The 72,089-nt window shown below is 32.3% G+C and overlaps 1 protein-coding gene across 1 annotated transcript; it reads left to right on the top strand.

Annotated features, from left to right (window-relative positions):
• Positions 1 to 18,377: 18,377 nt before the first annotated feature.
• On the top strand, positions 18,378 to 71,679 carry LOC143239042 (monocarboxylate transporter 10-like). The gene is made up of 5 exons (XM_076479817.1): positions 18,378 to 19,685; positions 54,884 to 55,217; positions 62,580 to 62,856; positions 64,560 to 64,941; positions 69,321 to 71,679. Exons 1-5 carry the CDS (start codon positions 19,244 to 19,246, stop codon positions 69,884 to 69,886), a joined length of 2,001 nt encoding a protein of 666 aa, XP_076335932.1. The 5' UTR covers positions 18,378 to 19,243; the 3' UTR covers positions 69,887 to 71,679.
• Positions 71,680 to 72,089: the final 410 nt, after the last annotated feature.

Genomic DNA, 72,089 nt, shown 5'->3' with positions numbered 1-72,089 from the left:
AACTTATATATGAAATAGTCAATGTTCTTGTTCCTTTGTTAATGAAGACAAAGCTACACAAAGAGCTATCTCTATGCTCTGCCCAACATGGGTATCGAAATCCGGTTTCTAGCTGTATAAGTCCGCATTGTCCCACTGGGGAAATCATGCAGTCATAAGAGTTTAAGTGTACATAATGCTTTATTTTAAATCCACATATATATTTCAAATAAATTTTTAATTGGTCCATTTCTTCAAACTCAATTCATTATACGTGTACATGTTATTAAATATTTATTTGTTTTTATTTAAAGAGCTATTATAAAGTTTTCGTACGTACTACTAATTACGTTTTCTAAATGTTTTCCTTTGTGTTTTAGGAAATTGGAAAGTCCTAAGTCTTTCAGTTCTTGTTTCACATATTGACATTCTGCTAGCTTTATAAATATATATGTATGTCTTAAATGAATTTATTTAATGTTGTATAAGTGTATAACACGTTGTGATGACGTATTTAAATTTTCAAGACGTAATATCACATCATCATACTTTAGTGATGATAAAATACTCTTTAACATATTTTATTATAACTGTTAAAGAACCTCTCCAACAGATTATACCTTACTCTGACATAATCCAAACAGATTTAGTAAAAAAAATAATTTTATTAAGAGGAAAATTCTTTTAAAATAATAAAATGTTACTGCAGTATTTGTTTAGTTTCCTTTATTGCTTTAATTTGTTCTATTTATTTAAAACAATAATCTGTTATTAATCCAAGATGATTAAAGCCAACTGATTTTTGTAAAATAAAATTAATTATTGCAATTTTTTCACTCTCTAAAAACTTAAATCTACACTTGTTATAATGTATTGAATTAATTATTATTACTCAAGTTGTTTTTTAAATCCCATATAAAATATAAAAACTTTCTTTAAATTACTTCTTTAAGCATCTTAAATAATTTTTATAACTTCACTAGAATAATCTGTTATTCATTAGTATTAAGTTATTTGAAAACATAATTATTTTCTGTTAGATCTAATTTCACAGCAATCATTTATATAATCTGGAAATAATAATGGAGCCAAAACGTATCCCTGGGTTACGCTTGAAGTAACTTTCCTTCCATTGCGTATGATTGTTAACTGATTTCTAACTGATATGTGCTCTAAACCACGTTAAAGTATCACCTCTTTTCCATTATTAGAAAGATTTTAATATTCTTGTAAAATTGTAAGTTTTCATTGTTAAAAAGTATTAAGTCTTGTAAGTCTTACTAATATAACCCCAACTAGTACAGCTGTAAGTCTGCGGATTTACAACGCTAAAATCAGGGGTTCAATTCCCCCTCAGGGGTCTCACCAGATAGCGTGATATAGCTTTGTTATAAGAAAACACACACTTATCAATACATCTTAAAATTGCTTTTACTATCGAGATACCAACTAGATTAGTTATTAAAGTACTATCTACTATCTAGTTATTAAAGTACTATCTAGTTATGAATGTACTGTCTACGTCAGTTTCTTAACAACAGTGTTTTATGTTTTAATCTTTACAATCGTTTCATTCTTCTCAAATACTGATAACAAATTATACCATGTTCAAAATAAATGTTATTTCAGACTTTCTTCTAAGAAATAAGCAGCTCGTTTAGCATTTAAATGTCACCAGCAGGACTAACACCAGAACTTTTGTCTTAACGTAAAGAAACAATATGCAAAGTGTCCGCAAAGCAGAATATACCCCACTTTTTAGAATTATAAACCCTGAAGTTTGATCCTCAGGTATCGGGGAACACCATCTAATTATCTTTGCTTTTGAAGAAATGTTGTTTGTTTTCATTCTGAACATCTACAACGAACATTACTATGGGAGAAGAACAGCATAAATCTGACATCTAATTCTTAGTCGGTCCGCCTCCTCCAATTAAATCCAAATGTGCCGTATACGGTGTACGACTTGCAAAATTTCCGCGCGCGTTTAGAGCAGCCATAATCAATGAGCAACATTAGAGTTGATAAGTGGTTTGTTTTGTACTTCGCGCAAAGCTACACGATGGCCATATACGTTAGCCTTCCCTAATTTAGCAGTGTAAGACTAGAGGGGAGGCAACTACTCATCACCACCCACCGCCAACTCTTGGGCTACTCTTTTACCAACGAATAGTGGTATTGGCCGTCACATTATAACGCTCCCACGGTTGAAAGGGCGAACATGTTTGGTGCGACGGGGATGCGAACCCGCGACCCTCAGAGTATGACTCGAACGCCTTAACCACCTAGCCATGCCGGGCTTAGTTGATAATTTTGTCTCAAGGAAATGATTCATGTTAAAATATATTTTAATCTACTTTGCTTAAAACCAGTTAAATTTATATTGTTTATTTTCAATGAGACGTCAGTGGTTTATCAGTTCAAGAATATATTTTAGTTATATTAAATTACTTTCGGTAAAATGTTATTCATTTCTGTCTTATTTCAATTAACTATTATATTGGATATCTGAGAAGAAAGTACTAAAATGTTTCTTTATTCCTTTGATTCAGTTTTAAACAAACGATCCCAGATTTTGAAAACAATATGTAAGAGAAAGATATTATCTGATCGTTGCATTGGATCCCAACATAAAACAACAATTCTAGAAAGGGTAAAATCAAATAAAGTTACAAATATCTTTATTAAATCATGTCTTGAATATCATTAAGTAAATACGTCTTGAGTGATGAACAGAATGTATAAACTATATAAAACGTAAACGTTATTATGAAGTCATGTAGTGAAATATCATAACTGATATGAGCTTTTCTATAAGTTTAAACTCACGAAGATCATTAAAACACCGTGTCGTTAATTCTTGTGTGTGAGTTTTTCTTATAGCAAAGCCACAACGAGCTATCTGCTGAGCCCACCGAGGGGAACTGAGCCCCTGATTTTAGCTTTGTAATTCCGTAGACTTACCGCTGTACTGGTGGGGAGGTTCGAAGAGGTGATGATACCTGTAGTTTGTAAGAAGCTCATATAGTAGTTCATAATTTATTGAAGTTTCATACTTTCGTATGCAATTTTTATTTTATTATTTTTTGTTTCTCAAGGACCTGGAAAAGGTCTTTTGTCAAACATTAATTTCTTGCGTAGTTTAAACTTCTAAATTTTACTTGAAGATTTAATTATGAACTTCCTTTAGAAAGTCTGTACAGTTTGTTTGTTTGAAATTAAGCACAGTTTTAGCTAAATCTACATGAAAATAAGTTAATACCAACGTTAATTTCATGAAAAACTTTACAAAATGATTATCAATGAATGTGTTAGTTATCTATACTCCTAGAACTTGAATAAGCTGCTTTTAAATGCATTCAATGATAAGAAGTGTTTACTCAGCTATATTATGTTTATATTTAAGTCAAAAATTGTGTAGAAAAATAAGCCGCAAAATAAATTCATACCTCAAAACGACTACTTTGTCCTGTTAAAGGTGTCTATAACTATATGTCTAATATGACATATGTTCAAGGGATAACATGAATTCACTTTGGAATAATGTCCTCGTCTCTTCTTGAGTTTCATTGATCTCCTAGTCTCAACCACATTTGTTACGAATTCAAGACTTACAACATTAAAAAGAAGTTTTAGCTTCAGTTTGAGCTAACCACGCTTCTTCTAGAGCTTAAATCTAGCTGAATTGTATTGTTATAACTGTAAATCTAACTCATCTGTATTGTCATAGCTGCACAAAATGAATATCTAATGAAATCAATATTTAAAAACTTCTTCGCACCATAAATGTTTCAATTAAACATTCTAATTCTCTTTCTCGCCCAAGTGCTACAAACTGACAGCAATTAATATTTTATCATAACCTACCCCTGTCATACCACCAGTCATTCTAATACCCCGCTTCTAGATGTGTTTTAACCTGCCTGCAACTTTCCTGAAATAATCAGACCAAAATTCAATACTCGAATCTAACCAATATTGAATCAAATTTTAATTCTAAACCCAGTATTTTTTGTCAACACACTCGAAAGTTCTGCTAGTCTTTTTATGCGCTTAACACATTTTCTTGAAACCCATAAGTCCCATTCAGTTTACAGTTTACCTTATAAATTTATTAATCATTCTAGATACCTAGTACTAAAACTTCCTGAGGTATGTTTCTAATATTTCCATTAATATACAATAGTGTTAATCAAATTTTAATCATATTATCATGTACTTACTAACTTAGATAAGTCTCTTGACTACATAGACCTTTATCCATTCTTAACACTGAAAAAGTGAAAGACGTATAAAAAGCAATACCAAAATCTCTCATTGTTAATATTACAACCAATATATCGGCCTGCTTTTAGTTTCTTACCTATTTTACAGTAATGTACTAAATTTCGACGAATATTTACAGTCTGAATTTATTTAACCTTCTTGTTACCATTATGACAAACAGAACTGATTTTTTTGTTTTAAGAAATCTCTCTTCTATCTTTCATCTGATTTGGATACAAAATTACTGCTTCCATCCACCCACACCCAATTTATTAATCAACACCTTTCCTGCCAATAAGTGTTGTACGCCAGTTGCTAATATGTGTAGTGGAAAAGCAATGTTGACTGAATAAATAACCAAGAACATTGTTTTCATATATTTTCAATATAAACCGCAAGTGACAGTTTTTGAATTAGTCATGTTAAGCAGGGTAATTAAAAAACTGTCATTTGTGGTTTGCATTAAAAATATATGAAAACAATGTTCTTGGTTATTTATTCAGTCAACATTGCTTTTCCACTACACATATGAGCAGCTGGCGTACAACACTTATTGGCAGGAAAGATGTTGATTAATAAATTGGGTGTGGGTGGATGGAAGCAGTAATTTTGTATCAAAATCAGTTGAAAGATAGAAGAGAGTTTTCTTAAAACATAAACAAATCAGTTCTGTTTGTCATAGCGGATAAATATATCTGTCTCTGTGTAGAATCCTGTGATCAAAAAGTGTCTGTGGACACTGATACTGCTATTATCTACGTGTCACTTGACGAATTCAATAGAACTTGAATTTACTTCGTCATCTTTAGGTAAGTGCCTATAGAAAACGCCAAAGGTCTGAGCCATCCTCACTTGGTAACGTAACTGTTTTCTACTAAGATCATGATAGTTTAAAGCCTACCTAATTTTTTGATATACATGTCTTTGATAGTTTGAAATGACCTTCAATTTAAAACATAGACCTCTGATTTTGGATTATTGGTAATTAGAACAAATACTTCTTTAGTTATTCAAACTGGAAAAACAATGAGTGTATCACTTCTTATAGTGACCATGATATTACTGTTCAACAACTCTTGGTAAAAGCCTTTTTATTATTTAACCTAGTATGTTTGTTTGTAGCTTATTTACAGCAAATAGTGCTTTTTAAAAATACATATAATATTAAAAAAAAACCTCGACTACTCTGCCAAGAGTTGGCGATTTTCAAGAAGCTGCTGCAGTTTTAAAATATGACATTCATGTATATCATTCTTCGGGTAGCATGTGTCCTCAGTTCACTCCTTTGAGATAAACCTATGGTTTCTACGATAAGGTGGGGTTTCGTGTTACTGCTCCCTATTAAAAAAATAGGTCAGCTTTGAATGTCGTTCAGTTTTCCTGAAACCAATATGCGTGATTGTTGTAGCTCGCTTTACCAATTTAATATTTTACTTTTCATAACAAGCTGTGAAACAATGTATTCAAAAGTTATTAAAACTATGCTTGAAAAAACCTATATCGCTCGGTACACGTTATATAAGCTGTTGTTATATTTTATAGGTTAAAATACAAGAACGGCCGCAGTTCTTGTTTCACATACTTGTGATATATTCATCACCTAATTTCGCAAGTACGAGAAATATAAAAACTTGCTAATCTTGTTTTTGGTATTTTCGTGCCAGTCAAATACCTTGTAGATTGGGTGGTGTTGAAGTTTCATGTCTTGTGTTCGGTGAAAGAAGTTATTACGTGGATTTTGTCTTGTATAACGGTATTTTAATAATGTTCAATAATAAGTGTGTCGACAAGAAATACTCAATTGCAGCACGAGCTACACGGGTTGTGATCCCATGAAAAAAATCACATACTGTCGATAATGAAGGAAACAGATTTTCTCTACCTTCTTTAAGAAAAAACATCAACTCCCATTGCCATAGGCAGTTAAACAAAGTACCTTTATTATAAGTTTTATTTATGTAATATTTCACGTACTGTCTGTCTGTCTTGCTTATAGTCACTCCCTCATTTCCACTATCTGTTTGTACTTCCAACTTGCATGTTTACAATTAGATCATGTACCCGATCACTCACTGTTATTCCTTACATGACCACTGTCTGTTCATAATTCCATCTCTCATGTTTACAATTATATCACGTACCCAATCACCCACTGTTATTCCTTACGTGACCACTGTCTATTTGTACTTCCATCTTACATGTTTACAATTACATCACGTACCCAATCACCCACTGTTATTCCTTACATGACCACTGTCTGTTTATAATTCCATCTTTCATGTTTACAATTAAATCACGCACCCGACTGCCCACTGTCTCTCCTTGTCTGTTTGTCAATTTTTCATACTTGTAGTTCTTGAAGGATCTCAGTCAAACTTGCCATCTAGGTGCACAATAAAAAGTAATTTTTCCTCTTCGTTATATTTGTCAACTCTCGTTCTGTGACCCCATATTTTAGACAAGTAGTAACACATGGTTTTTACACTTTTATTCAAGCTCATCAACACATAAAAACGAGTAGTTAATAAAACCTATAATTCATTCCTTCATTGTTAGGAAGAATTTTTACTCTTTTCTGATATGGCTTTAAAATTATTTTTCACCTTTAACATTTCTTTTTGTTTGTTTGAAGTTAAGCACAAAGCTACACGATCGGCTATCTGTGCTTTGCTTACCACAGGTATCGAAACCCGGATTTAGCGTTATAAATCTGCAGACACACCACTGTGCCACGTGGGGCTTAACATTTTTGACAATTACATATCTAATAAAATATGTGATTAACTGAAAATATATCACAATGATTTTTAAATCTCAAGCGTTACTATGGTTAATTTCACTTTGTAGAAAGTGTAAGAAATGAGCTACAGACGTATTGACAGCCACAGCACAAAAAGTTCTCATGCAGCGGGAAAATAATTTCAAATAACTTCCATAATTTTCCTCCACATTACCTTAACCTCAATTATTTGAAATATAATTTCAAATTAAAATTGGCGATATTCATGTGAACTGGCCTGGCATGGCCAAGCGCGTAAGGCGTGCGACTTGTAATCCGAGGGTCGCGGGTTCGGGCCCGCGTCGCGCTAAACATACTCGCCCTCCCAGCCGTGGGGGCGTATAATGTGACGGCCAATCACGCTATTCATTGGTAAAAGAGTAGCCCAAGAGTTGGCGGTGGGTGGTGATGACTAGCTGCCTTCCCTCTAGTCTTACACTGCTAAATTAGGGAAGGCTAGCACAGATAACCCTCGAGTAGATTTGCGCGAAATTCCAAAAACAACAACAAAATTCACGTGAAATCTTAAACCTGGAGTGTAAACAACGTACAAAAGTATAGATACACGAACAAAACAACTCAATTCATATTTGTTTGTCATGCTTAAATATTTACTTGCCATCGAGAACAAACGTTGGAAGACACAATTAACCAACTTAAGTTACAGTAATGTTGGAGAAAATGTATCCATCTCCATATGGGTCGTGTAATTCAAGTAATGACGTTAAGTATTGTGACGGATGATTTTATCGTGACAAAAATGGTAATTATTGATACTGAGAGATTTTAAACGATTTTTACATTTTTGCAGACTTTTATGCTCTTTCAAATGATATGAAATAATCAAGTGATGTCAGAATACAAAACTCTGAACACGTAGAGATAACCGAGGTTCTTAATAGACATGATATAAATATGCACGTTAAAAATCAACAGTGACAGGGTTTTGATTTAAAAGATGATGGTCATTCACTTTTATTTGTTCCTTTACTCAACAAGCCCAAAAACAAGGCAGGTAACCGTCGCTAAGATACCAAACCAGAAAGTGACCAACCTACTACACTGCTCATCTTTGTCTGATACGTTTTAGTCGAGATAACTGTACAACTACTTTATCACTAACATCAATTGAAGCTTAGATTTACTACATGTGTCTCTGGGCAAAGCACGATGTCACCACTTAGTCGTAATAGCTGGTAATAATTTTTCAAAAATCGAAATAATGTTATAAACGACGTCTTGGAGATAGTGTGTTTTTTTTACAGAAATATGGTATTTCTTTTGAAAAATTACGTATAGCGTGAAACAGGAATTACAAGCCAATAATACATTAACATTAGATGAATGTAACATGTGGAATACTCAATGTTTTGTACACCCTACAATCAGAGCTTTTAGGGAGCCAACCTTGTATATGAAGTGGAGGCATAAAAACATAATGAATACGCATAAAGTTAAATATTATTATACACATTAATAATGTACACTAACTTTCAATCAAGGTAATAAAAAGTAAGAAAACAAGTAATAAAATATATTTTTAAGTTTAAAATGATAGAGGGAGGGCAGTGCCAAAAAGAATACAAACATGAATATAGGGATGACAAGCATACATAGGTCATCCCTGCATTACTACAATTTAAAAATTAAAAATTACAGTACACACTGTACGATATTACTGTAATTTGAAGTTACACAATGCTCACTGTTGTAATGCAGTTTGTTTATAATAATAACATAGTCACGTGAGAGTAGGCATCAATGTAATGTAACTAAGAGCCTGGGACTTACGTGCAAGAAAAATCAAGTTGAATTAAAACATGCTTTGATTATTAAAGACCCTTTCTACGAGATATGACAAATAGCCAGCCCGATGTGTAGTTTAATTATAAAAACGTATGTGAACACGCTCCTCTTTTACTTATCTGAAGGCCTTCATAGTTTTATGAATGAAAATTAAATGATCAAGCAAAAATTATAATTAATTAACATTAGACTACACATATGACGACGCCAGTACACTGTACACTTAAACTACAGAATAAATGGAAAACCTTTACTCAACTATTGGTCCAAACAGCCAGATCTAAATGAATTAAAATCAAATTACACTAAACTAAATCAACTTGAAATGAAAAATAATACAAGAGAAGTTAATGCTAGAATAGATTAAACATAAAGTAAATAAAATTGAAGACAGTTCAAATTGTAACAAAACCAAAATAAAATCCAATCATTGAGTTATATTATGTAAAATCAAGTCTAGCTTAATATGGAAACTTATTACAAATTCTAAATAAACGACACCCTTTCTTCCAGTGGTATGATACATCAACAAGACTGTGAAGGCTTACAATACTAACAAAATGGTTTTGATGCTCGTGGTAGACATTAACGGATTGTGTTGCTTTGCGTTTAACAACAAATAAACTTAAGCAAAAGAATAATGAATCGTAATTTCAAAAAAATCACAGAAGTAAATATAACCAAAAATTCCCAAATAAAGTAAAACTGGAATTATATTTGAACATAATAAACCAAAACAGGATTGTTCATGAAATTAATACAAATGTATAGTTAAAATAAGATCAGCAAAAAAGTTGAATTTGTCGCAGTATTAATGAAACGTTAGAAGGAATAAATGAATAAATCATACCTTTAAAATAGTTTGATGATATATAATTAATTAATTGTATATATCATGACTGCGAACCACTTTTAAAGACAATAAAAAAATGTTGTGTTCTCCATTAAGACAGCACCAATGTTACGGATTTAGAACGCTAAATTTATGGAAAGTGTGGCTTTCTTCTAACACAAACAAAAATGCATCTTAAAAAGACCATCCAGTCAGAAAATGTGAAAGAGCAGCACTGACTAAAGTAAAGAAAATTTAAGCATAAATTTGCAAAATAAACCATGATTATTACATATATATATATATATACAGTACTAATACAGAAAAAGAACGTAAATGAGTAGAAACAAAAGGAATTTAATGTAGTCAAAACTGTGCAAACTTTCAATAAACAATGTAAAACAAAGAACTAAACTTTGAACAAACAATAAAGCAAACTCGCAAGATAATCAGAAAACTAATTCCTGGACCATTATTAAATAAAATAATTTTCTATAAAAACTGAACAGCAATTAATAGTAAAGATTATACACATAATACGTTGATAAATAACATAAATAAAAACACTAAGAATACAGATTCAATCCAAAATCATAATTCGACATGATTATACAGCTAAGTGTTCTCGAGATTGAACCAAGAACCCTTCTCTAGAATGTGAACATACTTAGTATCCTCTGCAGTAGTGACTAGGAATTTGTCCCCTGAATGTCTTGTTCAGCTAAAGTATGGTTTCAGTAAATGTTAAGCTTCTTGTGATAGATAGTCTACGTTGCTGTGAAATGTTGTGCTTGACCTGCTAAAACAGTAATGATAATGGTGGAAGTGGCAGTCTTGTAGCTTAAGGAAAACTTACATAGGCTTACATATCTGGTGATCTTACCACATGTATTTAATCATGAATATTGTCAACATTACAACACATAAATAGTCTCGAATTATTTTGCTTTGTTTCTCAGTACTGTGATGTAAGAATTGTAAAACCAATTGCATCAGATAAAACTTCAAATATGTATATTAGACAGAAATGTTACAGAATCACAATACGTTTATCATGATTAATTTAACAATCCATGTTATTAGCTCATGTTGTATCAGAGAACAACTTCCTTATTGCAAATTAAAAAGACTGTTTCAGACACATGAAGATCCAAAACAGTGTAATGTAAGATTAGGAGCAAGTTTATATGTTTATTAAAAGAGTCTATACAAGGAAACATCTACCAATTGTTGACACGAAATGTGATCTGAATGCCCAGAATTAACAACTGTAAAGTCGTTTACTAAAAGATGGCCTAGGAAGTTTGAGACGTTGTTCTCTGCTTCATTTGTAAAAGTATTAACAACCATACCAGCCGTTTTGAGATACGTTTTTATTTCAAGTGCGTTTCTCGTCACCAAAGATATTGATTTGTCAGACATCCCAGTTAGAAACTTATTATCTTCCATCATTCGTTCTGATTACTTATCAAACAGATATGGGGTATTCGTATTCGAATGCGTTCAAGTACAGCTTTGAAAATATCGGTACTCGTATTCGAATACTTTGGTAGGGAAAATTAAAGTATTCGTATTCGAATTCAATGACACTTATTTGTACATGCTGAAAGATTTAAGCAATATTTAATGTTGTAAGAGTTAAGGTCAACTTTTGTCCTCATTAAATTTCTAGGCAGCAAGCTTCTTTCCCACGGGAAAGTTTTTACATTAATACTTTCTCTATAGAAAACAGTAATATAATATATCGTTTGACAAATGAAAGTTTTAGCTTTATATTGGTTATAAATAAAGTAGTATTGAATGCAAGAGAGAGCTACTGACAAAACCCGAAAGACAGGAAGTGACAAGTGGGTGTGGCAAGAGAGATCTGATTTTTTAATTGATGGCTAGGTAACCAAACAAAATTGAAAGCTATGAAAATTACACTTTGCATGAGCAACGAAAATTTCATAATGAGTAATTTATATTAAATTTCTAACTTCTTGGAAGAGTAGTAAATAAAATAGAGAAGGAATGCCTACAGAAAAATGTCACATTTTTCACACTAAGTAAAATTCAGGACTTTTAAAAATATTGCTTTATAAAATTAAGAACATAAAATGTATATATTATTAAAGCATAAATAATTAGCTACAATTTTATGCTAAGCTAATTGGTATAACATGAAAAATCGTTTTAATTAGATTTTGAATGTAACTCACTAAAACTTCTCGTGACAGGTAACTACTCTTCACTCACCTTAACAATTATGGCATTACATGGTTATTAATCTCAAGTGACTTGAGAGAATTTGAGATGGGTAAAAACTGCCTTAAGAGGTACAAGAAAATTTCATACTGTCTTGATGTGATCAGATCCAGCAGAAGGAAGAATGAAATGTTCATGTACCACATCATATACTTTGACAAGATCACGATAATTACACTACTATTAGTGTTTGTATCCGTACTCAACAGACATTTTTTATGGAGATAAACCGACAAAAAATTTTGAACAAAGTACACTCCAAGGACGAATGTGTGTGTTGACATCCACATTTCACAGAAAGTGTGTATCAACCTTATTCAATGTAGATTGTTATGTGGCTATATTGTAGCAACTGACCAAAGACTATTAATTTAGAATCATGTTAGGACTAGTTACTACAGTAATCTTTTCAAGCTAAATGGGTATTATTTCTGCCAATCTTTCGACCTAGAAAGTCTACTTCCATCCATATGAACACACACTTGCTTGGTTTTAGTTTCAAGAATCAGTCTTCTCAAAATTCTAGTTGCAGCCAGAAACTTCAGACTTAAATAGTTATACCAACCAAATAAATTAGATATCGTTTTCTCAACAGTAACTTAACCTTAAGCTCAATCAAGATCTAAGAGGAGACAATTACATTAACAAAAAAAGGCATGATATGTATTTCAAAGTTATGAAAGTAGGCTTAGGTCTTCATTTATTATTTGTTTCTATTTGTCAGTAGTTGTAAGCAAGAATATCTAGTGTGTTTGAAAAATGGAGACCCTCCAATGCATCCAAACTATCATCTGTGTATATTAGCAGAAAGATAATGAAGCATGCTACCTGTTCACCAAATAATAAGTCCATGCAGGAACTTTGTTTACCTTGCTTCATTCTGACAATGACCACTGGAGACAAATAATACTCATCATGGGTTTTATTATCCCCTTATTTAAATTTGCTCAGTCTGAAAAATAATACCATCCTCCAAAAAATCCTGCATATCAGTTATTTTATCAAAAAATCGATACGTATATTTATTTTATGATATTTGATTGCTCCAAGAGACATCTTATCTCACAAATACATCGTTAAAATCGCTGAGTAATCCACTGAACTTTAGACACTTTCTGTTGAGTTGAAATTTTATACAATATCAGAGAGAGACCGTATATGAAGAGGTATGTTACAAGACTACAACATTAACTACACGACTGGTATAACTTCTGTCCACATCACTTGCTAATTAGGATCCTAGTTGGAAAATGAATAGCTGAATATCCATAACTGCAGCTTAATTTTTGTATAATACCAGAACTCAGATTTATAATCGCTTGAACAGATACAGTCTGCTTTCTGGTAAAAAAACAACAAACTGTTTTGTAGATTAGTTCAATTACAAAAGCAGATAATGACATTGTTCTAGACTGTCTCTGTAATAAACAACTGAAAACTAATCCCACAGTTGGTAGTATTATTACCTACGTAAGAGAACATATACAGTTCATTGCTTTTTGATCCTGTCTTGTTAGAACTGGAAAATGTTTATACAAAAGTGCAATTGCTTTGTTGTAAAAACATAACTCATGCAATAAATTCATTCGTAAGTAACTTCTGTTATAATTTTAGAGCATTTGTGTAAACAATTAATTGTCTTCCATCTATGGCATGTTCTGGTGCACTTCATCTATTCAAATACTGTAAATTTGCATGTTCCTTTGTGTTACTCTTCATCTTATACATGCCAAGATTAGTTGAGGTTCTGAGAGCAAAGGTGTTTACTTGTTGTATTATTCTTTCTTCAACTATAGCAGGAATTGTAAACTATAACAAGTATCTTTGAGTTCTGATACTTCATGACGTTTTGATCGAGCATTATTATTTCACGTTTGAAATCCTCTGGAAATGTTGTGGTTGGCAGAATCATTATAGTTGCGACCCATACTAAGTTTATGAGGGTGAACATGCTTATTGTTCCCATATTTATTTAACAAACTGATAAATTTGTTTAATGGAATTTCCTCATGATCTACTGCAACTGTGTCGGGTTATGTCTTCTCGAGAAGCATATACAGGTCACATAAATAAGTGAATACATTGTTACTTAGCCCATACCATTAAGCTTTAAATTCAGTACAATATATGACTTAATTCTCCATGATATCAACTCACCAAAGTAATCATCCTACAATAGAAATGTATTTCAAAACGACTAGTATGTGTATCAACACTTTACTAATAAAGCAGAGAACAACATTTCGACGTTCCTAGGTAATATTCAGGTTAACAAAGAATTACTTAATCCTGTAATAGAATTGGAATCAAAGAGCTGACAGTCATCCGAAGGCTCAATAGCATTAAACGATTTGTCATCAAAAGTTAAGAATGTGTGATGTGTCATTTGTTCATACAATCGTGTATTCCAAACAATAATTTGTTAAAATACTTCAGAAAATGAATTATCTTGTTGTAATAGCTTAAAACAAGACTTAGAAACAAATTTAAAAATATTTTTATATCATGATTTCAGTTCCCCGCTAGTACAAAGGTAAGTCTACGCATTTAAAACGCTAAAATTAGGGATTCGATTCCCCTCGGTGGACTCAACAGAGAGCTTGATGTGGCTTTACTACAAGGAAAACACAAACACATCATGATTTTATATCGAAAAATATAAGAAATAGTCGATACTCTTACTAAGAGACGGAATGGTTGAACTTGTAAATGAGTGCTCCAGTAAAGTACACTAGTTTCAACATACAGGTTATTTCTTAGATCTTAGAATGTTACTCGTGTTGTGAAGGTCTGTCGTACCCATCATCCTAATGAAAAGTTTAGTACAGGAAAGAGATCCATCTGGAGAATCCAAAAGATTTGATGAAACTAATTATGTTTGAGGATTATTGGGTGGTATGCCACCCAAATGAGAAAGAGAGAGATAAGTATCATCGGGGAACATACCTACTAATATTAGTTGTTTTGCTAGTAGACAAGTATCATCGGGGAACATACCTACTAATATTAGTTGTTTTGCTAGTAGACAAGTATCATCGGGGAACATACCTACTAATATTAGTTGTTTTGCTAGTAGACAAGTATCATCGGGGAACATACCTACTAATATTAGTTGTTTTGCTAGTAGACAAGTATCATCGGGGAACATACCTACTAATATTAGTTGTTTTGCTAGTAGACAAGTATCATCGGGGAACATACCTACTAATATTAGTTGTTTTGCTAGTAGACAGGATAATATGTATTTTTTCAGGACACCAATGGAGAAATGGGAAACATCACGTAGAGAGATGGCTTATAACCAAGATGGAAATCATTAATATAGTGTTATTGATCAGGGAAGACTACAAGTGTGATAAGAACCGCCATGAGATGAGATGATGAGCTCTCACAAACAATCAAAATTTGTGGGGAAATAGAAACTCTTCCCAAAACAAGAGGGAAATTGATGGTATTGTCATGAATCGTGGACAAACCTTCAACTTTGCAGAACGGATAGGTGAGACGCATCCAGGTTTCCCTCCCTCAGCAGCTCCAGAAGTTGAAGTTGATGCTTGGTAGGTAGAGTGTAGAACTACTGCAACCTGCTTAACTACTGGGTAGGTAGAGTGTAGAACTACTGCAACCTACTTAACTACTGGGTAGGTAGAGTGTAGAACTACTGCAACCTGCTTAACTACTGGGTAGGTAGAGTGTAGAACTGCAACCTGCTTAAACTACTGCAACCTGCTTAACTACTGGGTAGGTAGAGTGTAGAACTACTGCAACCTGCTTAACTACTGGGTAGGTAGAGTGTAGAACTACTGCATCCTGCTTAACTACTGGGTAGGTAGAGTGTAGAACTACTGCAACCTGCTTAACTACTGGGTAGGTAGAGTGTAGAACTACTGCAACCTGCTTAACTACTGGGTGCCCATGTTATAGGATTTTGAAGCCAAGAATGGATTACGCGTTTACTACAGAAAGGGGTTCATCTGGAGCATCCAAAAGACTTGATGAAACTAATTATTTAACAGCTGAGACGAAGTAGTACATGGTGAGATTGAGACAGACCTCTTCTCAAATATGAGCAAGAGAGAAAAGCTAGTGAATGACTGGAACATGTTTTGGAATATCCCAGGTAGGTCATTCTCTTGAATGAATAGAATTTTGAGAACAGACAATGCTATGTTTGATATTAAATCTGCAAGTACCCTTACATTATTAAGTGGTTGGTAAAAAGATTGTCTTCAAAGGTGCAATAGTTGATCAAGATGCCGACAGCAGCTTATTATTTGTTTGACTGAGGTAATAAGCCTGTATATGATGTTTCTTTCCCTAATTCTCTCAAGTTAGCAAGTGGTAGGTCAGCAAAATGTGTGGATAGTATTTTGTAATGACCACCCAATCAACACAGTTATATCAGCAATGTAGTTGAAATATTATTGGATAAGAGAAAATGTTGTTCCTTGTTTATCAAGCTACCGGATAGGAGGCGGATGTGAAACCCAGTGAATGCATCAATCAGTTATCATAGCTTTTGATAACAGTTGAGAAAAAAACAACCTTTACACTCCAAATATTTTTCCTCGACTTTTATCAGAATGTGTAAATCCCTTCTGTGTGTATTAAAAAATTTGAAAAACAACAAAAAATTTACAGCTTACACAGATGTAGATTTTTTTTTAAATTACGAAGAAAACGTTTTGGGTATCTAGTTTCAAGTATTATGGAGCAAATTTCTATCCAAACATAGCAAACCACCTTTTCAAGAAGATTACTCACTATTAAAGAAAGAGCAGAGCTTCTCATGAACACAGTTCGACGTTTTTCGAGGATAGCTCGAGGATAGCCCGAGGATAGCTCATTCTTATCCAGAAAAGAAGCATTCCTCCTGTTGTTTTTTCCGTAATCCTTACTAATAAAAGTGAATAAACGTTTGTACATTGAAAAAGTTATTCGATGATCCATGAATTGTGGCAATTTTGAATAGTGAAGGCACATTTCACTTTCCACAGCTGCACATAGACAAAATTGGTTAAAGTGTTGATAGAGTAGAGACTGATAGAAGCACAATTCAAAACAACATACGAGACAATATCCTAAAAACTAAAATATAACTCAAACTTTATTAATCGTATTAAAACAACGCGGACCGACATGGCCAAGCGTGTTAAGGCGTGCGAATCGTAATCTGAGGGTCGCGGGTTCGCATCTTCTTCGCGCCAAACATGCTCGCCCTCCCAGCCGTGGAGGCTTTATAATGTGACGGTCAATCCCACTATTCGTTGGTAAAATAGTAGCCCAAGAGTTGGCGGTGGGTGGTAATGACTAGCTGCCTTCCCTCTAGTCTTACACTGCTAAATTAGGAACGGCTAGCGCAAATAGCCTTGGAGAAATTAAAAAAAAAAACAATTAAAACAACGTAAGTAGAATAACTTATTTTCTTCATAAATAATATTTATTGGGTAGAAATTGATATCTACCAAGAATATTGTTAACAAAACAATTGCTATCTGATTACTATTTTGAAAGGTCAGGTCGTAGGTCAACGATAAAGGCTTGTCAGTTTTTGTCGTGGTTTAACAATTTGAAACTGGAAGTGGTGAGTACTTTCAGCCGTGGAAGTGTTATAAAACTACGGTCAATTCCACTGTTAGTTAGTAAAACAGTAGCTCAAGAGCTGCCTTTCTCTAGTCTTAATCTGCTAAATTAAAAAAGGCTAGAGCATATAGACCTCGTGTAGCTCTGCGCAGAATTAAAAACAAAGAGACAAAAGCTGAAAAAAGTACTACATAATAAGTTTGTGCTAAGTTTCATGTGATTACAAAAAGAGAAAAGAAAAAACTAAAGGATATGAATGACATCCGCATTGCTCTGAAAAGGTTTATTATCATTGGAAACACTTTTCTACATATCTTATTGGCCGCTCGAATAATGTTTACCCGAGAAACACAAGCTGGGACAAAATAGATCGAAGAAAGCAACGAATTATCACCAAAACAAGATATACGATCAGTAACATTGACACCTTGTTTCGAAAATAATCAAAGTGTAAAAAGAACTATATTCCTGGTGACGTAACTGGCTGCTTCACGTGAGAGGCAATTACTTTACACAAGAACAACGTAATATTAAGTTAAACTTCCATATATCTTATTCTATGTAATATATATTACCCTAACTGCATTAAGTTATAGTACGTATATATGTATCTTGTTGAAACTTAACCGTATAAAAAAGCTTTTAAGGTACTATTTTACATAAATAATGTTTTATTCCATAAGTAATGTGTTACTTTTATATTTCAAAAACGACCCAGCCCTCTATATCTTTTCAGAGAACTATGCATATCGTATTTCAGTTTCTTGTATACAAGACTTATTTATCTCTCAAAGCTACCAGCTACATACAACCCAGTTTTACACATAAAATCAAACACAGAAGTCTTGAGTTTATTCAAACCGTCTGATATAGGTTTTATTACGTCTTTTTTTTTTTTTCTGGTTTATTTGTTTGTTTGTTTGTTTTTGAATTTCGCACAAAGCTACTCGAGGGCTATCTGTGCTAGCCGTCCCTAATTTAGCAGTGTAAGACTAGAGGGAAGGCAGCTAGTCATCACCACCCACCGCCAACTCTTGGGCTACTCTTTTACCAACGAATAGTGGGACTGATCGTAACATTATAATTCCCCCACGGCTGAAAGGGCGAGCATGTTTGGAGCGATGGGGATGCGAACCCGCAACCCTCAGATTACGAGTCGCATGCCGGGCCTTTTTTTTTTTTTCTGGAATAGGTGAATGTTTACAGATGACGTCATTCATCTACGGGCTCCATCACCCAGGTCTACTTTCGTGGTGTTAAAAGCATTCATTATAGACCGACAAGACCGATGGCAAGTTGATGAGTGTGATTTAAAGGGACTAAGTACTAAAAGTCGGATCTATTGGGAAATGTTGTAATTCGTGTGGTTTCTAGTGTGATGAACAGCGCATAAGTGAGATTATTAAACAAACACATTTAGCTCTAGCTAATGAAAAAAATAATCGAATCTATTTTAGAGAATGTGACTAAATGTGTTCTACATTTTCAAATACGTGCATTAGATTTTAAGTAAATGTTTTTAAGCCATTTAGTAAATATCAGCTTGATACTGAATCAACGTTGAGTTTATAGGAAAACAGGTACTCTGTTAGTGACTAGCTAAGTGCATTCTGCTAGCTCTTCGGTTGCCTGAAAAACTCAGCGAAGAATTTTGTCACGGGTCTGTATCTCTTATGAAGTTAGCAACAACGTAGCTCATAAAGTTATACATAAATGAGGTTTCGCGTGAGAAACGATGAATTTAATGAATTATGAAAAAAAAAGGAGATTCGCTACCTACAGACGACAGTGAGCATGGTGTCGGTGTCCAGGCTGTTGAGTCGGAGAGAATGTCGGTGGAACAGCGTAAAATATCTTTCTCATCCGAGTGTATTAGCTTGTCCGCCGTATCTGGTGAAAATACCCGAGCTGGTTGTTGCGCTGCCACTTCTCGTGAGAGGATTAACACGTGTTTAGGGTCAGGCTCACACAAAATCACAGGTCAACCCGATGACCGTCAGCTTTCTTCAGAGTTGATAAAACTTAAAACTTCCACAATCATGCAACATTATTACCCAGAAGGTGGGTGGGGATGGGTGATCTGTGCTTGTGCTTTCTTAGTTCACGGATTAACTACAGGGCTACAGTTATCATATGGTGTGTTATACATGCAGGTACTGAGGAGATTTGGTGAGGATAAGACAAGTGAAGCTGGTGAGTTACTTTGTTTACTCCACAAATTAATGCCCTTCAAAACTAAAGTCAGTGGTTACATACCTTACATTTTACTTACTTGGTATTATTTACCCCCTTATACTCTAATTGTTATCATTATTCCGTAAATACTTGCACACTTTTGCGAATTGTTTCTATTTTAAGAGCAAGAAAAGCGAGTATGACTTCAGTGTTTAGTGATTGTAAAAGAAATATAGAAATAATTACACAAACTTATTATATAACACATCAACACACAAGTGTTTACGCAATGATGTTAGAAAGTTTCTCCAAGAGATAATTCAACTTTGTTCCGAAGTGAGTAAAACATTTGACTTTTTGCTTCCACTTTTCGATATTTTAATTTTTCACGCAGTTTCTTCTTAAATTTTCAATATTAAAATAATAGAACAATCAGGATGAAACGCAGTTTCAATTTGTTCATTATCACTTCTTTCTTTAAATCCTCGCTAAATAGGCTCTGAATGGTCGAAATATTTTCATCTGCACATCCTGGTTGAATAGAACCTGATAATCAAAATAAGTTCGATTTCAAGACCGTAATTTAACACTTTTTGTGTAAATTGTTTTTAATAGACTCTGTTCACAATCAATTTATTCTCTCACACTTCCAGTCACACCTCGCAAGTAAGCAATGACTGTTTCGTTGGGAAATATGACCGAAAAAAGTGAAGTTACAGCAGCCCCATTCGACCACATAACATTCAACTCCACTGTTACAGTTTTACTAGACATTAATCTGTTTAAACATTGTTTTGAAGACATTATTTAACTATACTGGAAGGTCTGTGCAAAGTTTGTTAAGATGGGTCTGTGGTGTAAAATTGGGATCTCTATTCTTCATAAATATTTTTACAACTTAAATTGAGATGACGACATATTACAAAGCGTGTGCATCTTTCTAAAGGCAACCAACGACTGAAGAAGTAGTGAACTTGAAACATCGTTCTTATAAAATGTAACTAACCACAGTATTTAGTTGTCCTTTACAATCACTGATGTTAAATATAAAATCAGTTTATAATTCACTTTATTCTTTGTTTGACATCAGTAGCAAGTGTTCATTTTGTTGTTGTTTTGTTAGTACAGTTTGCACAACAAAATTTCTGCGTTCCTTTCACCGCAACTTAGATTTTAGCATTAAACTCACCACTGACCATCCAGAGATATTTTAATTATGAATTGTACTTTGATGGCTTGTAAGGTTATCATACTTACTAGCCTAAAAATAAAGAAAAAAATTATTCTTAATGCATCTCATATTACAGGATATTAAAACAGTAGTTTTAGTGTTGAAAACACTGCAATTCGAATGTTAACATAAGTATCTGTAGTTAATTGACGACTGCCCTTTTATTGTTAAATACTGTGCCATTTTATTTATGTCCAAATCTGCCCAAATTATTTTTAAATCTTGTTGAGTTCTCTTATAAAATTCGAGCTACATTGTATCTTCACAGTAGTTTTTACAGTGCATATTATAGCAGAACATAACGTTCAAACAAATTAAACAATTAACGATAGATACTACAAAACACATATTATTTAAATAAACATCTTTTTCTGGCTGTATCTTTTTATTATTAGAGAAGATAAATTTAGTTATCTAATTCATTGTTCAAAGACATATATTTTACATCAAACACTTAATAGTGTTGTATATAGAAGTTTCTACGTCTCAGCGTTGTCTGTTTTTCGAAACGCATTCCATCGTTTATCATAATTGTCTGTTAATAGATACACAGTATTGTAAGTTAACGTAGAAATGTACAAGTGACGTACATACAGAAGTAATAAATTATGACCGCTTGCAACTAAATAGTCAGTTTTTCATTGAATACATAATTAGGTGGGTAATATATAATAAAGTAAATAAGTCATACAAAATACGAGTAGTATTTAAATACTAAATACATCAGCGCTTTATGGTATCATCAGTTTATGATTTATGATTGTGGAATACTGCTTCCAACTTTCTCAATTATTCTCCACAAATAAAACAAGTTGCATCTTATTAATATTCTTATCACATATTTTTGCCTATCAAGCCCTGGCTACTTGCGTGTTTCATTTATTTTTTTTTAACTCCTGGGTATCATTTTTCAACATATGATGCATGCTTCAAGTCATAAACCAATATCTTTCTAGAATATTAATATCTGAGTAATAGGTTTCATCCTTGAATTAACAACGTGATAGTACAGTTAGCAGTCAAGGTGATAGAACTTTTATTTATATATCTCAAGACGGCGGGTATGGGTATTAAAACTTTTATTAAAATAAAGTAGAGAACATGACCTAAGAAGGTCGATACGCTGTTTTCTACTTTCTACTTGGGACCGTGGGTGGATTACAGAGGTGACTGTTAAACCTGGTCAGACAAAAATAATCCAAGAATTAATTTTGTTACTCTTTAGAAATGTTCTAAATGAGGGAGAAAGGTATTAGATATAAGTTATTTTACTCAGGCAGACTATTAGTGACTGTTTTCTGTGCTTTCTTGTAAGTATCTAATTTACAACTTCAGGAATATTTTCAGTTTTTACACATTCAAAAATTGGGCAGACTTCACAATGCTGCGAGTCCGAAAAGAGTATTTTAGTTATATTAAATTATACAACATGAAATTTTTATAGCCGCAGTAAACCCATTAATATTAAATAAATAAAACAGTTAGTTATTTTCGTAGTAGTGTAGTTTATTGTTCAGAATGTTTTACGGTCTGTAGTAATGATAGAAGGATGAAGACCCAGATATTAAATCACTAATCGAGTTGCATATGATGACTCTACTTATGAACCACGGAAGTAAGTATGTTACATTGAAACAAATTTGAATATGTAAATGATAAAATCCCATAATAAAGACAAGAAACATAAAGTCATTTGATATATAGTAAAATACCACCAAAATATTTATCGTTTTTATGAAGATTATGTAACAGTGCTCTTCGACACAAAATACTATAACACTCAAACAATTAATATTTGTTCATATCGGGGTTTTAGCATTTCCAAAATAGATACATTCCCATGGTGAAGTAATTCGTGATGACGAGAAACCCACTTGAAGTAAATATGTATCTCAGAACGGCTGGTATGGGTATTAACACTTTTACTAATAAGGCAGAAAACAACCTTTCAACCTTCCTAGGTCATATTCAGGTTAACCTAAGAAGGTCAAAACGTTGTTCTCTGCTTTATTAGTAAAAGTGTTAATACCCATACCAGCAGTCCTGAGATACAGAAATATCCCCAGTCACCAGGTTTGACCCAAGCCAAGGTAAGAAAATATGACTGGTGTCTTGTAGCAGGTCAGAATCCAAGAACACAAAGATCAGTAGCAAAAGTTGTTCACATGCCCCCAAAACAAAAGAGTACCATAAAACCGACACAAATCACGTGTTTACAAACTGCCTCAACTTCTTATGAAATAGGTTTTTATACTATTCCATACAAAAAATACCGGTTAAGTCGTCTGAAGCAGCGCGTTTTAAACCTAATACTAAGAAACTGTTGTCCTTGTACTTTAGAAGATTAAGTAAAGTTATAATTACTTTCTTTACTCTTTACAGTTTGTCATTAACCACAAAGCTACAGACTTGTCTATATCTAATATCCGCAATTCAGTATTTTAAGATGTGAGACTTACCGCTGAGCCACCAAAGGGCTATTCTTTATGCAAATATATATATATATATACTGTTTGTAACCATTATTTACAATTATCTAAACATTTATGTTAATAAAGTTCTCAAGCTCATTTTCTTGTCCTCAGTAAAATATAAAACTAAAAAGTATTAAAACAACTAGTTCACAAGCGGAGAAATACGTTACTGCGATTATACAGTTTTCATAATAAACATTAAATTTTCAGAAATCTTTCGTCAGTCTTGTACCTTCAAATACATGTTCTATTTCTTTATGAATATAGTAAAGATCAACAAATATTATTAAATCGTAGTTTTAGTTACTATTACAATGTGCTTTTCAAACAATTGAAATACGGTTTTAATGATACTGCGTTTACCATTGGCAATTAACACCTGTTGACTAACATCACGGTTGGTTGTGAAGTCAATTGATATGACTGCAAGTTTTATAGTAATTATGGTAAGAAGAACGTATCTAGTTTTTGTTTAGTTGCTTGTAATACTATTTAAAAGTGCTTACTACATGTAGTTGACATAACTCTTTTCACTACTGTTCACAGGCTTAACAAAAAAGTCAAAAACGGAGACAGAGAGAGATAGCAATAGATCAGCTAGACTGTATGCAACCTCATCAGTGTCTTTCTATTATCGTATTTAATTATTGTACATTTTCCATTGTAATGCAAACTTGTTATAAAACTAGTAACAAACGGACAATGTTTTATCTTGTTCAAACTCACAAATTTGATGCAAAGAAATATCTGGTTACAGTTAGCTACATCAGCGACCAACCTTCAGTTACGTAAAAAATACTTCAGTTAATTATTGCGGTACACGGAAACATAAAACTATCTCAATTAGACCCGAGCGAAATATAAAGCTGAAAAGAGAATGACATTTATTGTGTGTGTGACTGTGTTATTTATTGTGTGTGACTATGTTATTTATTGTGTGTGTGACTGCGTTATTTATTGTGTGTGTGACTATGTTATTTATTGTGTGTGTGACTGTGTTATTTATTGTGTGTGTGACTATGTTATTTATTGTGTGTGTGACTGTGTTATTTATTGTGTGTGTGACTATGTTATTTATTGTGTGTGTGACTGTGTTATTTATTGTGTGTGTGACTATGTTATTTATTGTGTGTGTGACTGTGTTATTTATTGTGTGTGTGACTATGTTATTTATTGTGTGTGTGACTGTGTTATTTATTGTGTGTGTGACTATGTTATTTATTGTGTGTGTGACTATGTTATTTATTGTGTGTGTGACTGTGTTATTTATTGTGTGTGTGACTATGTTATTTATTGTGTGTGTGACTGTGTTATTTATTGTGTGTGTGACTATGTTATTTATTGTGTGTGTGACTATGTTATTTATTGTGTGTGTGACTATGTTATTTATTGTGTGTGTGACTATGTTATTTATTATGTGTGTGACTGTGTTATTTATTGTGTGTGACTGTGCTATTTATTGCATAATTTTACTTCTTTTACAGCGTTTTAATCTTCATAAGAAAATAATTTCATCGTCTTTTGTTAAATCTCTGTATTCAAAACATAAGATAAAATAATGAAAAAAATTTTGCAACTTTCAGCTAGAAAAGCTTTTTGTTTAAATAAGTGAGCAATATAAAATATTTTCTTTTCAACTGAATTTGAATTTGAAGAACAGGTAATATCAAAGACTACGATAATAATATTCTAATATACTACAACATTTAAACGTAATGCAATATAAAAATGTGCTACACAACTTTGTTTGTGTATTTATATTTTTAAGTTAGTTATATGTGCCATGCCCATCACAGACTTAGCATAATAACACAAATATGTAAGGTTACACGAAGTCTGTTCCATATGATTGAATGGTTACTAAACCTTGTACTACGATGTGTGAGAAATACGTTTCATTGTATTTAAGATATTCATTTCTTTCTAGAAATATACTAATACTTATTTTAATTGTTGATCTTTTAAAGTATTTCAAAATAAGATAATTGATGTTTTAATAGCTTATTCTATACTATAACATTTCTATCGTGTACAAAAAGAAATACAAAAACAATAGTTTATATCTATAGTATATTACCTCTAGTATGGAAATATAGAAATACAGAAACAATAGTTTATATCTATACTATACAATCTCTAGTGTGGATATATAGAGATGCAGAAACAATAGTTTATAGCTATACTATACTATCTATGGGGTGTGCATAAAAAATGCAAAAACATTAGTTTATATCTATACTGTACTATCTCTGACGTGGCCATATAGAAATACAGAAGCAGCAGTTTATATCTATGCTATACTATCTTGGTGAAGATGTTTCCCTCGTTTTCAATTTCAAAAACAGTTTCGATACATTCTGTTCGAACGGACTTTGTATCCGTTATAGTCGTCACGTCACTCACTGATTTATGGGTTCAGTAACGTTTTAACATGTACACAATCTTTTATATTAGAATATTATCTTATATTTTGGTATAATTTATCACGTCAAGGTAAACTTTTGTTATTATAATTTATCTACCTGAATTATAGATTTCTACAAAACATCACAGATATTCAAAGTAATATTTCTTCCAAGCATCTTTCCTAAGAGTCTTGTTATGAAGGTTTAACTTATCTTTGAAAACAACAAATAGGTGAAGATACGAAACAAGTGCACATAAAACTGAAGATCTTAAATTTATAAAGTTCAAACAGAGAAATGATTTTACGAACGTTTAATATTTCTATTCTGAACAAATTAGCAGAAATATTTCTAAAGTTATGTTTTTCTGTACAAAATAAGTTTCATTTTTCCATTACTTATGTGAATTACCCGCAATCTTATCTATCGTAATTATTTTGTTCGCATAAGTCGTGAAAAGAGACTCTGGAAAGTTGTAAAGTTGTCTACGTAGTCACCACTTCCTAGGCGTTAAACATAAAACTGTTTTATATGAAACTCCACAATTACAGTTTCTGTAAATACAATACTAAGTTTCATTTGTAGTGTTAAATAGATAGTAAAATTACTATAATCATCGTAATACAGTCTGCACTTCAGTAAATCTTACAATATATTTTTCGGTACGAGTGTATGTGTTTGTCTTATAACAAATCCACATCGAGGTATCTGCTGTGTCCACCAAGAGAAATCGAACCCACTGATTTTAGTGTTGTAAATCCCTAGACTTACCGCTGTTGCAGCTGAGTACTATTCGGCAAGACGGCCATAGACATACTTATCTTTACATACCTTATTTATTTTCTATGTTCAGTTTGTTAATACGATATAAGTAATATTTACTCTTCATAATTTATAATTATCGTATTTATTTGTTTGTTTTTTAATTTCGCGGAGACCTACATGAGGGCTATATGCGTTCGTAGTTTCTAATTTAGCAGTGTAAAACTAGAGGGAAAGCAGCTAGTTATCATCATCCACCGTCAACTCTTGAGTAACGTTTTTACCGACGAATAGCAGGATTGATCGTAACATTATAACACCCCACGGCTGATATGGCGAGCATGTTTGGTGTGATGGGTATTCGAATCTCACCCTCAGATTATGAGCCAAGTGCCCTAACCACCTGGCCATGCTGGACCACCTACTATATATATCACATACATGCCATGCTTGTTTCAGTCGTTTTATTGATATGTGGGATATATTCAGTACGCTTACTTTAGACGTATTATACACACAAAAAGATCGCTATGCTTAATTCTAATTTGTTGTACTTAAAGCAGAAGTGTGCTATAGTCACTTTAAACGTATCATATATATATATCACATACATGTTACGTCTAAAATAAACTTGTATAAAATATAAATACACTCTCTGAGAAATTAAAATGTATTTATATCAGTTTCTTTAATTCAACTTAAGAAGTTATTATACATTCAAACAATAATGAATTACTTATTTATATTTTCTTTACCTTTAAATATTTATCCAAGTTTGAATTTTTGTAGATTATTTTACAACAATTAAGCCATCAGTGTGGTGTTTACATCTTTACGTTTTTTTATGTTCTCCTTCAGGTTTTCAACTGTATGTTGAATGTATATTTTTCACGTAGTTTGCATTTTATCCGTAAATACATGGTTTAGTGTATCCAGTTTTGTTAAAACATATTAATGAATACATATTTGATTTGTTGTGTCCAATTTTGATCCATTTTACCCTGAATAACTGGATATCTGATTGACTGTGTCAGGTTTTGGTTTTATTATATTCATTAGCTAAGTTTTGTTAACATTTCTTCCCTGTGTAACTGACTGGTTAATTGGTGTGTATACTTTGGTTTTTATTTATTTCTGTGTAGGCCTGACATAGCCAGATGATCAGAGGTTTGACTCGCAATCTAGGGGTCATGGGTTCAAATTCCCATCACCAAATATTCAGTTAGAGGATATTGTAAGGCAGCAGTCACTCCCATTATTTAGAGGTAAAAGAGTAACGCAAGAGTTGACGGTAGGTGGAGTTGACTAGCCGACCGTCCTTTAGTTTCTCACTGCTAGACTGGGGACATTTCACACAGATAGCCTTCGAGTGGCTTTCCACGAAGATTGATTGATTAACTTCATCCAGTATCTTTTCCTGAATAATTATTTGGTTATATCCAGTTTTATTTGGGTCAATTCTTACGTAACTAAGAAACTGGTTACGTTTAATTTTGTTAAATGTTTCCCATCAATAACTGGTTGATTTGTTTGTTTCTGTTTTAGCAGATTTTTTTTTATAACTGAATGGTTGTATTCAGTTTTGAATTGATTATTTCCAAATAAACTGGCTACATATAATTTGTTCTTACTTCCTTATTCATTTTGTCTTCACGTATTGAGATTCCAATTACATTTTGAAAAATAGAAAAATTCCAGATACTACAACACATGTGCAGGTTTGCACTTAATGACATAAACAAACGAATATTCCAAAATCCTGCAAAACGTATATCATAATGTTAACCATTTCAGTGAGAGTTTTAAGCACTGAACAATAATTTTTAGTTTGTTTGCTTTTGGCATTTAATCATCTTAAAGAAATCATGGATTCTGTTTATTGATGGCAGATATGTCCTGCGCAAATCCGTTTCAAAAGATTCATTTATTTCTTTGTCACGAAGAGCAATTTTATCCAACAATTGAAACTATTATGGGGTTGCAAAAAATTGAATGGTGCTACAATTTAGTACTTCTACATGTTTCTTTTTACTTTAGATGAGGAGATAAAGGAACTAGAGTTTAAAAATGATAAAAGAAGGAAATAATTATACGTAATGAAGCGTTTGGTTAATGGAAGAGAGAGGTACATAAGAGAGAGAGGTACTCCACGTCCTTCCTGCAACACTGTTTCTTCTTTCTTACTTTCAATAAGATTGTCAACTGTATACACCCTTTATTTTTATTTTCTTTTTTTGTCTGAAAAGTGATAAAGTCTAGGTGAGTAACAGTGATTCTAAACAATGACACTAAACATAGCCGTTCAACGAAGTTACGAGGACCACAAAAACTAGATGATGATCCAGTTTTTATGGCAAACAACCTTCTCTGGAAGCCATGTTTTATAAACATAAATAAAACTACAAATAAAAACTTACACTGATGAAAATATATAAGACAAATATCTTTGTCTGTTAAAATTTATACACACAGTTGTAAAGAAACATGCTTTAGAATTAGAGTCCATTATTGTATACTTTCTACTTAACCTTCCTTTCTCTAAAAGCAGAAAATGCTTTAACTTTACTACGTCCTTCCTTTTCTTTGTACATCACACTAAAAAACTTTATCTCTTTCTTTTCCAGTGAAAACAAATTTGTAAGTTATCTAGTTCTTTCCAAATTTGAATGAATCGTAAGTTGTATTTTCAACTTTTAAAGTTGATATGATTACATTTAATCTGAGAACAGATGCTGAATAAGTTAAAAACATTCAACTACATTATCGGTACTTGCGACATTTGAAAGTCTTCCTTTTCTAACTGAAATATTGTTTAAACAAAAAAGCGTTGTCTATATAAACAAATATTAACATCTGCACAAAATGCCTTATCTAATATCTCATTAGCTGGACTCAAGTACAAAGAAATTTGACAAACCTGTAATCCACAGGTGTGTCTGCCGATTTTAACAATCTCCTAAGGCTACTACATTTGCTAAAAGCGAACAACTATAGAATTATTTCCTACATACAGTTTTGATAACCAAGACTGAATATTAAAATTAACCAAATTAGACACTAACCAGTCGGTATGAGCAAAAAAAGATACTCTGTTGAAATATTTTGACACCTTTTATTAAGAAAGTAATCCATGTAATTACAAGGCGCTTTAGTGACTGCTAGACCATCGACGAATCAAATTACTATGTTTAAAAAATATTTATTGAGTGTGCAAATGGGGTGAAGTATTCATAATTACTACACATTATTAAACAAAACTAAAGTTTACGCAGTGCATTTCTTTAATATGACAATTTTATTGCTTTCCTTGTTGTTGTTCTTCTCAAAGAAACCTGCACATATGTTAGAATAATTTTATCCTTAGAACTAAATTATTTTTGTTAAGAATACAGATTCGACGCATTGTGACTAAGAGACACGTGTTCTCAATAAAAAAGGTCGATACTTTGTTCTGTACTTTATTTTAATTAAAGTGCTAATACTAATACCAGCTGTCTTGAGAATACATTTTTACTTCAAGTAGATTTCTCACAAACACGAAATACGTCGAATCATCGTCCTCGCTGGTAAGTGTTGTTCACAAAAAGTTATTCAGGTCTCAACTTACCAACTGTTTTCGAGATTTTATAATAGTTTATTAGACATATCGTAACAGCGTTATTTTTGACTAAGATATTTATTTTACTGTCTTACAAGGCAAAGTATACGCATTAACAATGTCATTTGTAGTGGAGTACCCGACTTCCCGCATGGCCAACTGGTTAAGGCGATCGACTCCCAATTTCAGCATGGCGGGTTCGAATCCTTACACTCCAAACATACTAGTCCCCCTCTTCCTTGGTATTTTCATATAAAACATTATATATTGCATTCAATAAAACATAGTAAGGTTTACTTATTTGACCCTTTTTAGATTGCAAGATTGTTTTTGAATTTCGTGGAAAGCAATACGAGAGTTATCTGTGCTATCCGTCCCTAATTTAACAATATAAGACTAAAAGGAAGGCAGCCAGTCATCACCGTCAATTCAAGGGCTACATTTTTAACAAGTAATAGTGGAATTCACTGTTACATTATAACGTATGTTTGACAGGGATTCGAGCCCGCGACCTATAGATTGCGAATCGAGCTTCCTAATCACCTGGTCGTGCCGGACCAATGATTACAAGTAACAAGAAAATATCGACTTGTTTTTAACTTCATTTTATTTAACTGTTGTCTTTATATAACAACACTGAATATTTAAACCAGTGTTTTGATTCAGGTGTTTCATTTGAATCCCAGGAGTTATTGTTTGTTTTTTTAATTTCGCGCAAAGCTACTCGAGGGCTATTTGCGCTAGCCGTCCCTAATTTAGCAGTGTAAGACTAGATGAAAGGAAGCTAGTAATCACCACCTACCGCCAACTCTTGGGCTACTCTTTTACCAACGAATAGTGGGACTGACCGCCACATTATAACGCCCCCACGGCTGAAAAGGCGAGCATGTTTGGTGCAAAGGGGATGCAAACCCGCGACCCTCAGATTACTAGTCGCACACCTTAACCCACCTGGCCATGCCTGGCAGGGAGTTTTTGAAATTACAACGAAGGGACCCAACTGAGGAATCAATGGATTCTAATTGTTTTAGTAATAATGTTATATTAAATTAATTATTTTACTCGTTAGATTAGTTTTTAGTTCTAACCTATTAGATAACTTGTTTTATCAGAAGTTAATGATAAAGTTACGTAAAACATTAAGAGTATGTAACCTTTAACCTACATAGTTGGAATAGCGTATCTGAGTGGGTTCGCACTTCAGACTCAATGGTTGCGAGAGCGGGACCGACCCCTGTCATGATCTTGTGTGTCTGAATACAGTTAACATGATATGAACACAGTTAATAGCACTTACTCTAGTTTACACAGCTGTATGATGAGTACCAGCTGGTAGCTGAGAATTAATCTGTGATGGACTGTCGTCTGGGCAGTGGAAACGGCTTGGGAACTGACGTTCGAAAACAGAAATAACAGATCGAGCCTATATACTAACAGAATGGGTACAAAACATAACAACTGTATTCATAAAATGTTTACTAAACATGACAATCATATTCAGAAAACGTCTACTATGAAACGATAACATGTATATTTATATGTCTAAGTGTTTCTAGTCACCTTTGATGTATGAGAGTTTTTCTGGAGGACCACCTATCGCTTTTTGGTATCATTCCTATATAATTTTCAACTTGGTGAAGAACTGCGTAATTTCGTTTAATTATAGGGTTTAGGGAGGGATTGTGCGCAGTTCGTCTCTCAGAAACAAAGTGTACAAAACTTTACCTTGTTGCTTCTGCAAATTTTACACAACATTTAGACTAGTTTGACCTAATATGCCGCGTCAGTTAATCGTCCCTCTAAAACACGAAACTGTCCAATACTCATACATTTGTGTCACAAAAAAAAATTGCTGTTCTCTTTCTCTGAAAACCTCGTTTGGCTTTTAGCTAACTTTGAATAAATATTTGTCTTACTATATTGATAAGTTTTTGGGGTTAGTAGTTAACCAGTCTACAGTCATAAGATTTTTTCATTTTGTTATATTCTTTAAACGTAAACGTGTCAGAGCTATTTTCATTAAATACTTTCACGATGTTTATGAAAAAGAACAGGCAGAAACGAAAAATGAACCGCGTTGTATTACACTAAAAAGAGGGAATAAAAATAGAAATTTCATAGAATGTGAACATTACAATGTAAATTGAGTTAAATGTTCATTTCTACTGTCCTAGTAAATACATTTATTTTTACATCATTCACTGAAATGTGACAATTGTGCTACTACTATTTCTACTACAACATAAACAAAAACTAGACAACTAACTTCACCATATATAGAGCTTTTTTATAATATCTTATCTTATTTTGAAATGATATAAGTTTATCAACGTAGATCGTAGAAAATATCTAAAGTTGGTATGGTGTGAGTGGTGGATCCGAACTCCACCTATGATACTAGACGTATGATACATTTTCTCTCTTTTTGCCTGGTTGAAGTATAATCAACTGTTGGATGTAATCAGATATTTGGTATTGGAAAGTAGTGTCAAGCGTATTGCATTTCTAAACATTACATTCATGATTAGGTTCCATAGTGGAAAAGAACGTCGCATAGTGAGGTAGAAACATTCTCCTTCTGCACTTTGTCCCACTTTTCTTTCCTAAAAACTGCAAAGAATATAACAAAATTGTATTGTTTAAATATAGGGTAAGTTTAATACAATTATCTCATGAAAAAATACTTGATTATAATGCAATTTTGCCATAATAAAAAACGGGCATAATGTTTACTAATTTCTGACTTCTTTTTCCTTGGTAGTTAAAGGACTCCCACTCTGGGGGGCGCTTCAGGCAGGGAAACGTTACATGCGAAGGTCATTCCATTATTCGTTGGTAATAGAGTAGCCCAAAATTCGGCGATGGGTGTTGTTGAGTAGCTGTTCTTCATTTAATCTATCACTATTAAATAAGGGACCATTATCACGGATAGTAGTTTTGCGCAAAGTTCAAAACAAACCGGAATAAACTACTTTTTTTATCAAGGGAACGTTTCCATTGCTTGAGGACCAATTCTCACCAATCATTACTAGTAACAAACACAAAAGAACAAAAACATATTTCTTAAGTTATTTGTGATTATTGATATAAATGAATATGTAGTATTTCTAGCACACTTCAATATTCTCTACGTTATTTTCATATATACGTAAGTAAAACAAGGAACCTAAAATTTAAAATGAATTCGTGCCAGTCATGTGTTAATAGGTTAAACTAACTGTTACAAAAAGTTCATCATGAGTAAATAGACTTTCAAATATGTGTTTCTTTCCCTTTTCCCAAATTTTCCTTTAGTAAAACGTTGTTTCATTTGTTTGTTGAATAAATTATTTCATGAATAGAAATTTAGTCTAATTATTAAAATCAGTGAAAATTTAGTTTTATTTCCAAATGCAGTCAAGAAATGAAATAATTTACCGTTTCACAATATCATAGAACATGCTTTAAGATATTGTTAGATGTTTCTTTGTTAGAGTTTTCATGCTAAGCGTATCTTCACAACATTTTACAGATTATCAGTAAACAGTACTTTGCTTTTATACATTTTTTATTTTGATTTTAACATCAAAGATATTTGAAATTGTTATGCATAAAAAAATTCAGATTTCCTAACGAAATATTTATAACCTCCAGATAATTATCAAATGTTTTTTTCCTAGAATAAAAGAACTTTATATTTTATTTGTTATTTTCAATACTGTATGGATTTGGTGAATTTGACTGACCTCTTAACTATCATAAAATATATATAAATTAAGATTTTTTCGTTCTAGAATCACTAAAAAGTATAATGTGAAACCACAAATGTTTGGTCTAAATAGATTATATCTCTTAACATTACACGTCAATATAGATTAGTGTTTGTTTTGGAATTAAACACAAAGTTATCTCTGCGCTGCACATCAAGAGTTTCGAAACCCGGTTTCTAGTGGTGAAAATCCACAGACATACAACTGTGCCACTGGAGATAATACAATGTTACCCATAAGTGTTAGGACAAAGTCACAAATTAAATTTAAAGCTGCGTACTTTCAAAGAACAATGGAAGGTGAAACATCAAAGTTTTGTGAATCTTCATATTTGGTACAACATAAACTCAGTGAAAGAGAGTTTATGACTCAGCAAACAGTTCATATTTTGTGTGTATCCCTTTTACTTTAATAACTGCAGAAAATTTATCAAGCATCATTGATACATATTTGATTTAAGTGTCCTTTGAAATGTTACTGAGAATGTTTGCAAGCATTCCTACGAAATATCTTTGGAAATAACTTTTAATTTGTGGAGTTTCTGAGCTATCAAATCCTCGATCTTCTCAACTGGTTGACATCGGGGCTCTGTGGTGTCCATTGCATTATTTGAATGACTCCAGCAGCTTGTTTCTTAGCAAATTATATTCTACATAGGCATAATTAGTTTAGGGGCCATTATATTTTTTATATTTTTGTATAAAAGCTTTATATATAATATACAAACCACTTGGTATACCACGACGGATCAGTATCTGATAGCACTTGCATTGATCCATTATTTCTTCTATTTCAACAGAAAAATAACCCAAAACTATCACAAAGCCTCCACCATGCTTCATGGTTGGTGTCGTGCATTACGATATGTTTCTTTCACCTTTCTTCCAAACTACAACGTACAACTTACGCTTTGAACCAAGTATTTCGAATTTGAACTCATTTGTCCATAACACCCTTTTAGAACTATCAACAGTCCAGTCTATGTATGTTTTTACCAAATTTCAGTCTACTGATAATAGTTGGAGATTGAAGTAAAGGTTATTTAACTGCTATACGACCAAATATTCTATTCTCCTTGATATTGTATATATGGACACATTTTTGACATTTGGTACAGGCCTGGCATGGCTAAGTGATCAAGACACTCGACTCGTCATTTGAGGGACGCGGGTTCGAATTCCTATCGCATCAAACGTGCTCGCCCTTTCAGCCGTGAGGGCGTTAAAATGTGACGGTCAATCCCACTATTCGTTAGTCGTCCTTAATTTAGCAGTGTAATACTAGAGGGAAGGCAGCTAGTCATCTCCACCCACCGCCAATTCGTGGGCTACTCTTTTACCAACTAATAGCAGGATTAACCTTCACATTATAATGCCCCCACGGCTCAAAGAGCAGCACTTTGGTGCGATCGATATTTGAACCCGCGCCCTCAGATTACGAGTCGAACGCCTTAATTCAACTGGCCATGCCGGGTCAAATATCTGAAAACAAAGGCAAATTATTTAATATATGTATTCATTTGAAACAATCGTTTCTTCAGAATCTTTTTGTTGTTTTAAATTAAGCACAAAGTACTCAATAAGCTATCTGTGCTCTGCCCACCAATGATATCAAAACCCGGTTTTCAACATTGTAAGTCCGCAGACTTACTGCTGAGCCACTGGTGAGCAGAATGTTTAAAAATATACATTATTTTTTAGAAAATAATGTACATATTTCATTTGTAAGAAATTGGCGTATCTCTAGTTGAAATATATTATGTAACTAATGCTTCTAAAACTTGTGAATTTCAACATTCTTTAGAACAGTTAATTGGCTGCCTTTACCTTAAACATCAACCAATAAATTTCAAGAAGTGTTTGTCAATGTTTTATCTTCAGAAAATGTTTTATCAATTTTTATTTCATGACACACTTGAGAAATTTGTGTACTATTGTTCAATTATTGTTAAAGGTTAGATTTAATGTATATTTTGTTGTTCAGTAGTTTTACTTAGTATATTTATGGTCTGCGTTATCTAACCAGAATGAGAGAAAGCCTACTTTATAATTTTGATTTTTATGAAGTTATGTATTAGGTTTTTTACCTCAAAGAACAGGAAAGTTTAGACAAATTAATGCAATTAATCCAAAATGACCTAGTGTAGAATATTTGAAGTAATGTCCTATATATCAATAGATGTGTTAATTATCACTTTCAATAATAAATAAAACAAACTTTCACAGATCTACTACCTGTTTTCGTTAAAGATAGTTTGACCTGACTCAACAAGTGCTGAAAACATTAGTGTCGATCCATATCAAAGCTTTGTTGACAGTGTTGTTTGATATAGTGTTTAAATCAATCGAACTGGACTTCACATTGAGAACTTCATAATTATCTTGCTATCCTTTACTGTATTATAACCAGCTAGGAGTTTCTTATAGAAAAAACTTTAGGATAATGATCTTTAACCTAATACCGTTCGATATATATGTATATATCAAGATGAACACTGCTTTTTTACAATTATATTTATTCACGATAAGACATCTAGTACTATAATTCTAAAAATCAGTGCTTCGTCCGTGTGCATATATTGAGAAATATATTTTCTAATATATCATATATGTTAATTACCTTGAAAAGTATATATCTGTTTTACTAGAAGACTGAAAGGTAACAATTAGGCTGAGAAAGCATTAATTCTAAAGTATTCATGTTTTGCTGATGTTCCAGCACGTGTCAGTGAATTTCGGCTCGCTGGCTTGAGAGGTTTATGTATACATTCTGCAGATGTTATATATAACATACCTTATCAGTTCAAACTAATTAATACAATAGTTAATATATTATCAGCTATTTTTATTACAAAATATAATATAACTACTATAAATGTCTTAGATAAAACGAAAGTGAACGTATTTCTACAATTAAAGCTTTAGAATTTTTCGACCTCTGAATCCATCCAATACATCATTCAAGACCTGAATCACGTCAATTAGATGAAATGCACACATTTCTTTCTGCCGAGAAAAACAATAAAACATGAACCATCGTTTTCTTTATTTTTTAAAGTATAATGGCTTCATTCAGGCTTTTCGGCCTAATATGGCCAGGTGGTTAAGGCGTTCGACTCGTAATCCGAAGGTCGTGGGTTAGAATCCTCGTCACATCAAACATGCTTGTTTCAGCCGTGGGGGAGTTATAATGTGAGTCTCAATCTTGCTATTCGTTGGTAAGAAAGTTGCTCAAGAGTTGGCGGTGGGTGATGATAACTAGCTGCCTTCCCTCTAGTCTTGAACTGCTAAATTAAGGACTGCTAGCGCAGATAGCCCTCATGTAGCTTTGCGCGAAATTCAAAAAAACAAACAAACAATCAGTTTTTTTTCTTCTAATAATTTACTTTTCCACGTTTCTTGGTGACGAGGTTTTAAGAAAGCAATCCGATCTGGCTACTTCACAAAACGGGATTTCTACAATTACTTAGACTTATAGATTCTCTTTAAAGAAGACTGCGAAGCTCTGCTGTAGATGAGTTTTTAGATCAAATCTTAAATGAATAAATGTCACCATGTTGTAGAAAATTATATATATTTACAGGCATGGTGTTAATTCAAACCAGTTTAAAATAATACTTTCTATGGAATAAGTGTAAATGAAACACAATCAATTTTAAATAGTTTCTCAAACTGGTATTTGACGTTTTGATAAGTTTGCGTAAATAATGTTACGGTCATAAAGAGAAGTTAAATGAATTTGTAATGATAAACAAGTGGGTTAATATTTCTATAAACATAGGATTACAAAACTGAAAGTAGGTTATGCTGACAAATGATCCTTTTATTTAATGTATCTCACAAAGTTAGTTGTAAGGGACAGTGGTTTGGGTTGGGACAATTAAGAAAGCGGCTAGATTTTGGTAAGTCCATAAGGGAATAAGAGATCACAGCACTCTAAATCTCTACAAAATTATTGGAGGAAATGATGGTTTAACTTGGTTAACTGCTGTGGACAATAAGGATCCGCTATGATTATGACAGGTTGTGATCTGGTACAAGTGAAACAGGTATGTTTGGCGTTTAAGTAGACAAAATGAACTAAAAAAGATGTAAGAGTTATAGAGGAAACTGAGTGAGAGGCGAAGGAAGATATATTATATTGCCACTAAGGAACAAAACTTAGTTTTAAATCTATTCATTGTTAATTATTGAAATAAACAGCAATTTGTTGTGTATGTACAGTCATGTGAAAAAGTTAGGGCACCCTATGAAAGCCTGTGTACTTTTGTAACATTTTTGGAGATATAGATATTTAATCTCAATTTTAACAATACGGAGAGATTATAGGAATATGACTAAACAATTAAAACTGAAGAAAAACTTTTCAAGATCTTCTGTAAATGTAATTCTACAAACATGCATTTTCTAACTGAGGAAAACGTTAGGACACCCTATCCCCTAATAGCTAGTGTTACCCCCGTTGGCTGAAATAACTGCAGTGAGACGGTTCTTGTAGCCATCTTCCAGTCTCTGACATCGGTCTTAAGAAAGTTTGCCCCACTCCTCAATGCAGAATTCTTTCAGCTGTGAGATCATCAGTTCATTTTTGTCATAATCATAACGTGAAAGATATTTTGTTCTCAGTTTTAATAATTATTTTAATAAATAATAAAACTGTTGTTTAGTAATTATTATATATATATGTATATATACCGTACTTCTACTGGAAATAAAATAAATACTACTAGCGCTAAAGAAATAACGAAAAGGAACAAATTCAGTTGTCAAGAAAACCATGTACAACAGTAACCAACAGTTAGGTTCATCTACTAACATACGATGTGAAGAAACATCTGATTCATCGCATGCCTATCCACTTGGGAATGACTGTTACTTCACCTATCAACTTATAATAATAATTTGATTATTCATATTCGGTAATTCAAGGATTATGGAAAAAACAAAACAAAAGATAACATCACTTCTTCTTCAACAGAATGGATAGAATTTAAAAAGAAAAAGTGATATCTTCCTTGGTTTAATATAGTTTTCCTATAATTAAATACAGACTAATGTGTTCAAGATGTGTGGTAAATGTATAATCGATACTTAATTATACAAAAAAATAAAAGTAAAACAGTGGGGTATGCAGTTCGATGACCCTATCATTGCACAGTAAAACTGTCATTGTTTTGTCTATAATACCTTAGTAACATCATCCACCCATAGGAATATGCTTTCTAGTGAGTCACAATATTGTATCCCTCATTCCTAGTAACGTGCCCTCTGGTGCCACTTCTTATAACCATGACTCCTAGCAATAATTCTCTAGCAATATACCCTTTGATGCCTCCTCATCAGGCTTTGACTGTTACTAAAGCGAAACTATAAAATTAATGCTATATTCGAATGTTTAGACACGCTGATATCTATTGTTCTACATGACTCGCGAAATATCTGCCCTCTCATAATAGACGACCTCATTATGTTACCCCATACATTTAGAAACACATCCTTCAGTACAACTTTATGGACGTCGTCCTCTCTACCCCTCCACTTATCGCTTATGGCAGTCAATCATCAGCTTGTCTTGCAAATACCACACTGACTATTAAAGTAATTCACAAGTCACTGACAATTTACTCTTGTAACTACGTATGATGTATTACATTATATTATTGAAAACTACAATTGTTCAAGAACAGATTCATGAGATGTTTAGGAATGCAGATTCGCATACAATACAAAAAGGGTGCAATAGTGACTTGTCCAGTTGTTCAGAAATTTTGTTTTAAAAATATACTCGCTAAATGTTAAACAACCCTGTATTAGTATTTTCAACTACTGATTATTCAAAACTGATTATTTATAGATTTTTGTTATAAAGTTATGCTATTAATGTATTTTTCCAACATGGTGTTATTTAGAAAAAGAAATAGTCCAAGATTTTTGTTTAATTTATTTATTTCTGGAGTGAAATCACAACCGATGTTTGAACTAACATTATTGTAATAATTCTAGTTTTTACAACGGATTAAGAATCCTTTTAACTGCTTCTTCATGTGCAGTCTGTTTTTTTAATCTAGTATTGCAATTTTGTTATGTAGGTTTAGATTTTAAATTCATGTGTCAGTGACTACTTTTATTTTACATTAGAACATCACAAACTAGTGTTTATAAATTTCACTCAGTATATTTCATATCATGTTGTTTTCTGCATTATAGAATAGTTAACTGACACATAATGTAACTCCGAAAACGAAGATTCGAAGAATTTCATTTGATAACCTTACAATAATGATATGTAAAGAAAAATACCATCACACATATTAATTATATCACAACATGGAAAATTACTCTTTATACTTCACTGTACTAGCACAGTTTAGAGGTCGTGTGAAACGAAAATATACAGAACAATAAAATGTATTTGTAAGAAAAGTATAAAACTGAAACTAACCAAACCTAAGTTTTCACACAGTCTAATATAAAAAAGATAAAATGCAAGGGCGCTTTCAAGGTTGAAAATCAAAGTTGAGCTTTATAACCTCCATCCACTCTGAATATAATCTACATTCAGATAAATTAAGCCTTAGATTTCTTTATCTGAAATGAGCACATTCTAATATCACCAAGTTAAGAATTAGATTCAGTTAAGTGTTGTTTGGGCCTAAAACTTAGAAGCTAAATTCATGTGAATATATAAGATGTTTTTAATCATTCAAATTTTGAGTAAGGCTTTTGGATAGAATATTGGATAGAAATTGTTCTGTTCCTTGCAAATCTTAACCTCAGACTAATTGATTTTACATTATGAGTATTTATTTAAATTTAAATGGAGGGTCTAACTCCACCCTCTGGTTTCAGCCACTTTAACTTTATATACCATTTCATACTGTGTAGGCCTGAAACCAGAAGTAAAATTATTATGAATAATAGGCTTGGCATTTAGATCTAATTAAATTGTACTATTTTTCGGAAATATAAACAGTTTATTTGTTTGTTTTTTGAATTTCGCACAAAGCTACTCGAGAGTTATCTGAGCTAACCGTCCCTAATTTAGCAGTGTAAGGCTAGAGGGAAGGCAGCTAGTCATCACCACCCACCGCCAACTCTTGGGCTACTCTTTTACCAACGAATAGTGGGATTGACCGTCAATTATAACGCCCCCACGGGTGAAAGGGCGAGCATGTTTAGCGCGACAGGAATGCGAACCCGCGACCCTCAGATTACAAGTCGCACGTCTTAACACGCTTAGCCAAATATAAACATCAAAGAAAAGGTTTCTTTGTTTGCCCTCTGTTCTGATATTCACAAGAAATTACTCAAGGGCCATTTGTGCTAGACGTTCCTAATTTTCAGCTAATAGACTAAAATGAAGTCACCATATATAAGCAAGTAATTTATGATGTTTGCCAACAAGATTGATACACACAGTTTTCTTTCCTGAAACAAATATATTTTGATATATTCCGAGTTTGTAATATACCAACTGTAGCAAATAAACAATATATACTGTCTCTTCACGCGTTGCATTGGTTACGTTTTATAATTCTGAGACAAGTTTCTAGAAATGTCAGCCTGCACAACAAGACTGACAATACGCTAGTGCTTTCATGCTGGAGAATCTTTAACAATTTTGGAGGTCACCGCTAGTACAGCAGTAAGTCTACAGATTTACCACACTAAAATCAGGGTTTCTATTTCCCTCAGTGGGCTCACCAGATAGCCCAATGTGACTTTGATATAAGTAAACACACACATACAATTTTGGAGAATAGGCGAGAAATTTATAATACATAACAATATAAGTTCCATGCATGTCTAAATATAAATTTAATTTACATAGAAGTCAATATTAAAGTAAACATGTAATAATAAATCCATCAAACATCCTACTGTAGATAATTAAAAATTGTTTAACGACAATTTTATTTAACAGATATATATACATTGCGAACAATAAATTAAACATAATACACTGTCAAAGATTTATACAACTTCAATAACCACGATAATGTATAACACAATCAATACAAACAACCTTATGACCATAGAATTACAAAGTACTTGAAAGTGTATTAGCATATCTAGATGTTATCAACCCCTTTGACATGGATTATCTTAAAATCATGCTCTTCTAATGATAAACTACAATTTAACAGTCTTGTGTTTTTGCCCTTCATTTGATTAAAAATATTAATGGGTTGTGATCAGTGTAAATGACAATAGTTGTGATGCAGATACATACATATTGAAATTATCTAAAGCTAACATTAAAGCCAATGTATCTCAGAATGGCTGGTATAGGTATTAACACTTTATTGAAAACTGTCTTTGTCAACTTGAAGATGACTTGGGAAAGTCAAAACGTTGTTCTCTGCTTATCAATAAAAGTGTTAATACCCATACCAGCCGTTCTGAGACACATTTTTATTTGAAATGGATTTCTCGTCATCAAGAATTAAAGCCAATGTTTCTTTTCCTAAAATAGAATAATTATTTGATGGAAATGAAACGTTTTAGAAAATAACAAACAGGGTGTTCATTTCCTTTGTCGTCTGATTGTCATAGAATTGCATAAGCGCCACAATCGCTGGAATCAACAGCTAATGCGAAAGGCTTATCAAAGTCAGGTGTCATCAATACAAGGTTAGTGCACTATTAATATTTAACCCTTTCAAAAGCAGATTGGCATGTTCCAGACCATTTGAACAGACCATAGTACAGTAATGTCAGCAACGTTTTTACAAAAATTCCTATAATAATCAGATTTTCTCCAAAATTTCACCAAACGTTTCTTGTTGGTAAGGGTTGGAGCAAAAGAGTTATTAAATTTAAATTGGCTTATGAACATTTGAACATTTCAAATTCAAAGAAATTTCATTTAATGCATGGATGAAAATTTATTTTTTGTAGGCCATGTAGGGTTTATGCAACTTTTAGTTTGTTGTAATATTTTTTTATTTTCCAAATGTTTCGTTTTTGTTTATATATCATTAAAAACTAATTATAAAAATTTGTTTTGGCCATCTTCACCTTTATTCTTAAATAAATAGTTTCTGTGAGGGGTGCAAGAACATATTAAAAATTTTTTTAAGGGTGCGGAGCATAAAAAAGGTTGGGAACCACTGTTTATTTTCGTTGAAGCAAGTGCTGAGGTCATCAATTCCGCAACGTTTAAATTCCTCGATTAAACATAATCTTAGTTTGTCGAAACTGTTACCAATATCCATAAAATTATACCATCGATCAAATAAACCTCATATTTGGCCGTGGGTAAATCCTTTATTATAAGTTTGATTATCTTGCTTGTAATAACCTTGAACCTATGGCGATAAGCCTCTGGTACTAACTCGTATGCTTTGAGAATGGCTGCCTTAACTTTATCATAATCCGTATAATCTTCTAGAGACAGAATGGCATATGTTTCTTTGTTTTATCAGTTCAAATACAAATTATAATAATAAAGACCATTTTTCGGCGAACCATTTCATAGATTGGGCACTTTCTCAAAACGTTGGAAATACTTATCAACCACATTTTTATTAAAGGGAGAACTCTATCACATCCAGTGAGTTCAGAGTTGAAATCTTACCTTGACCAGTGTAAGTTGAGTCTTATTTACTTTTTTTAGCTTCAGTGAGAGCTTTCTCGTTCTTGAAATGTTTCTTTTCTCTTCAAATTCCATATGAGCTTGTTCTTTCTTTGCTTCGATGCGAGTTTGTTCAGGCTTAAGAGGGTTATTTTCTATCATGAGCTTGTTCAAGCTCAATTTGTTTGAGTTTTAGCTGGATCTCTAACTTACTTAACCTCAAATGGCTATCTGGGACACTAAAATATTCCCCTTTTACTCCCTCAGACAACCAATCATCATCAAGTTCATTCTTTTAATTAATTTCTTAACCTCTAGCTTTAAAATTTTGGCAGTTTTGAGCAATTCACTTTTATTATATCTTACAAGTTACTTGAAGGAGGAAGATTCAAGAAACTTGAGATAATCAGACATAATTACATCTTGTTATCACTGATAAATATAAATTGAATTGTGATTTGAATTAAGTTTAGATCAAAGTATGTCTCTGATTCAGTTCTTGGACACGATCTTTCAATTTATTATTTTCGTATTACAATTTGAAACAGCTTGAAACTGAATTAAATGATAATTTACATTTATAAGTTAATTAAATGTCGATATGTGTCAAATTTATGATATTTGCCAACAAGAATAATGCACACAATTTTCTTTCTTAAAACAAATATATTTTGATATGCAAACAATAATATAATTTACAATAATGGTTATTACAGACAGTTACTATAAATAATGATTTTCTAAACAAAAATTTTACAAACTTACAAACAATATTGAGTCTTCTATCTGATTTGGAACTTCCTTGAGCTTCTTCCTTGAGTGCTCACGATGATAAAATAAATTTCGAGTGAATATCGGTACAATTCAATTAATGAGGAGCTGATCACACGTGAATTTTTTGCAACTGAAGTTTAACAAGGTATTCGTAGAAATACTGACGTATGGAGTTAATTCTCTGAAGTTGAACAGTTGTAATGTTCGAAATCTATAAATGTTCTTGGTCAAATATTTGTAGTTTTCCGATTAATAAATGTTACGCACAGTTATAGCTTTCGAGGTATATAGTACACCACCTGTAGCAAATAAACAATACGTACTGCTCTCTTGGTGCGTTGTGTTGATTACTTTTTATACACGTAAGGCGAGTTTCTAGAAAGTTAAGACTGCATAACAGTGCTTGCAATACGCTTGGTCTATTATACACACTTGTATTGTTGATTCTTACAGTCGAAAATCTTCTACAATTTCAGTGAATAGGTGGGAATTTCGTAAGAGTCACATGCATTTCTAAATATAAATTTAACTTACATAAACGTCGATATTGTAATAAATACATAACAGTAAATCTGTCACCGATTATTTTGAATAAATCTATCTAGACAAACTAGATGTGATCATAAATAAACAACAAGGCTTTTAGAATCAATATCGTTAAACTATTCTGAAACAGATGCATTTTTTTCTAGTAGCAGAGAAAAAACTGTTTTTGTTACCCAGTGAGCTGTTGATTAAACGATGATTCTACAAATTGTGCTATCATTGCCCTTAGTAGCATCATGTGTCTATAGAACATTAATAAAGCTATCCTTCTATACTAACACACGTGATGTATAAATAAAAATACAAACATAAGTTGAGATAAGTTGAAATCTGCATAGAACTTTATGAATTTTACTATATGAGATTCTTCTATTAGTATATCTTTCAAATTACGTAATACATAGGCAAAACATTCGACAAATTTAATGATACTTTGAGACTATACGTTAAATATGCTTCTAATGTACTTGAGAACCATTAAGAGATAAACAAAATCACAGTTAGAGAGATTATAGAAAAATCTTGCAGAGTGTAAACAGAAATCACTTCCGATTGGAAAATATGGTGCCAGGATTAGTAGTAGTCTTCAGGTTATCTTCTCTTTTTTGGTGTTTATTTGTAATGAGTGAAATCAAAAAATATAATAAAGTATAAATTCTTTGTTTTTCTTTGTAAATTGTTTTCGAACCAGTTTTGTCACATCGAACAACCAACTCACCATAAAGATAAGACAGAACATAATTAAAAACAGCAAGAGTTTGTTTTAATGGATTTCTATATGTTGTTTGGTTATCATTCCTTGTGGTCATGCGCTTTCTAGTTTTAAACTGTTCTAACCTTCCATTCTTCTAGTTTCATTTAACTTTGACAACTTTTATTTCTCTAAGTCGTTCTGCTTGTTGTTGTTTTTTGTGCTCTTACAAAGTTATTTTTATATATCTGCATGTATAATAAAGATATTTTTACATTCCGAACCTATTTTATTATTTTGGCATGTAGTAGGTTGCATAACTTATTTCGTGAGACGTGGGTTACGTATATCTAATTTCATTTTATGTGAAAAGAAATTGTCCCATGTTTAAACAACTCTCATTCCAATTCTATCTCTATGATTTATTTTCCTCAATTAAAGAGAATGCAAAATCTCAAGTCTATGATATATCATGAACATCGGAAGGATATAAATTTAGTTGATTCACAGTTCGTTGGTTTACTGGATGAAACACTGAAATAATACATAAATGACACTTCAGGAAAAATGGATTTATTTATATCTGTGTTTCAACAATCGTTCTATGAGTTGGAGTTCTCTTCAGTGGTAGGTAAAAAGGCGAAAAACCTAACTTTTCCTTACTTCGCTTTTACAAGCTGATAGTAGGAAGCAATAAATAAAAGTTTTAAATTATTCTACATAAAAAGTGGGTGTTAAAAAAGTCAGCTAACAATATCTTAGAAAATGAACGCAAGTGGTAGTCAAAACTTTGTATTTTTGTAAACACGTGTTTATTTTACATAATTTATGCTTATAAAGTTGTTAATCTTTAAAACACTTTCTTCGTACCCGAGAGTTATCCTTTTTATTTTTTTGTGTGTCTGTGCGTGTGAGTGTGTACATCATAAGAAGGCTATCTAGTTTTAAACTATGGTTTAATTACTTGTACACTTTTTATGTACAGCATTGTCAATAGCACGTAAAAAGTTTAACGATTTACAAACGATGATGAGATCCACTTTTCCTTCTATTTAAACGAGATGTCATAAAGTAGAGCTTTCCTTTAGAGCTTATCTTTTATTAACAGAATATGTCATTCGTTGGTATTTAAAAATTCCCTGTGTTATTCATCAGACTCCATGTTACGTATGTATATAGCAAATTTTATATCATTATACTCCATAAACCTGCATAAACTTTTTTTTTTCAGATTATGGTTTTGATTTAACGAAATCAGCAAATGGGTTTGGAATCGTAAAAAGCCGGATGTAATATTAGATTGTTCAACTTCAATATGATTATTCTTAGAAAAATAAAATTTCTTAGTAATTAAATGTTTCAAACAAACATTAAACAACAACTCTCCTTTGTGATGTAGATAAAATCAACATATCTTTGTCCATAGTTTTGTTTTTGAATTTCGCGCAAAGCTACTCGAGGGCTATCTGCGCTAGCCAGTTTTACACGGAATATATATATATATATATAAGTGAATAATAATTACATTTTAATGAAGTCAAATAAGCAAAATCATTCAGATGGACTACATTAAAAATAGCAAATCCAAACCTCTGACTAATATATATATTTTTTTCCAGTGGCTCCCATCATTTATGATGGACTTTTACGCTAGTATAGAATTAAAGCTCTTGAAGCGTCAGTATCAGGGAACGGTTTATATGAGTGTTATCGTGGTCTTATACATATATATATATATATATGTATATAAGTTATCCGCATATTTTATCTATGCACTTTTGAACAAATTCAATAGAAACGTATTTACGTCTAATAATAGCCAAGCATGATACTGGGAAGAAAATAAATGTAAAAACATGTCTTCATAGTTTAACTTTATAAACTTGCAACACTATGTTCTTAGACAGACGGCCCTATGAATTATCTACTAAGTGAAAGACATTGTCGGTAATATGTATTACAGACAGATCCAAACTAGCCTGATGATCCCTGGTATTAAGCCAAACGCCTCGCAGGTGTAGTGCTGTTGGCATGTAAAGCATTTTTGTGTATTTTCACGCTATAACTCCTAGAATATTGTGGTTGAAATACTATTATACACTCTTTCTCTACTTGAGAAATCCTCGAGAATTGAGCGATGAATGTAATGTTAAGAATATAACATATTTAACACTAAAATCTTTTGTCAAGTACAATTAGTTACAACATCGAGTAAGTCTATTTTGAGATGCTACTTTGTTTGTGTTTGAATTTCGCGCAAAGCTACACAAGGGATATTTGCGTTAGCCGTCCCTAATTTAGCAATATAAGACTAGAGAGAAAGCAGCTAGTCATCACTACCCACCGCCAACTCTTGGGCTACTCTTTTACCAACAAAGAGTGGGATTGACCGAGACATTATAACGCCCCCATGTTTGAAAGGGCAAGCACGTTTGGTCGAATCCGCGACCCTCAGATTACGAGTCAAATGCCTTAACACAACTAGCCATGTCGGGCCTGTTCACAGCTTTATTTTGCAGAATTATTTATTTTATTAGTTGTATAATTGGTAAAACAGTGTACTTTATTTGGAAATACATTTGTTGTTTCGTGGCAAATGTTTCAATCTGCACATTTAAAACAACTCTTTACAAATCAGCAAAGTTTTAGAAAGTATAATAAAACATTCAGAAAAGTGCATTGCGAAATACACATATAATTATAAGTATCACGCAAATAATATTTCAAACTTTATTAAAAGAAACATCTTTAAGTCACACTGGGTAACAGAATCTTCATGGATAAGTCCATAGTCACTGAGCTCAACATTTGGATAAAGTACTTTCAACTCCTTCAGTTAACCAAACTTCTAGATATCAAAAAACGTTACAATCCATATATATATTTATCAAACTTAATAACTCCAAGATGCAGAAACTTTAGTAATTAAAATTGAATTTAGGCAACAATCTCTACATCTTGTGGTGTTTTCTGACGAATTCACCTATTAATTCTCAAGCCGAAAAACAGAAACATCAGATAAATTAACAACAATTTTCTGATACAAAATTAATATTCAGGTCAATTTACTTAAATATAACGCAACAGGTACACATGATTGAAAACTATTAAAGAGAATTGAGAAATTGTATTATATTGAGTTACTTGTATAGAATAGAACGTTTTGAGAGTTTCTGTATTATGTTTTAAAATTCATTCAGATTTGTTCCTGTTTACAGAAAAGTTTCAGAACGTTAAGCATAACAGAAAGATAAGTACCTAAATAAGGATTAAAGAACAGAGCTGTTAGGATATCTACATTAATGTATATAAGCCAAGTATCTGTCGGTTGGTCAGTCTGTCGGTCACACTCAGTTTCTCCTAATTTCGTGAGATATATGAATCAGACTCCACTTTTCTTCTATAATACTTCCTCTTTTGATTTTAGTTAAATTTAGTCGTTAGCATAGTCGTAAATGTTGATACTTTTATGCTATATAAAAGCCTGTCAAGGATAGAGTTTCCATGGCTAGATCAAGCATTATGTGTGTGACACCACATTATCCACATCATTATGACGTCAAGCTAGGTAGGATCTAAATAGAAAAACCAGAAGGACTCCTGTGAAATATAAGTCAAAGCTGGCGCTAATCTAAGTTTGGGAGTCATTACAAAAAAGCTTCTGTTGAAACAGTCTGGATATACAAATTATCTACAGGGAATATGATGATTTTTCCTTAAAAGAAGAACAGGTGTCTATGTAGTTACACGGTCATCGTATGTTTTATTATTTTATCCAAAGGCACCAACACGTCGTGAATTCAGGAGAAATGTGTAGCATGTTGCTGAAAAAGTAGTTTTTTAAGTTATTATTCATCTCTTTTCTGTATTGCCAGTTTTACCAACGAATAGTGGGATTAACTGTAACTTTATAACGCCCCCCAAGTCTGAAAGGGCGAGCACGTTTGGTGCGACGATGATTCGAACCCGCGACCCTCAGATTACGAGTCGAACGCCTTAACCCACCTGGCCATGCCGGGCCTGAGATGCTAGTTATTCGATAAAACTAAAGTTAAAATTTGAAAAGTAGAGCTACATTAAACTCCAAATATTCTATTAGTTTACATTTTATGAGTATCTTCTTGTATGATATGCAGAAATTTTGATCTTTATTCTAATACGAAGAATTAGCAGGTTATTTTAGAATACAATGAATGTTTTGGTATTTGTAGGCCAGATTTGAGTGGTATAACTTATACCTATCTTCCATGCTCTATACACGTGAATGACGAATCAAGAGTTGCTTTGGTATTATCACTCAACACGGATTTGGTTATAAACTCTAAGTATGTCAACATACAGCGTCATTAACTTTGCTCACAATAACATGAGCCATTGTTAGTTTAAAACGTAAAATTAACACCTGTTGATTTCTTTATTGTACCTGAAACACTTGTTGATTTAACTTACATTGTTACCATTATTAGTTTGTCTTTAAATCATCGATCACGTTTCAAGTAATCAATTTTAAGCTAGTTTGTTTTATAAATGAAATTATGAATGTTTACATTCTGTGTATTGTACCTAAGAACGGCTGGTACGAGAAGGTTGAAACGTTGTTCTTTGCTTATCAATAAAGTGTTAATACCCATACCAGCCATTCTGAGATACATTTTTATTTCAAGTGGGTTTCTCATCATCAAGCATTCTGTGCATTGTTCAGTAGTAGAGAGATTATGAAAACTTGTATAGAAATACAAGAGCCTTGAGGTTAAGGTTAGTCCACGAGGGAATTATCCTGTGAACAAGATAAAAACTAACATTCTATTGTTAACCAATCACGTGTAGAAGAAAGTTCACGATCACATTAACAGCCAAAATGTTCATTTGAAAATAAATATATTATCATTACAAAAGTAGGTAGAAATATATTATAGACTGAGATGGTTCTACACACGAAAAATGTTTATTAAAATAATCAGTTGTTATTAACTACCGTTCTTCGCTTAAATGTGGAATTGACTTTTATTTAAGTAGTTGTATTTACAGGTAAGAGTATTCTATTTATAAATAGTTTCAGCATGTAAAAGTGTTTGATGTAAAATATAATTCAGAATTGAAGGTACTATTTTGTAATTCGATTTATCTGTAAAATGTTTTATTTAAGTAACTAGATCTACACATAACATTGTTTTACTTAATTAACTGAGTAGCTGATAAAGTAGAATATTTTAGAACTAATTTATGATATACCATTTTCAGGCTGGATTGTTATACATATTAAAATTCCTCGCAATTTTCTTTCCTTGAATTTTTATAATATCAGAATGTCACCTAAAACACTCCAAATAACAGTTTACTTTCAGCTGAATTCTGGAATAATAGTCTATAATATAGGCATCAGAATTATCATACTTTTTAGAACCAACCCACTCGTAACAATTTACATGCCAGTGACTTACAATACATTGCAAAGCTTATTTGAAGAAAAAATAATTTAATACCAAAAGAAACCCGCAAAATATTTGCAGGCAAATTAATACATTTTTATTGCAACAGTCCATCTGTTAACACACTATTTCTGGAATAATACAAAAGGATTATAATCGCAGACACCGAAATATATACAGTCTCTTGTCTTACGCCTGACAGTAGTTAAACTTTTGATATTAAATACAGCCTATATTCGATAATGATACAAATTAACACAATAACGTTTTTTCATTAGTTTAGTTACGGCTAATCCTTACAGTACTTAATAATATCAATAAGTGAAGCTATAACGTGCTTTTACGACGCAATAAACCTATTTAGAAACTTTGGTAAACTTTTAATATGTTATTGCACAAAATGTTTTTACAGTATATTTACAGCCACCCTTTGAACACATCCGTTGAAATTACGTGCCTGAGCATTCGCAGTAGAATAGTAAGGTGCACGCGCATTTTAAGGACAGACAAAACCTGAGTGATATTAAAGTAAATAAAAGTTGAAGCTATAAATATTTAAACCTCCTACATAACAATATATATAGCATTTATTTTCCTTTTCATACGATATTCATAGATGAACGAAAATTCTGAAATAGATCAGAAAAAAGCAACTAAAATGATAAAAATACAACATCAATAAATACCAGGAGCTTTTATAAAACAAGAAATACCCTGTTATTGATAGATCAGTTCTTCATGGTATAAGTTAATTATACTTTACAAACTGTTTGTCTTCTGATTATTAATCAGACACTTGTAGTTGTAGGATGAACCAACTGTCACCTTTGATGGATGGTGTTCTTCCTACTTTCATTTGGTTCCTTATAACTAGCAGATCGGGACACTGATAATGGAAAAAATCTTAATATGTTCCATTACTCAACCACCCGAGATGATTTTATTACTCTTTGGCTAATTAAAGTCGTGAGTGCTTAGATTATTGTATACATGAATAAGTAGTTCTATGATTTGGGTCGTTTGACATCTTACTGATATTAAAATAGTTGTTCAAACCTTAAAATATCCTACAACCAATTCTCCTTCTATGACTTTGATTGTATTTTATTTTTACTAAACTTTCTGGCTTTCCAAATGACATGAATCGTTGAATTTCAGCAATTGTAACTATTAAAACATCAGAGCAGAATTGTAAACTATCAATCTTTGATACCATTGAGAGCATTGACTTCAAACATAACTGTATCAAAATATATACACACACATACATATATGTTAATGTATTCACAGTTGCATAAACATTCAGGTGCACAAAATAAAAAATTCACAAACTTACAGAGAGGTACAGATAGGTTCACTGGAACACAGATATACAGAAACATACAGAAACACGTACAAGCACAGAGAAAAACACGTATACAGAAGAACACATATAAACACATAGAGAAAACTTACAGACACAGAAAAACTTACATATACACAAGAACACAAATATACACTTACAAACATAGAGAGGCACACATACAGAGGAACACAAATATACAAATACAGAAATACTTACAGAGATACGCACGGACACAGAGGAACATATACACATACAGTGACACAAAAACAAAGACAAACGCGGATAGATAGGAACACAAATAAACGCATATACAAACATACGCATATACAAACATAGACACACACGGGTAGAGGAAAACGCAAATATAGACATACAGAAACACATACAGACAGAGAGACACGCGAATACAGAAGAGAACAAATATAAACATACAGTAACATTTACAGACACAGAGACAATGACGGATACAGAGGAACTCAAATATATACGCATACTCTATAGCTTATACACACAGACACACGCGGATATAGAGAAACGTAAATACACGCATTCCGAAACACTTACAGACAGAGAGGGACACACACAGATTTTGAGGAGCACAAAGAAACATACACAAAATCACTTACAGACACAGTGACACACGCGTGTACAGAGAAACACAAATAAACGCATATGGAAAAACCTATAGACACCTAGATACATACGGACACAGAAGAACACAAATATACCCATACAGAAACACGAACAGACAAATAGACATACGCGGATACAGAGGAACGCAAATATGTACACATACTTCATACCTTATAGACACAGAGACATATAAGAATACATGGGAATACAAATAAACACATATGCAAACACTTACAGATACAGACACATACACTTACAGAGGGACGCAAATATACACTTACAAACACAAAGAAACACAAATATACACATACAAAATTACTTATAGACACAGTAACACACTCATACAGAGGAACACAAACACATACAGAAACACTTAATGACACAGAGACATACACGGGTACAAAAACACAAATATATACACACAAAAACACGTAGAGACACAGAGACGCATGCTGTTGCAGAGGAACACATATATACACATACAGAAACAATTACAAACACAAGGCACAGTAGGTACTTTAATCACAAAAATATTGATAAACAGACAAACGAATATACAGAAATACAGCTGCACAAACACACGTCACAAAAACACGTATGCAAATGTGTAGATATACAGGCAAAAACACGCACGGATATACATATACACAGACATTTCGATAACGAGTCAAATTCACGCTAATGCATTCACATATGGATGCAAAAATAAAACAGCACATTCACATATCAGTCACATACATAGATATATACACTCACAACTGAATGCATTACTTTGATATAAATTCATTGTTTCATGCATGTTTCAGATCACCAAGTTAGGTAACAACTACGAAAGTCTGTTACCGTTGTAACAATATTGTTATATCACATTATTATTTTAACTGCTATATTACACTGTAAATGTACACTGTTAAAAAATACTTTGAAAAAAACCTGTGAAATATTTCGGTAACACATCCTGATTTTACTTTACAAAAACTTCACAAAATATTTTAAGCATCCGGACCAATTCTTGTTTTCATGGAGTTTTATTTAGCAGTGAATGTAGTTTATTCTTTAATGAATGGCTAAATCCATGTTTCTTACTATTTTGTATTAATACTTGTGTTAAGTTAGCGTTTTGACGTGGATTTATTGTGAATAATGAACTCTGTTCATACCTTATTAGTTCTCATGTTAATCAATTACATCTTTATTAGTGAATAAATAAAACATGACTCTAGACATTCATTGTTAGTTCCCGTTTTAAATCAGTGATATCTATATTAATGAATAACTAAATATGTAACTCTGACCATTTTGTGTTAGTTCCCGTGTATAATTAATGATATCTATAAGAATTAAAATATATCTCTGAATTTTCTATGCCAGCTTTAGTGTTAATGAACTTATTCAACACAGTTGAGTTAAAGACTAAAAGAGCATATTATGATTTTATAGGTTTCTAGTCTCAAACCAAGAGTACAATATATCTGAATTATTGAATAACCAAGAGTATATTTTTGAATTTTGTGTTTATACCAACTGTTATATAACACTTCGAATGTGTTTAGTGCTTCTCGAAACATCATTATGAATGGATTTTCGTTAAATATTCATTTTTCCACAGTTTCTACTGTGATCATTAAAAAGTACAAACCTAGACGGGAATATAATATGAAGCTCACGAGTCTGTCGTGTTTCTGTAGTTTAAAGTATTGAAAACGAGCCGATAACTAGGATGTTTAAAACAAAATAAAATGTCGTTTTGTAAGGTCTGAATTTTACTGATACTGAAAAACTAAAAACTTATGTTGTAAGCTAAAGCAAGAACAAAAATCAATAAGGCCTATATAGAATGGCAATGATATATATTGTGTTTGCTCGAATAAACACGAGTTTATAAATTTAAACTCATTAAAAAATGTTTAATTATATTTTCCTTGAAGCAGGACTCATTATGGGATGTATATACTTTGGCAGTATTAAAATCTTGTTCACTTCTTGATTTTTTTTTATTTTAGAGTGGGTAGGAGCAATGTCGATGTCTTGTGGGTTCCTGGTGGCTCCCGTGGCTGTCGTTCTATGCAGAAGAAAGAGCATCAGGCTCACAGCAGTAGTTGGTGGGATGGTGATTGCTCTTGGGTGCCTATTTACCTCATTTGCCTCTCAGATACACCACATATTTGTCAGCTACAGCATATTTATGAGTTGTGGACTTGGAACTGCTAGAGAAACTTCAAGTGTTATGATTGGACAGTACTTCAGACGCAAGCGCGAGTTTGTGGAGATGTTTGTCCAGTCGGGTACTGGATTAGGAATCGCTGTTATGTCTGTATTACTGAAAGAACTTACTAAGTGAGTATAAACATATTATGTGTGTGTGTGAAATAAATAATAATAAATAATACAAGTTCCAGTATTACGGGTCTTCTACACTGTCTAATTGTCAGGAATTTTATCACCATATCGTTTACACTATTTAATTATAGACTAGTCTTCGTGTTGTTCTAACACTGTTGTAATTCCTAACAATGTTACTTGAACCTTGTAAATCATACTTGACCCATTTACTTGAAACTCTGGACGTTTTAATAATAAGTTAAAATTATAAATACTAACAGCTGGTAGTTTCATGGTAACTTCCAAAATCTTCAAATGACATTGAAAAATGCGATATTTGTGGCCGAAACTTGTGGCACTTGATTTTCAGATGTGTTTTTAACGAGATTTATATGAGTAAGCTTAGAAGTTTAATTAATCATTTAAAAATACCACAAATTCAAAACCTTCAGGATATAAAAGTCGTTTAACTATTAACAGTAGGGTTTTTTGTTTGACTTTGAACACACTGAATACAATGTTGATGTGTAGGTAATTATATTTCCCTATTCGAGCTTATATGTTAACGACAGAAAAAATATTTTTCTGATTAACATGTAGGTGTACTGTGTGCAGGAACAATATTAGAATGGAATAACTAAAATGTTTGTGTTTTATTTAATAAAATATGCAAGAATCTATACAACGTAAGTAAGTGAAGAAAAACTGACATTAAAACATGTTGGTATAGTATAATAATAATCTACAACAAGTTTGAATTCATAACATTGAATTTCCTTTGTGTCACAGTTCGTTTCACAAGCTTAATGTAGAGCATGCATACACAGGCAGCTGTATCAAGCAAACGAAACAAACAACCTGGGAACAGATTTTAATGTTACAAGCTCTGACTAAATGTGTTACACAACGAAGATTTATAGAAGATTTCTTATCTGAAAGGAGTAGAGAGTTGTAATTAACTATGGTTAAAGTGTCAGGTTATCTTTAAACGTTTTTCTCTCTCGTTAACAATAAACTAAAGTATTTTCATTTGTTGACTGATATAGAACATGCATGTTTCTTTCTAAATCTATTCCTGTTCTTTATTTGATTCTTAAGACAACTTATTATAGCCAGGAATTTATACGTTCTTGTATATTAGGTTGAAGCCATCTATTAATAGATTCATCATAGTCCAAAAACATTTAGGAAATTTATACTCATATACAACTATTGCAACATATAAAGACGTGGCTATGGATGTTCTATCTTTAAAACCTGGTTGCAATCTACATTTAGTTTTATAGATAAATCTTAATTTAACTCGTGAGAGCAGCTTACGTACTTACTAATTAGATCTGTCGTTAATCTTTATATAGTATTACTAATACAGTTTCATGTTTAAAAACATTCTAATTTGACTGTTCTGGAATTTTTATATCATTTTTGTAATAATGACTAACATTATTTTTAATACTTTGTAGAAAGTTATCTTTAGTCAAGCAGTTTTTTGACATTTCTTAGTTATTTATGTAAAAAAAACTCATGTATACTGGTTATTTTGTATGCTTGATGAATTAGTATTTTTCCAACTTGAAAACGTGGTATAAAACTGTTAAAATATCTTTATTATAAATTTCATATTTGTCATGTTATGTAAGTAGTGAGGGTGTCAACATTTACAAGCTGGTGATGCTCAAGTTGTTCAACTGTAAAGTTAATATTAGTTGGTAAAACTGTCCACAGATTCAAAATTCCAAAAATAATTAAAGTGTTGTCTACATACCTTCTATGATAAATTCGTTTACAAAGGTATTTATTAACTTTGCGACTTGCCTTGTAGCAAAACCTAGAGAGTTACGGACGTAGTATTAATTCCGTAACTACACCTTGGTACCATAACTATATCATCTGTATATTTATTCACTTACTGGAAATTGAACAAAATTGGAATCCTCGATCGCGAAGTCCTTAAGTGTCTGAAACATGTGGTTGATGTAACACTTTAATTGTGTGGCATCAAACTGTGTGGTGATTGGTATATAGACAGGCACTCTATATGACGTTTTGCACATTATACTGCACTATTCACATCTTGTGTTTCTTGCGAAAATTTAAAAGTATCTTTTATAGAATATTTTTTATTAATAAACAGTTACAAAACCAACGCGTTCATGATCCCGAATTAGACACAGTCTGTCTTATTGGATGCCCATCACATAAATCTTAAGAGCTTTACACGTGATATCAGAATGAGAATTTGGGGACCTTATTTTACAATAGTCATATTCTGACAATATTTGTTTTCTATTTTCTATTTCAATAAGTATCTTTATAATATAGTCATTCTTGTTTTCATTGAAAACTATAATTCTATAAATACATTTCCACTAGTTTGGAACTATTTAAGAATTTTATTTCAATGATCATGTAATTTCTTTTACATGGCTTTGTTGTCATTATATTTTTATCTCTATTTAACTTTTTTATGGTTGAAATTCACAATTTTTTATGTTTATAATATTATATAAAAGATTATAATTATTAAATGATGTTAAAGAAACATTATTTACTGGTGTTTTTATACTGTTGGAAAATATGTTGCTTGGTTTGTTTATGTTTAGAAAATTGCTCAAAAACTGTCTGTAATTAATAAATATTCTTATTAATAAATAAATCTAAGTATTTTTAGTATAACGGCAAAATATAAGCCATGACCCAATACATTCTTCCGATTAAAACATTACATTATCACAGATAATCAAGACGATCAGTATAATTTTATTTGCTGGTTTAGTCTTGTTAAATAATGTTTTACAAATTTTAGAAAAAAACTTTATTATTTTGTGCATTTATTCGCTTAAGTAAATTGGTATAACCTATGTTTTTACTTCCCCCTTTTATCAATGAAGTTTATACTAGCTATTGTTTAATTAGTTTTGAGTTTTAGTGTAATTTAAAAATCTGGAATTTTTAAATTGCAAATATTGCTTCAAATACTGAACTTGTAAAATACACACTTTCAACTAAGCTCATTTAGTTGTTACAATACTTAAGAAAATATACAGTTACGACAGAAAGTGTTCGTACCCCTGCGTCCCGAGTAGTTTTTTGCTCACAACTTAAAAAGTATCACGACTAGGCTAATAGAAGTAAAGTATATTATAAATATTATACTAACACACATCTACATAATTTTTTATGTAACTTAAACGACAAGTAAACTGTTTATAAACAAATAACTAAACATAGGAGGGACAGAAAGTGTTCGTACAGTTCAGAACGTGTGAAAAACTGATATTCCCGTAAAAATTTTGTTTAGTTTGGCGAATAAACTACATTATACCATTTCAAAACTAGACACTTGGTTCATAATTATTGGAATTTAGCCAGCAAAAAATATACTTCCGGCAATTTAGCGCCCCACCAAAATTCCAGAGAGAACCAAGAGGAAGGTTCTCAGAAACGTTGGTAGGAATCCTCGTTTAACACGTAATGACATACAGAAACAGGTAAGGGAAACTGGGGTTGAAGTAAGCACCCTACAGTTACGAACATGTTACGCTTTTCTGGGTTCAAAGCATGCTGTTCTCGTAGAACTCCATATTTAAATCCTGTTCATTTAGAAACACGATTAAGGTATGCAAGAAAGCATGTAGATAAACCCTTTACCTATTGGAAGAGTATTCTTTGGTCAGAGGAGATTAAAATCGAGCTTTTCGACCACAATGATATTCGCAATATTTTCCGTAAGAAGGGGGAACGAAATCTTCCAAAGAACACCGTCCCTACAGTTTAACACGGAGGCGGCTCGATCATGCTATGGGGTTCCTTCAGCTCTTCTGGTGTAGGCAGCCTTCACCGCGTCAACGGAATCATGAAAAAAGAAGAGTACGTTGATATATTAGGCACTTATATCAATAATGATGCTCGTAACTTGCAGCTTGGGTGTCGTTGGATCTTCTAGCATGACAATGACCCTAAGCACACATCGAAATATGTGCAATCCTGGTTGCAGAGAAACCATATAAGCGTTCTGGAGTGGCCATCGCAGTCACCCGATCTCAACTCAATTGAAAACGTTTGGCATGAGTTGAAGGCCAGGGTTCATCAGCGTCATCCGAAAAACTTGCAAGAGTTGGAGACCTTCTGTAAAGAAAAATGTAAGAAAATACCAGTTGAGTACTGTCAAACTATCATGGAGGGCTATGAGGAGAGATTGCGCCAAGTAATTCACCTGAAGAGCTACACAACTGACCATTAAAGTAGACGCACAAACACTTTTTCTGCCCCTCCTATGTTTGGTTATTTGTTTATAAACAGTTTATTTGTTGCTAAATTTACATAAAAATGTATGTAGACGTCTGTTAGTATGATATTTATAATATACCATACTTTCATTATCCTAATCGTGATACTTTTTAAGTTATGAGGAAAAAACTACTCACGATACGAACACTTTCTGTCGTAACTGTATATCTAACAGACTTTATAATGCTTAAAATATTAATCTTTGATTTTTATAAATAATGATAAAGCTAATTAATTACGTCTATCAGTAATTATAGTGACAATATATCATGTTTTGGAAATCTAGGAATATCAATCTTTATAATGAAAGAACTGCGTGTCATATAATATAAAATACAAGTTCCAATATGAACAGCCTTAAGTCTAAAATTTAAATATACTTTAATTGCAGATACAACACATTTTAACAAATAAGATATTTAAAGTTATTTTTTATTAAAACTTTGGAAGTTGCATTTAGTGTACAAGATCGCAATGACGAATGATTCTTTTCTATTCTGTGAAAACTGAAGATGAGAAAAGTATACAGTATTCACAGAATGAATAAAAAAATACAAAAGGAAATAAGTTTGAAAATTATCATTGTACCCAGTGAATCTACGGTTTATATTATCATGGAGTTTATGTCAGCTGTTATGCAAGTTACATAATAAATATATTTAATATTAAATATCAGTTTACGTATTTGTAAAACGTCCTCCTAGATATAACTATGAATACAACAAAACAATTAAAAACCTCTAACCTTCTAATTTCTACAGACCTGCAAATAATTTTAAGCTATTAAACTATTCCTTGGCCCATTTTAAGGTATAGAAGTAACAGCGTTGTCGTAAAAAATATATAAATCAAAATCTGAGTTTCCGCATGTGAATGCGTTCCAGGAGTGATGGCGAAATCCCACTATTACATTATAATATTACTATATTATTACATTATATTAGATATAATTTTAGATATATACTTCAAGAATTAGCAGTGAGTGCTTTTGACTAACTCTACCTTTCTTTGATTCTGTCAGGTTAATTCATGTTCAACATTCAGTTTTCAATTAAGAGATAAAAATTATTCCTGTCTATCTCTGCTACTTGTTCCTTTGTTAACATGAAAACTGCTGTCATGATGTTTCTCTTTGTTTGAATCACAATATTATAGAAAATATATGGTGAAACTTCCATTATCTTTAAAGATGTTAAACTCATTGAAAGTTGTTTGGAGCAACAATACATATACCAATATAAAATTCACTGTTAAACACCAACGATTTCATGAGCTTTCTTTTTGGACAACTTTATCCATAATATAGTGAATTTAAACTTGTATTTCTCTCACGCTAGTACAGGGGTAAATCTACGGATTTACAACGTTAAAATCAGGGATTCGATTCCCAGTATGGACTCAGCAGAGAGTCAAAGGTGGTTTTTGTAAATGAAAACACACACTTTTATTTTATAAAACAAATGAATATGTTTATACGTAAATTTTTATAATATTCTGCCAAATTCTTCTAAAACCCTGATTAAAATATCAATTAATAATATGTACAAAATAATCATTACAAATGTTTCTATATAAAAATAGAAGCCCCCCGCTAGTACAGCGATATGTCTACGGATTTATAACGCTAAAATTAGGAGTTCGATTCCCCTCGGTGGGCTCAGCAGATAGCCCAATGTGGCTTTGCTATAAGAAAACACAAACACAATTTAAAAAAAAATAGAAAACATTAAAAAATTATTAACTAGAAATGTTTCTTCAATATTTATTATAAGTGAAGTTATTCGTAACTATTTAAATGGTTAAAATATTCCTAAACATCTATACTGAACAGCCATATTAGTTCTGAACTAAAAATGTATTTAGTAATACCGCGTACAAATAAACTAGTAATCTTGTTATGAAATCAACGACGTAAGTTGTGTTATCGTGCTTACCTAGTATTTCTTTAAGTTTCAGACTCAAGTATCTATATTCAATCAAAACTTGAAATGTTACATATAAGTCTCCTAACTGTTTATATGTTATGTTGGATCCGCTAATAGGTGACTTCAAATGCGTTTCCAAAATCAAGCACATTTGAAACAAGTGTCATTTGTAGTATTAAAAACCATGCGCAAAACAAACAAAGTGAGCTTGTAATACGAAAACAACAATTTAAAATTCTTTCAAGAACGAATAATTAACTGAATTGTACATAAAAGAAAGTATATTAATAAACAGGCTTTAATCTTAGTTAAATAAGCAAAGTTCGTTTGTTATTACCTTTGTAATAACAAGTTTGCCCTATATTTTCTCTTGTGTTCTGAAAATTATTTAAATTAATTATTCCAACCAAAGTCAATGTTTATTTTACCAAATATTTTGAAATCTGTAAATTTTCATATTAAATATAGTCTGTGTGTGTTTGAACTTCAATAAATAATTTACTTAATTTAGAGTCAAATAAGTAAGCCAAAACATACTTTATTAGCATTTTATTCAGTGGATAATTAAAACAATCAAATCTGCTGAGTATGTACTACCAAAAAAATATTAGTCGGAACTTAAGAAAATTTCACAAGAATTTTTGTGTGAATATTTAAATTTATGACGATAAGATTCATAGTGAATCTTTCATTATTGCTTTTAGAATGATTATTATGACCTCTACGTTTTTCAGCGATTTTTTATTTTCGTTTGTTTGTTAATTAAGCAAAAAGTTCGCCATTCCAACTGTGGAAATTGAACTCAAATCTTAGCTTTTTTATGTGTTCTTAAGGTTACTTAATTCAAATTAGGACTTTCAATTGTTCCAAGTTATTTTATTAATCATTAGGAATTTTAAATTTCTAAGCTACTTTTTCTGCTTGCAGGTTATTGGATTGGAAAATCGCGCTACTAATTTCTAAATTATATTGGTATTTTCATCGTACAAATTACTGAATTCCAGCTTAGACCTTACAGTTTTATATAATTTTTATTCTTCCAGGTTATTGGTCAAAAGATATAAACTTCAGAAACTATAAGTGATTTTTTTTCAGTTACTCAAAGTTATTTCATTATATGCTATAATTTACAAGATTTTAAGAGATATATTGTTTCTTCCAGGTTATTAGATTGGAGGTTAGGACTTCATGTTGTAACTAGTGTCACATTTATAAGTTTTTTTCTTGGGCTGTTCTATCGGTCAGCTTCGTTATATCACCCTCAACGTAGAGCAATTCTTCACCTAAAGAACCAGAAACGAAAGGTTAAAAGTAGAAAGAATTTACAAGAAAAATCTCCTTTCTTAGACTTTTCATTTCTTAAGGAGAAAACGTCACAAATTATTATATTTTTAGCTTTCCTGGTGTCTTTCGGAGCATACACCCCTTGTTTCTACTTGGTAAGTTACAACAGTTTTGATGAACTAAAACTTTCTATAAAACATACGCAACCATAAGACATAACTTGTTATAAGTCATTATAGTTGACCTACCTAACTCGGATTGTTTTAACGTTTCTAAAGTATATTTTTATTGTTGGGTGTTGTGAAATCCTTGAGTTAGGCAAGCAATAAAAACTTATATACAACGTATGAGATTAAATATATTTTTAAGTGTTTTTTACGCCGACTTTTGATGTTACCATTATGGAATTAAATGGAGTTCCAAATTTATTAAGTTGTTAATGTTTCAACAAGTATCTTTTACCACAAGATATGGAAGAACAGTTGTGAACAACTTTAAGTGTATTACCTGAATTGGATTTTTCAGTTCTTTTACAGTATATTAACAACTTAAACAAATTGGGATTCTATTTATATCAATAATGGTAATATTACAAGTTGGCGTAAAAAACTCTTTAAAATATACTTAAACCATTGTAGTGCATTTGTACAAAATTGATTTTCATTTTATTGATTGCGCAACCTCTCAGATTGAAAGCTATAAGATATGAGAATAGCAGACTATAAAAAGACACATTTAATGTCTGTGGATATATCTAACTCATTTTTAAGAAGCTTTAGTGCCTAGTTTATTAATAGTGCTAACAAAACAATTAAACTTACTATATAGGTAACGTAAGTATTATAATATTTTTAATTTCTTTCACAATTTGTATTTTAACATGAAAGGGAATAATTTTAAAGAGAACATTTATAACGTATATTTTCTTATGGTTTCAATGTTATTCGTTGTAAATGATTTATATAAATAATACTGTGACCACAATTCGGTTTGTTGTCCCTCAATTGGCCTGATGATCTCCGGATTGAACAAGATTTTTGAACTTAATGTGGTGGAAATATTCTGCTAAGTCTTCAAAATTCTTAAAGGATTAGGTAAAAAATGTAGTAATAAAGCCTATAATAGTCTTAATGCTTAGATCTCATGTCAAGAATAATTACTTATAATTATACTTCACACAATATCAACTGTTATTTACACTATCGTGGCCCGGCATGACTAGGTGGTTAAGACACTCGACTTGTAATTTGAGGGTCGCAGATTCAAATCCCCGTCACACCAAACAAGCTCAGTATTGCTCACCCCTTAATTCGTGAGGCGTTATTATGTGAAGGTCAATCCTACTATTCATTGGTGAAAGAGTAGCCCAAGAGTTGGCGATTGGCGATGATGACTAGCTGCATTTCCTTTAGTCTTACATTGCTAAATTAGGGACGGCTAGCGCAGATAGTCTTCGTGTAGCTTTGCGCGAAAATTCAAAACAAACATACAATACATATCGTTTAGTGTGAGGAGCTTGAAAAAAGATTAATATTTTTCAAGCAATTTCTCTCTGTTTCCTTGTTTTGTTTATATCATGTTTCTCTATCCTTAACTTATATTTAAAATGTAACGTTTTAAACAAAAAGTTTAGTTTCTTCTATTTTCAATGCTCTACTTTTTTAGTCATTAGTTGATTGCACATTTATGAAAAATTTTTCTCTGAAAGAAGATTTACTTACAATGTCATCGCTTTGTTTACTGTTTACAAATATTGTAACCTATGTTGTTGTTTTTTATTATTCAGTCTAAATAACACGATATTGAATAAAATTTATAAATGTTCATTACATTTATAATCCATATATTTTTTTTATAGGTTCATATAGCCAATAATGAGGGAATAGAAGAAAATTCCATTCTTCTCCTCCAAGTGTTTCTAGGCTTAGCATATTCTCTAGGATGCTACGTGTTTAGTCTGCCAATATTAAAAAATACGCCACGGTGTACAATATCTCGCATGTACATTTTCCAAGCCACCATGTTAGGACTCGCAATCTCCATTTTTTCTTTGTGTGCTTTTAACGGATACTATGGATATGTGTTATGTGTCTGGTTTTACGGAATTTTCTGCGGTGGATATCAATATAGTTTAAAAATGCACCTTTACGAGAAGGTCAAACCAAACTATTTTGACGTATCTTGGAGTTATTTACAGTGTTCTCAGTTTCTTCCTGTTTTAATTGGAATTCCTGTCACAGGTAATGTTATTTATAATAATTATTGCTTGGTAAAACATATAAAATTTAAAATAATAGTTTTATGTTTTACTTGTGTTCCACCTCATGTATTTACCTAGCAATTACTGCATAATAACATAGATTTATATTAAGTACAGTAGTGAGAAAATATGTAGGTTAATTATTCTGTTAATTTATCTACTATGATTAATGCAACGTCTGTCAGAAAAACAGATTATTGGGAAATAGTTGCATTTCTCCTCTAATGAATCAGCAGTTCATTTATGGACTTACAACGCTAAAATTGAGGATTCTATTTCCAGCGATGGACAGTACACAAATTACTCATTGTGTGGCCTTGCACTAAAAAGACCAATTATCGCAATTTATAAGAATGATGACTTAGATTGCTCTTAGAACTGTAAACTCCATTTTCGATTTGTGTTTGGTCCATTGTACCAAGCTCTTGTGTAGGTCAGCCATGTAAATCTTACAAATTTCCTGTAACCTCTCTATTGTACGTGAAAACAGCTTCACAGATTACCTTTAAACAAAAAAAAATTCCACAGATGTAAGGGAATAAACAGTTAAATGACTTCCTTTATTACTAACTTTGTGAAGTTTACATTTTTCATTACATCAAAACCTACGCCAACCATAAAGCAGCAGAAATATTTCTTAGAATTCTCTGTACTTTGTTGGAAGTTCTTATTCCCTCGTGGTCGGTAACAAATCATCTTTATTCACAGTACGTTCAGGACTCCTCTAGTGTTGATACTGCATTAACACAGACAAATTCTTATAACGTGCAATTGAGTATTTGTAATTAAATATCACTCACATATAGGTTCATATCATGGATATTCCAAGAGACCTTTGTGGAAAATAAATTTACGTTCGAAATTTTGTGATAATATTTATTGCGTCTATTGTATTGTTTCTCGTTTTTAAAAACGCTAAAGATTTCGAAATCTTTGGTAAGGTTAGGTTAACTAACTGTGCTGGCCCGGCATGGCCAAGCGTGTTAAGGTGTTCGACTCGTAATCTGAAGGTCGCGGGTTCGAATCCCCGTCACATGAAACATGCTCGCCCTTTTAGCTGTGGAGAAGTTATAATGTGACGGTCAATCCCACTATTCGTTAGTCAAAGAGTAACCCAAGAGTTAGCGGTGGGTGGTGATGACTAGCTGCCTTCCCTCTAGCCTTACACTGCTAAATTAGGGACGGCTAACACAGATAGTCCTTGTTTAGCTTTGCGCGAAATTCAATTCAATTCATCTAACTGTGTAACGGTTTACAACGAACACGCTGCTACAGTCAGCGATTAATTTGATACATTGATATTACTCAAATATGTTTGAGTAAACATATTTACTCAAAATACAAATAGTTATGTGGAAAGTTAATTAGTGTTTTAGTGCAACTAAAAATTCTTAGGGAAACTAAATGATAGAAAGAAATGATAAATAAACATAATAATAATAATAAATAAAATTTGCTGTTACAAAAATGAAACATTTTTTATCCTTTTATTCATGGCCACTTTTCCCTGAGAAGGAGTGTTTGCTTGTTTGTAATTAGGCATAAAGCTACGCAATGGGCTATCTGTGCTCTACCTACCCCAGGTATCGAAACCAGGGTTTTAGCTTTGTAACTCCGGAGACATACTGTTGTGAGAGTAACAATTTAACCAAGTGTTAGTATCGTAATTCCACAGTCCAAACTACTTTATCTAAACTTTATCTAAAAAGTTGTCTATTTTTTAAACCAAGTAGCAGATAAAGCTAAGATGATGTAACGACATTATGTCATTCCTCATTTGAAGATTAGACAATTAGCTACCATAGTCGCAAACTTCACATCTTTAATCATTATTATGTCAAACATAACATCTTTAACCCATACAATCTGAAACAGCACATTCCTAGCCATAACGACCTCAACTAACACTATTTTAAACAGCACATTAGTAGTATTTCATATCATACACGTTTTCATTACTATTTTACATATTGCACCTCTAACCATTATAATTTCAAATATTACGTATTACTCCATAAGCATTTCCTTTGAAAATGTTGAATGTTCACTAACAGTGCGTTACATAAATTTTGTTCCTGGATAGTGTGTATTATTTTTTAATTGCTTATGTTGTAAAAGTACAAAAAATGGCCATCATTCCCTTCAAACTTTGCTTTTGTGACATGGATAAGGAAATTTAGAAATTAACCTATTTTCTATGTAAAAACGGGCAAATTTGCGCATTTTTATTTACATAAGGCCTGAATAAAACAACATATGAATCAAGATTTACATGTATTTATGCTAAAGTTATACAAAAATGAACAAAAATGTTTAGAAGTGAGTACTTTCTCGAGATTTGCAACTGTAATATAAACCATTTTCACGTATCAACCTCCAACTATAGTCTCCCATTATGTTTTCGTTATACGCTCTTTGGTATTGGCGTTCAAAATCAAGTATATCTTGGTGGAAGCGCTCGCCTCGCTCTTCTGAATTATCTCCCATGTTCTTCTTGCATTTATCAAGATGAGCGTCAAGGATATGGACTTTCAGGGACATCCTGTAGCCCATTTTCCCATAGTTCTTCACCAGAGCCTCAACCAGTTCCACATAATTTTCGGCCTTGTGATTGCCCAAGAAGCCCAGAATTACTGCAACAAAGCTTTCCGAAACTGTTTTTCCTTTTTACTGAGCTTCTTGAGGAATTCTGTGCACTCCAGGATCTTCTTTATTTGTGGTCCAACGAAGACACCAGTTTTGACCTTTGCCTCAAACAGCTTATGGAAGAAGTCTCGAAAGTATTTGAAGGTTGCAGACTCTTATCAAGAGCTGTGACAAACTGTTTCATAATATACAATTTTATGTGCAATGGTGGGAACAACATCTTCTGGCGGTCCTCTAATGGCTCACAATTGACATTGTGCCTCCCCACAGTTGTGGCCAGTGCTTCCTGTTTAGCGTGCTGCGATGTCCCTGCTGTTCCAAAGGCAAAGATAACAGGGAAACTTGGTAGTATCTTTAAACACTCATCAGAAATGCCATCATTTTGAAGTCTCCGATAACCTTCCAGCCATATTTATCATATTTCAAGGCTTCTACCCAGGTCTTGATGCTGTTGTATTCCTCTTTGAGATGCACTGAATGAGCCAAAGGAAGATTTGTTTGTTTGTTTGTTTTTGGAATTTCGCACAAAGCTACTCGGGGGCTATATGTGCTAGCCGTCCCTAATTTAGCAGTGTAAGACTAGAGGGAAGGCAGCTAGTCATCACCACCCACCGCCAACTCTTGGGCTACTCTTTTACCAACGAAGAGTGGGATTGACCGTCACATTATACGCCCCCACGGCTGGGAGGGCGAGCATGTTTAGCGCGACGCGGGTGCGAACCCGCGACCCTCGGATTACGAGTCGCGCGCCTTACGCGCTTGGCCATGCCAGGCCCCCCAAAGGAAGAGATGGATACTTATTCCCGTTATGGAGCAGCACAGCTTTGAGGCTTCTACAACATTCTAGAAAGTTTTTGAAAATTCTTGTAAGATCAAGAAAATTCTCTATCAGCTACTCAGCACTGAATCTATCTGGAATGTTGTGGAAAATGGGTAAATTTGAAAATTTCATTACCTGGGTCACAAAAGCAAAGTTTGAAGAGCAAAATAGGTCTTTTCCATTTACTTTAGACATAAGCAATTGGGAAATAAAACTTTCTGCCCAGGAACAAGAAAAAGTAAAACTTTTGTTAGTGGTATAATCAGTTTCGATGACTTTAAATATGTCTATTTTTATAAACACTCTTTAGCTGTTCTTTGATATTGTGATATTTTTCTACACGATTTTCTTACGTCTATTTTTATTCTAGTTTTAAAGTACCAAATTAAGTAAGATGTTTATTTATAAAAGTTTGTAAGACCATTGTCAAATTTCTAAAAATTTAAAATATTAGAAATAACAATTATGAAGACAAATAATTATGAACATTAAAATTTGTTATTGTATCAATAAATATATATTGTTCTTCTAGCAAATACTTTTTGAAAAATAATTCATTATTTTGTAATTAATATCGTCACAACTCTACGAACAAAGGACTGTTTAATGATAAAATATATCTGAACCTTCTGTTTAGCAATAGTAATATGCGCCAACATTCACTCATTCGAAAAGTCATTCATTACAAGAAAGGCAATTATTCTTTGTTCCGAAAATCTTAATTCTCACACTGTAAAACTCATAAACTTATAGATATGATGTTTTGAAATTATTTACTTTTTCTTGAAAGATATTTAAAAAACATTAATCTAAAATATAATACCTTTTTGAGACAAGTATAGGTTTACAATTAGCACTATAATAAGGCCGGATATTTTTCTCTTCTTTTCTAGGATACATCAATAGAGGTAAAACGCCAAAAATGGGTTTTATTTTTTCGTGTGGATGTATCTTAGCAGGAACTCTTGCGCTGTTCATTATAAACATTCGAAGAAAGGCCAATATAGCATCAAATGAAGTAATAACGAATTGTACAGCAAATCAAAACTGTTATGAAATTGAAAATTCTCTAACTTTATCTAACAATGACCTTTGTACGTGTAGCAATACCATGGGTCATGATAGGTCAACGCCATTAAAAAAGTGTCAAGGAGGAATTTTGTTCGCAACTTCTGCGAGTGTGGTTGATAATGAGAAAGGACCAAAATATTTGTCTGAAGAAAGATTAGTTAGTCTCGGAGAAAATAATATTGTTGATGAATGGAGAGAAAGAGGGTGTACCACCTTCACTAGTAGAGAAGAAGATAGTGCATCATGTGGACGAGGGGAGAGAAGAAGAGCACGTTCTTTAGACGAGTCCAGTGAAGAAGAAAGCATCATCTCTTGCAATAGAGAAAACAAGATTACTGGGCCCGAGAACAACTTGAATGAAAACAACCCATCTCCTCGGAATATCTGACAAAACTCCACGAAAAGCACTTGTGCATGTTCTGATCACTATGGCTTAAGTATATTTAATAACTATGATATTCCAAACTTTCTGACCGAAAAAAATGGAAATTGTCCTAATACTAAAGAAACCACAAGTTACGTTTAATATAAAATAGGTAATAACCTCGGTCCATCCAATATTCTTTTTATTTTTGTAAAAACACTTTCGTACTTATAAATATTTGTGAAGCTGGTTATTTATAATTAAGCATTTAACACGTTAATTAAAAACATTTTTTTTATAAAGTAAAACAAATTGTTTTATGTCGAAATGTAATCAGACACGAAGCTAAAACTATTTCACCAGTCACTCTGAGGGTTATTTACTCTTAGAATTTCGTGAATTAGATGTAAAAACATTAAATTTTAATACGAAACTTCATCTTAGAAAGCAATATTTAACTGATAGTATATTTTTAGATAACAGAATATTAAGGTGACGGAACGCCTTATAAATATTTAGAATTGGGATGATCATCTTATAATACTGAGCGCTTGAGTTTTAAAACTATATTCATTGCAGTTCCGAAGAGACTGCTTTAGAAAAGGCACAATAACTCAGTGTAGTTACCACCACTTTATCAAACAGAAATGTGTTTGTAAACGTTCAGAACATATTCGGTAATACCTTTATTTCGCAACATGGAAACAATAGTCTATAGAATTTCAAACTAAGTTGCAATTCTACTTTTAACTGTTAAATGTTCGGAATTATCGACAATTTTTATACATGTCTTCCTAAGTTCCAAATTGTGAGGCTTAAAAGTTTATGAATAGTAGTACTGGGATTAATTGCACTCTTTCAGAATGACATTTCAAGCTCTATTCTGCGCTTAAAACTATAACATCTTCCTTCATTGACAGTAGTAATCGCTGTAATTGTCACAATGATGCACTATTGCTCTATCAGAACAACAAGAAATCTTTTGCGAAGAATGAAAACATTACTTTTGAACTATATATCTTGAAAACATTTTGATGTACTTTCCATTTTGCGTGAACATTGCCTCCAAGACCACATTTAGACAGATCAAAGGCATAAAAAAAACAAACCTGTGGTGCTTCATTGAAAGACTAGGTTGGTATATGGTCGAATGAGACTACTTTGATTCCGTTTTAGTCAGCCTTCCTACTCACAAGCCCCCTGCTGGTACAGCGGTACGTCTACGGATTTACAACGCTAAAATTAGTCGTTCGATTCCCCTCGGTGGACTTACCAGATAGCCAGGTGTGGCTTTGCTATAAGAAAACACACACACTTACCGACAAAAACAACGTTGATTTTGAGTAAAATTCAGAACGCTTCTAATTTTGGGGCATGTGATATTTTAAATAATTGTTTATCATTTCGTATAAATTATAAGAAGATATATTAAAGTTTATCATATGAGCTATTTGGGTTGGGGGATTCTTTTTTATGGTATATTCTTCACTTTTCAGATAAGAGCGTTGTTACACCTGCGCTTGAAGTGTCACTTTAAATGCTCTTGTTTTTGATATTTCAATTTTCATAACAAACATTGAATACGTGCTTATTGGAAACATTGTATACTTTGATTCATTGTCGTTTAACAATTTCGTTATATGAGTAGTTATTTGTGGAAAGGTTTTCTATGATGTACTACCTAAGTCATATCTATTACGTATCACGAGTTAAATTGCATAAAACTGACTTAAGTGATAATTTAAATTTAAAAGTTAATTAAATGTTGATATGTTTCAACTTCATGATATTTGCCAACAAAATTGATACGCACTGTTTTCTTTCTTAAAACATATATAGTTTAATATACAAACAATAATACAATTTACACTAACAGTTATTTCAAATAATGATTTGTATACAAGAATTTTACAAACTAACAAACAATATTGAGTCTTCTATCTCATCCAGAACTTTCTTGATATCCTATCGAGGGTTCACAATGAGTGAATTAATTTCGAGTTGATGTAAATACAATTCATTTAACGGGGAGCTAACTACCTCTTCGCCGATCACACGTGAGTTTATCGCAGCTGAAGTTATACAACGTCTTCGTAAAAATACTAACATCAGATGTAATACACTGAAGTTAAACGACTTGACATGATAGAAATCTATAAACGTCCCTGGTAAATATCTAAACTTACCGATTAATAAGCATTAATCATAGTTATCGTTTCCGAAGTTT

Source organism: Tachypleus tridentatus, chromosome 13 (assembly GCF_004210375.1).
Source record: "Tachypleus tridentatus isolate NWPU-2018 chromosome 13, ASM421037v1, whole genome shotgun sequence".
In the NCBI taxonomy this organism is placed as follows: Eukaryota; Metazoa; Arthropoda; class Merostomata; order Xiphosura; family Limulidae; genus Tachypleus; species Tachypleus tridentatus.
This window is presented reverse-complemented; position numbering and strand designations above follow the sequence as displayed.

Bases quoted from the DNA above. Each gene is read 5' to 3' on its own strand.
- LOC143239042 (XM_076479817.1), top strand. From the start codon at position 19,244: ATGAAAAAAAAAGGAGATTCGCTACCTACAGACGACAGTGAGCATGGT. The intron at 62,857-64,559 runs GTAAGTTACAAC...TTTTTTTTATAG, and splicing joins ACACCCCTTGTTTCTACTTG to GTTCATATAGCCAATAATGA. The intron at 64,942-69,320 runs GTAATGTTATTT...CTTCTTTTCTAG, and splicing joins AATTGGAATTCCTGTCACAG to GATACATCAATAGAGGTAAA.